The sequence below is a fragment of the Rattus norvegicus genome, chromosome 3 (genome assembly GCF_021556685.1).
Source record: "Rattus norvegicus strain SHRSP/BbbUtx chromosome 3, alternate assembly SHRSP_T2T, whole genome shotgun sequence".
In the NCBI taxonomy this organism is placed as follows: Eukaryota; Metazoa; Chordata; class Mammalia; order Rodentia; family Muridae; genus Rattus; species Rattus norvegicus.
The window spans coordinates 22,793,252-22,865,340 of NC_141536.1; positions in this window are offsets into that span (position 1 = coordinate 22,793,252).

Genomic DNA, 72,089 nt, shown 5'->3' on the forward strand with positions numbered 1-72,089 from the left:
AACAATCAGTTAACCTATAACAACGTAGGTAAGTTTAGTTTGTAGAAGAAAGCAGCCATGTTTAAAATTGACATCTAATTGAGGGGCAGACAAAATGATGGATCAGAGGAATATTTGACAGAATGAGTCAGAGGGGGGAGGAGGAGGAAGGAGGAAGAGCAGAAGGAGGGAGAGGAGGAGGAGGAGGGAGAGGAAGAAGTGGTAGTTTTACTAGGATAGTTTTACAGAGACAGCTTACATATGAATACAGAGTGAATCAGAGAATGAGAATGAGCCAGAAGATTAGAACAGATTGATAGAGTTAGCTTCAGGCCAAGCAGGGCAATTCAACTAGAAGCCGAGTAAAGCCAGTTTGAATCAGTAAGATTGGAGAGGAGTATGAGCAGGGACAGTTGAATTGAACCAGCCAGCTAGAGTTCAGAAAGAAATATAAAGGTTGAAATTATTTAGCCATAAGCCTCCCAGACAATTACATCTGGTGAATAAAAGTTATTTTACTACCAGACATAGACTATACTTTATAGTCTTAAACAAAAGAAGACAAATCTTAATAACATAAAACAATGATAATGAAAATATTAAAACATACTTTAAAAAAATCTTCAAATAAAAATGTGAAAGATTTTATTGTTTAGATTTTAAAGGTTTAAAATATAAATTAGAGGAAATTGTGGTCTATTTTATATTGTATGCTTAAAGTGTTCAATAATTAACCATTTTCCCAAAACTTTAAGGATATTTATAAGTAATATTAACATATGGGAAGGTAAGAAAAAGCCATGATTATGGAGGCAATTTAAAAGAAGAGATGTGTTTGCCTCACTATTCTTTCTAGGGGCACCAGATGATTAAAACCACAAAACCAAGCTGGGGGCAGGGTTCTGGTGTTAAATTTATGAAGACTCTTCTTCAAATTTTAAATATAATATTCTTTAAATAACCTTCTGAAATCACTATGTCTTGCAGAGGTCTGAGGTAAGCAAATAAGTCAGATTATTCATTTGGTAAAAATGTACTTTACTTTAAAACCCTTGTTAAAAATTGCATACATACCAAAGATTCTAATGAAATGCCACAAAGAGTTTGGATTAACAAGCAAGTTATCAACTGATATATGATATTTGGCAAATAAGAATCCTATTGTTTGGCAAGTTTCTTCCTCTCTCTGGAGTGCAAATTTGTTTTCTATGATCATCCTCATACTTATGTGTCAGTGTTTCAGAGGTGGTGGAACACGGGAGAATAGAATCAATGAATGAGGCCTACAAAAGTCTCATTCAACAGCCAACTTTATAAAGAGTATCAGACAATATATTTTGAGGGTTAAGAAATTGATATGAGTAAAGTTCATGGGAGTTTTTGCTGTAAACATTCTGAATAAAAATGAGAAGAGGCACCTTCTGGTTCCTGCCTGCACTCAGAGTTGAACAGATCCCACAGCCTTCTGTTCCCAAATTCTGTGGGGGAGAGAGCCCTGCAGACAATTCTGAGAGCTCACAACTCTGCTCACATTCCTGGCTAATGAAGAACCTGCCCAGTGCCCTCTGAGCACAGGAACCTAGGGGCAGTCATGGGCAGGACCCTTCCAGGTTCTGCCTGTGCAGAGAGCTGAAAGCCAGTCACCCAGGAGCACTGACACACCTGAGAGTAGAGAGGTAAGACCAACTCTTCTGATCCAAGTGACCTGCCTGGAGGCCACAGTATACACAAACCCAAGAACAGTCTGGGATGCGAACCTTCTGGTTTCTGCCTGGGCCCAGAGCTGAAACTGTCCCATAGCTCTCTGTACCCAAATCCCATGGGGGTGATAGCTGGAACCTCAGAAGTGCAGACAATCCTAAGAGCTCAGGGGAGACAATAACTCCGGCTCACATTCCTCGTCCAAGAGGAACACCCCTAGTGCCCTCTGGGCACAGGAACCTACAAGCAATCATGGACAGGACCCTTCTGGTTTATTTCTGTGCTGAATGCTGAAAGCTAGTCACCCAGGAGCACTGACACACCTGAGAGTAGAGGTAAGTAAGACCAACTCTTCTGCTCTCAGTGACCTGCCTGGAGGCCACAGGACACACAAACCCAGCAGCAGTCTGGAACAGGACCGTTCCAGATTCTGACTGTGTCTGGAGTTGAACTGAAACCATAGTTCTCTGTACCCAGATCCAGGCGCAAGAAAATATACCCGCAGGCGTGATGACACACAGGCTTAAAGGAGGGTCAATCCATTGTCAGAGACAACAAGACAGACATAGCCCAGTTACCCAACCAAAGCAAATACTGGATATCCAAACACACCAGAAAACAAGACCTGGATTTAAAAATCACAACTTATGGTGATAGAGGACTTCAAGAATGGCATATATAACTTCCTTAAAGAAATACAGGACAACACAGGTAAAGAAGTAGAAGCCCTTAAAGAGGAAACACAAAAGTCCCTTAAAGAATTATGGGAAAACAAAACCAAACAGGTGAAGGAATTGAACAAAACCATCTAGGATCTAAAAAAGGAAAAAGAAATGATATCACAAAGGGAGATGATCCTGGAGATAGAAAACCTAGGAAAGAGATCAGGAGTCACAAACACAAGCATCGCCAACAGAATACAACAGATAGAAGAGAGAACCTCAGGGGCAGAAGATACCATAGAAAACATTGACACACCAGAAAAAAATGTAAAACGCAAAAAGTTCCTAACCCAAAATATTCAAGAAATCCAGGACACAATGAGAGGATCAAAATTTAAGGATAAGAGGTACAGAAGAAAGTAAAGACTCTAAACTTAAAGTGCCAGTAAATATCTTCAACAAAATTATAGAGGAAACTACCCTAACCTAAGGAAAGAGATGCCCATAATCATACAAGACGTCTACAGAACTCCAAATAGATTGGACCAGAAAAGCAATTCCTTCTGTCACATAATAGTCAAAATACCAAATGCACAAAACAAAGAATATTAAGGGAAAAAGGTCAAGTAACATATAATGGCAGATCTGTCAGAATTACACCAGGCTTCTCACCTTAGACTACGAAAGCCAGAAGATCCAGGGCAGATGTCATAAAAACTCTAAGAGAACACAAATGCCAGCCCAGGCTATTCTCTCAACTAACATAGATGGATATACCAAGATATTCCATGACAAAACCAATTTACACAATATCTTTCCACAAATCCAGCCCTACAAATGATAATAGATGTAAAACTCCAACACAAGGAGGGAAACTACACCCTAGAAAAAGCAAAGTGTTGTTGTAAAATTGTATTAAAGGCTGTCTTTTACCCCTTCTAGATCTGGCACAGCAGTAACCAAGAGATCCACACAAACATAATTCCACCCCTGACAACAAAAATAACAAATAACAAGCACAATTCCTTAATATAATTTAAGATCAATGGACTCAATTCCCTGATAAAATGACAAAGGCTAACAGACTGGATATGTAAAAAAGACCCAGCATTTTGATGCCTACAGGAAATACACCTCAGTGATAAAGACAGAAACTACCTCAGAGTAAAAAACAATTTCCCAAGAAACAAGCTGGAGTAGCCATTCTAATATCAAAAAAATTGAGTTCCAACCAAAAGTTATCCAAAAAGATAAGGAAAGACATTTCATATTCATCAAAGGAAAAATCTACCAAGATGAACTCTCAATCCTGAATATCTATGCTCCAAATGCAAGGCCATCTAAACCCATAAAAGAAACTTTATTAAAGCTCAAAGCACACATTGTACCTCACACAGTATTAGAGACTCCAACAACTCACTCTCAACAATGGAAAAATCATGGACAGAAACTAACGAGAGACAAAGAAACTAACAGAAGTTATGAACCAAATGGATTTAACACATATCTATAGAATATTTCATCCTCAAAAGAAGGTACCTTCTCAGTAGCTCATGGTACCTTCTCAAAAATTGACAATATAATAGGTCACAAAACCAGCCTCAACAGATACAGGACAATTGAAATAATGCCATGCGTCCTATCAGATCACCATGGACTAAGGCTGGTCTTCAATAACAACAAAAATCAGAAAGTCCACATACACACATGGAAATTGACCAATGCTCTAGTCAGTTATAACTTGGTCAAGGAAGAAATTAAGAAAGAACGGCTAGAATTTAATGAAAATGAAAGCAGCATATCCCATCTTATGGGACACAATGAAAGCTGTGCTGAGAGGAAGACTCAAAGTTCTGAGTGCTTCTATAAAGAAATTGGAAAAAGCATACACTAGCAGCTTGACAGCACACCTAAAAGTTCTAGAACAAAAAGAAGTAAATACACCCAAGTGGAGTAGATGGCAGAAAATAATCAAACACGGGGCTGAAGTCAACCAAGTAAAAACAAAAAGAACTACATAAGAACCAACAAACTCAGGAGTTGGTTCTTTAAGAAATCAACAAGATAGATAAACCCTTAGCCAGACTAACCAGAGGGCACAGAGATAGAACTGAGGAAAATAAAAAAATCATCAGATCCTACTATAAAAGACTATATTCAACAAAAATGGAAAATCTAGAAGAAATGAACCATTTTCTAGACAGATGCCAGGTATTAAAGTTAAATCAGGAACAGATAAACCATCTAAACATTCCCATATCTCCTAAAGAAATAAAAGCAGTTATTAAAAGTCTCCCAACCAAAAAAGCCCAGGACCAGATGGGTTTAGTGCAGAGTTCTATCAAACCTTCATGGAAGACCTAATACCCATACTGTCCACAAATAGAGACAAAAGGAAGACTATCCAATTCCTTCTATAAAGCCACAGTAATGCTTATAACTAAATCACACAAAGATCCAACAAAGAGAACTTCAGATGAATTTGCCTTATGAATCATCAATGAAAAATTAATAAAATCCTTGCAAACTGAATCCAAAATTATCAAAATGATCATCTGTCATGATCAAGTAAGCTTTATCCCAGGGATGCAGGGATGGTTCAATATGAAAATTTATCAATACAGGTAATCTACTGTGTAAAAAAAAGAAACCACATGTTCATCTCATTAGATGCTGGGAAAGCATTTGCAAAATTCAACACCCCTTTATGTTAAAAGTTTTGGAAATATCAGGAATTCAAGGCCCAAACCTAAATGTAGTAAAAGCAGTATACAGCAGACCAGTAGCAAATATCAAACTAAATGGAGAGAAACGTGAAGCTATCCCACTGAAATCAGGGGCTAGACAAGGCTGCCCACTGTTTCTCTACTAACTCAATATAGTACTCAAAGTCCTAGGCAGAGCAATCAGACAACAAAAGGAGGTCAAAGGGATACAGATTGGAAAGGAAGAAGTCAAAATATCACTATGTGCAGATGATACGATAGTATATTTAAGTGACCCCAAAAGTTCCACCAGAGAACTACTAATCCTGAGAAACAAATTCAGCAAAGTGGCTGGATATAAAATTAACTCAATCAAATCAGAAGCCTTCCTCTACTCAAAGGATAAACAGACTGAGAAAGAAATTAGGGAAATGACACTCTTCACAATAGTCAAAAATAAATAATATCGTGGTATGACTCTAACCAAGCAAGTGAAAGATTTGTATAACAAGAACTTCAAGTCTCTGAAGAAAGAAATCGAAGATCCCAGAAGATGGTAAGCTCTTCCATGCTCATGGATTGGCAGGATTAATATAGTAAAACTGACAATTTTGCCAATAGCAATCTACATATTTAATGCAAACCCCATCAAATTTCTAACTCAGTTCTTCATAGAGTTAGAACAATTTACAAATTCACTTGGAATAACAAAAAACCCAAGGTAGTGAAAACTATCCTCAACAATAAAAGAACTTCTGGAGGAATCACCATCCCTGACCTCAAGCAGTATTACAGAGCAATAGTGATAAAAACTCCATGGTATTGGTATAGAGACAGGCAGGTAGATCAGTAGAATAGAACTGAAAATCCAGAAATGAACCCATACACCTATGGTCACTTGGTTTTTGACAAAGGAGCTAAAACCACCCAATGGGAAAAAGGTAGCATTTTCAACAAATGGTGCTCATTCAGCAGGATGTCAGCATGTAGAAGAATTAAAATCAATTGATTCTTATTGCCATGTCAAAGCTTAAGTCTAAGCAGATCAAGGACCTACACATAAAACCAGATGCACTCAAGTTAATAGAAGAAAAAGTGGGGAAGAGCCTTGAACACATGGGCACTTGGGAAAGTTTCCTGAACAGAAAGCCAATGGCTTATCCTCTAACATCAAGAATTGAGAAATAGGACTTCATAAATTTGCAAAGTTTCTGTAAGGCAAAGGACACTGTCATTAGTACAAAACAGCAACCAACAGATTGGGGAAAGGTCTTTACAAGTCCTACATCTGAGAGAGGGCTAATATCCGATATATACTGAGAAGTCAAGAAGTTAGACTCCAGAGAGTCAAATAACCCTATTTAAAAAATGGGGTACACAGCTAAGCAAAGAATTATCAACTGAGAAATATCAAATGTTTGGGAAGTACCTAAAGAAATGTTCAACATCCTTATTCATCAGGGAATTGCAAATCAAAATATCTCTGAGATTCCACCTCACACCAGTCAGAATGGCTAAGGTAAAATATTCAGGTGACAACAGATGCTAGAGAGGTTGTAGAGAAATGAGCACTCCTCCATTGTTGGTGGGATTGTAAGCTGGTACAACTTTGGAAATCAGTATGGAGGTTTGTCATAAAATTGGATATAGTACTACCTGAGGTTTCAACTATACAACTCATGGCTTTATAACCAAATGATGCTCCAACATATAACAAGGACACATGATCCACTATGTTCACAGCACTCTCCTTTATAATAACCAGAAGCTGGAAAGAATCCAGGTGTCCTTCAAGGGAGGAATGGACATAGAAAATGTGGTACATCTACACAATGGAATATTATAATATAAACAATGACTTTATGAAATTTATAGGCAAATGGCTGGAACTAGAAAATATCATCCAGAGTGAGGTAACCCAAACACAAAAACATGCACATGGTATGCACTCACTGATGAGTGGATATTAGCCCAAAGGCTAGAATTACCCAAGATATAATCCACAGACCACATGAAGCTCAAGAAGAAGGTGCTTCAGTCCTTCTTAGATGGAGGAACAAAAATATTCATAGGAGGAGATATGGAGAGAATATTTGGAGCAGAGACTGAAGGAATGAGCATTTAGAACCTGCCCCATTTGGGGGTTCAGTCCATTTATATACAGTCACCAAACTTTGACAATAGTGATGAAGATAAGAAGTGTATGCTGACAGGAGGCTGATATAGATGTCTTCTGAGAAAACTCAGCCAGTGCATGACAAATTTAGATGCGAACGTTAGCAGCAAACCATTGAACTGAGAACGGGATCCCCATTAGAGGAGTTAGAAAAAGCTGAAGGCTCTTGCAACACCATAAGTACAACAATACCAACTAACCAGAGCTCCCAGGTACTAAACCACTACCCAAGAGTAGACATGGACAGACCTATGACTTCAGCTGTAGCAGAGTATGGCCTTGTTGGGCACCAATAGGAAGAGAAGCTGCACTTCCCAGTGAGGAGGAATATCAGTGCACAGAGGCAGGGGTGGTTGTTTGGGGAGGGGGAATGCCCTCATAGACGAGTGAGGGGGAATGGGATAGGAGGCTTATGGATGGGAAACCAGGAAAGGGAATAACATTTTAAATATAAATAAAAATATCCAATAAAAATAGGAAGAGGTAGAGAGAGAGCTCACTGCCCGGACAGGAGGGCACTCCTGAGACTGCAGAGCGGGAGAGACCACCAATACTGCCCACTCCTGCCCACATACCTGGCTCCAGAGGGAACTGTATACGGCCCCTGGTAACCGGAAGATAGGGGCACTGGAGCTACAGGTTCCCCGTGCCCCAGACACCGCCTGGACCTGAAGGGACCCGATCAACAGTTCTCTGCACAAAACTCCTGTGGGAGTGAGAGCTAAACCTTCAGAGGGGCAGAAACTCCTGGGAAGCCAAAAGAGACTACACTCCGCCCACATTTCTGACTCCAGAGGAAAACACTTAACCCCATCTGGGACCCAAGTGCACAGGGGCTCTCAGAAAAGGCGACACAGGCCCTCCTGGTTGCTGCCATCACAGAAAGCTCAAAAGCAACCCCCCACAAGCAAACCTGAGCCACAGGACCACAGGTAAGACCAACTTTTCTGCTCCAAACGACCTGCCTGGTGGATTCAGGACACCGGTCCATAGGAACAGCTGAAGACCAGTAGACAGGAAAGACTACATGCCCAAAAGCAGAACACTCTGTTCCCATAACTGGCTGAAAGAAAACAGGAAAACAGGTCTACAGCACTCCTGACACACAGGTCTATAGGACGGTGTAGCCACTGTCAGAAATAGCAGAACAAAGTAACACCAGAGACAATCTGACGGCTAGAGGAAACCGCAGTAACCCAAGCAACATAAACCAAGACTACATAGCATCATCGGATCACAATTCTCCCACCAAAGCAAACACTGAATATCCAAACACACCAGAAAAGCAAGATCTAGTTTCAAAATCATATTTGATCATGATTCTGGAGGACTTCAAGAAAGACATGAAGAACTCCCTTAAAGAAACGCAGGAAAACATACATAAACAAGTAGAAGCCTATAGAGAGGAATCAAAAAAGTCCCTGAAAGAATTCCAGGAAAACACAAACAGTTGAAGGAATTAAAAACGGAAATAGAAGCAATAAAGAAAGAACACAGGGAAACAACCCTGGATATAGAAAACCAAAGGAAGAGACAAGGAGCGGTAGATACAAGCATCACCAACAGAATACAAGAGATAGAAGAGAGAATCTCAGGAGCAGAAGATTCCATAGAAATCATTGACACAACTGTCAAAGATAATGTAAAGCAAAAAAGCTACTGGTTCAAACCATACAGGAAATCCAGGACTCGATGAGAAGATCAAACCTAAGGATACTAGGTATAGAAGAGAGTTAAGACTCCCAGCTCAAACGACCAGTAAATATCTTCAACAAAATCATAGAAGAAAACTTTCCTAACCTAAAGAAAGAGATGCCCATAAACATACAAGAAGCCTACAGAACTCCAAATAGATTGGACCAGAAAAGAAACTCCTCCCATCACATAATAGTCAAAACACCAAATGCACAAAATAAAGAAAGAATATTAAAAGCAGTAAGGGAAAAAGGTCAAGTAACATATAAAGGCAGACCTATCAGAATCACACCAGACTTCTCACCAGAGATTGTGAAAGCCAGAAGATCCTGGACAGATGTCATACAGACGCTAAGAGAACACAAATGCCAGCCCAGGTTACTGTATCCTGCAAAACGCTCAATTAACATAGATGGAGAAACCAAGATATTCCATGACAGAAACAAATTTACACAATATCTTTCTACAAATCCATCCCTACAAAGGATAATAAATGGTAAAGCCCAACATAAGGAGGCAAGCTACAACCTAGAAAAAGCAAGAAATTAATCGTCTTGGCAACAAAACAAAGAGAAGAAAAGCACACAAACAGAATCTCACATCCAAATATGTGTTTAACAGGAAGCAATAATCACTATTCCTTAATATCTCTCAACAGTAATGGTCTCAACTCCACAATAAAAAGATATAGATTAACAAATTAGATATGCAATGAGGACCCTGCATTTTTCTGCCTACAGGAAACACACCTCAGAGACAAAGACAGACACTACCTCAGAGTGAAAGACTGGAAAACAAATTTCCAAGCAAATGGTCGGAAGACACAAGCTGGAGTAGCCATTCTAATAACAAATAAAATCGATATTCAACTAAAAGTCCTCAAAAGAGATAAGGAAGGACACTTCATATTCATCAAAGGAAAAATTCACCAAGATAAACTCTCAATCCTAAATATCTATGCTCCAAATACAAGGGTACCTACATACATAAAAGGTACCTTACTAAAGCTCAAAGCACACATTGCACTTCACACAATAATAGTAGGATACTTCAACACCCCACTCTCATCAATGGACAGATCATGGAAACAGAAATTAAACAGAGACATAGAGAGACTAAGAGAAGTCATGAACCAAATGGACTTAACAGATATTTCTAGAACATTCTATCCTAAAGCAAAAGGATATACATTCTTCTCACCACCTCATCATATTTTCTCCAAAATTGACCATATAATTGGTCATAAAACAGGCCTCAACAGATACAGAAAGATAGAAATAATCCCATGCATCCTATCAGATCACCACGGCCTAAAGCTGGTCTTCAATAACAATAAGGGAAGAATGCCCACATATACCTGGAAGTTGAACAATGCTCTACTAAATGATAACCATGTCAAGGAAGAAATAAAGAAATAAAAGACTTCTTAGAATTTCATGAAAATGAAGGTACAACATACCCAAACTTATGGGACACAATGAAAGCTGTGCTAAGAGGAAAACTCATAGCTCTGAGTGCCTGCAGAAAGAAACAGGAAAGACCATATGTCAGCAGCTTGACAGCACACCTAAAAGCTCTACAACAAAAAGAAGCGAATACACCCAGGAGGAATAGAATGCAGGAAATAATCAAACTCAGAGCTGAAATCAACATAGAAACAAAAAGGATCATAGAAAGAATCAACAGAACCAAAAGTTGGTTCTTTGAGAAAATCAAAAAGATAGATAAACCCCTAGCCAGACTAACCAGAGGACAGAGAGAGTGTGTACAAATTAACAAAATCAGAAATGAAAGGGGAGACATAACTACAGAATCAGAGGAAATTCAAAAAATCATCAGATCCTACTACAAAAGCCTATATTCAACAAAACTTGAAAATCTGAAGGAAATGGCCAATTTCCTAGACAGATACCAGGTACCAAAGTTAAATCAGGAACAGATAAACCATTTAAACAACCCCATAACTCCTAACAAAATAGAAGCAGTCATTAAAGGTCTCCCAACCAAAAAGAGCCCAGGTCCAGACAGGTTTACTACAGAAGTCTATCAGACCTTCATAGAAGACCTCAGACCAATACTATCCAAACTATCCAACAAAATTGAAACAGATGGAGCACTACCGAATTCCTTTTATGAAGCCACAATTACTCTTATACCTAAATCATACAAAGACCCAACAAAGAAAGAGAACTTCAGACCAATTTCCCTTATGAATATTGAAGCAAAAATACTCAATAAAATTCTGGCAAACCGAATCCAAGAGCACATCAAAACAATCATCTACCACGATCAAGTAGGCTTCATCCCAGGCATGCAAGGATGGTTTAATATACGGAAACCATCAATGTCATCCATTATATAAACAAACTGAAAGAACAAAACCACATGATCATTTCATTTAGATGGTGAGAAAGCATTTGACAAAATTCAACACCCCTTCATGATAAAAGTCCTGGAAAGAATAGGAATTCAAGGCCCATACCTAAACATAGTAAAAGCCATATACAGCAAACCAGTTGCTAACATTAAACTAAATGAAGAGACACTTGAAGCAATCCCACTACAATCAGGGACTAGACAAGCCTGCTCACTGTCTCCCTACTTATTCAATATAGTTCTTGAAGTTCTAGCCAGAGCAATCAGACAACAAAAGGATATCAAGGGGATACAGTTTGGAAAAGAAGAAGTCAAAATATCACTATTTGCAGAGGATATGATAGTATATTTAAGTGATCCCAAAAGTTCCACCAGAGAACTACTAAAGCTGATAAACAGCTTTAGCAAAGTGGCTGGGTACAAAATTAACTCAAATTAATCGGTAGCCTTCCTCTATACAAAAGAGAAAGAAGCTGAGAAAGAAATTAGGGAAACCACACCCTTCATAATAGTCCCAAATAATATAAAATACCTCGTTGTGACTTTAACCAAGCAAGTAAAAGTTCTGTGCAATTAGAACTTCAAGCCTCTGAAGAAAGAAATTGAAGAAGACCTCAGAAGATGGAAAGATCTCCCATGCTCATGGATTGGCAGGATTAATATAGTAAAAATGGCCATTTTACCAAAAGCGATCTACAGATTCAATGCAATCCCCATCGAAATACCAATCCAATTCTTCAAAGAGTTAGACAGAACAATTTGCAAATTCATCCGGAATAACAAAAAACCCAGGATAGCTAAACTATCCTCAACAATAAAAGGACTCCAAAGGAATTACTATGCCTGAACTCAAGCAGTATTACCGAGCAATAGTGATAAAAACTGCATGGTATTGGTACAGGGACAGAGAGATAGACCAGTGGAATAGAACTGAAGACCTAGAAAGGAACCCACACACCTATGGTCACTTGATTTTTGACAAAGGAGCCAAAACCATCCAATGGAAAAAAGATAGCATTTTCAGCAAATGGTGCTGGTTCAACTGGAGGTCAGTATGTAGAAGAATGCAGATCAATCCATGCTTATTACACTGTACAAAGCTTAAGTCCAAGTGGATCAAGGACCTCCATATCAAACCAGATACACTCACACTAATAGAAGAAAAAGTGGGGAAGCATCTCGAACACATGGGCACTGGAGAAAATTTCCTGAACAAAACACCAATGGCTTATGCTCTAAGATCAAGAATCGACAAATGGGATCTCATAAAGTTGCAAAGCTCTGTAAGGCAATGGACACTGTGGTTATGACAAAATGGCAGTCAACAGATTGGGAAAAGATCTTTACCAATCCTACAACAGATAGAGGGCTTATATCCAAAATATACAAAGAACTCAAGAAGGTAGACCGCAGGGAGACAAATAACACTATTAAAAAATGGAGTTCAGAGCTAAACAAAGAATTCACAGCTGAGGAATGCCGAATGGCTGAGAAACACCTAAAGAAATGTTCAACATCTTTAGTCATAAGGGAAATGCAAATCAAAACAACTCTGAGATTTCACCTCACACCAGTGAGAATGGCTAAGATCAAAATCTCAGGTGACAGGAAATGCTGGCGAGGATGTGGAGAAAGAGGAACACTCCTCCATGGTTGGTGGGATTGCAGACTGATACAACCATTCTGGAAATCAGTCTGGAGGTTCCTCAGAAAATTGGACATTGAACTGCCTGAGGATCCAGCTATACCTTTCTTGGGGCATACCCAAAAGATGCTCCAACATATAAAAAAGACACATGCTCCACTTCGTTCATAGCAGCCTTATTTATAGTAGCTAGAAGCTGGAAAGAACCCAGATGCCCTTCAACAGAGGAATGGATATAGAAAATGTGGTACATCTACACAATGGAATATTAAACAGCTATCAAAAACAATGACTTTATGAAATTTATAGGCAAATGGATGGAACTGGAAAATATCATCCTGAATGAGGTAACCCAATCACAGAAAAACACACATGGTACGCACTCATTGATATGTGGCTATTTGCCCAAATGCTCGAATCAACCTAGATGCACAGAACACATGAAACTGAAGAAGGATGACCAAATTGTGAATGCTTCACTCCTTCTTTAAAAGGGGAACAAGAATACCCTTGGCAGGGATTTGGGAGGCAAAGTTTAAAACAGAGGCAGAAGCAACACCCATTCAGAGCCTGCCCCACATGTGGACCATACATATACAGCCACCCAATTAGATAAGATGGGTGAAGCAAAGAAGTGCAGGCTGACAGGGACCGGATGTAGATCTCTCCTGAGAGACACAGTCAGAATACAGCAAATATATAGGCGAATGCCAGCAGCAAACCACTGAACTGAGAACCCCCCGTTGAAGGAATCAGAGAAAGAACTGGAAGAGCTTGAAGGTGCTCGAGACCCCATATGAACAACAATGCCAACCAACCAGAGCTTCCAGGGACTAAGCCACTACCCAAAGACTTTACATGGACTGACCCTGGGCTCCAACCTCATAGGTAGCAATGAATATCCTAATAAGAGCACCAGTGTAATGGGAAGCCCTTGGTCCTGCCAAGACTGAACCCCCAGTGAACGTGATTGTTGGGGGGGAGGACGGTAATGGGGGGAGGATGGGGAGGGGAAGCACATATAGAAAGAGAAGGGAAGGTGTTATGGGTATGTTGGCCTGGAAAGTGGGAAAGGGAATAACATTCGAAATGTAAATAAGAAATACTCAAGTTAATAAAAATAAAAAAGAAATAGGAAGAGGCAATGAATAGTCTGAATCAAACTTACTCCTATTTCCTAGGGAGGGCCATACCAACATATTTGAAGAACAAACTAGTGTTTTGGAGAAACTGAGGTCATAAGAGTTAAGTTTTTCAGGAGTCATAAGACTCCTGTTTTTCAGGAGTGTTCTCACAAGCACTCAGAATTCTAATGTAGCTCCATTTCTGGATTATATTCCTCTGACACATCAGTGCTTGGATTCTCTATTATTCAAAGTCTGCTAGGGTAACTAAGCTTCTAGATTGACCTCTTTATATACATAGAAAGAGATTTATGAGAAAGACTCAGACTACAGTCCAGCTAATCCAACCATGAGTGGCTGAGAGTGGAAAGTTGAAGAATCCAGTAGTGGTTAGTGTATATAGGTCGGATGTCTCATTTGACTTTAACCTTCAGTATATGCCTGAATCTTAAAGAATTAGCCTGTAATATCATAAAGAAATGGACACACTAGCAAGGTAAAAGCAAGCAGGCAAAGAGTAAACGTCTCTTTCTTCCATCTCCTTATATAGACAGCAGAAGATACGGCCCTGATTAAATGTATGTCTTCCTGTCTCAAGATCCAGATTAGATGTGATCTTCCTACTTCAAATTTAGCAGAAATCCCTCACAGGTATGACCTCCAATTTTGAATTTTAATTAATACCAGACGTAGTCAAGTTGATAGGCAAGACTAGTCATTATAGATTCTGTGGATTCTTATCCTTTACATGTTTAATGACACACTCTGGGAAATGTGTATCACTAATGATTATCAGTAGTGTTTACTGTGACAGACATGAAAAGGTCACTTTTTTCTTCCTTCAAAAAATATTAAATTATGAATCATTGAGGAAATCCAAACTTTCAATTTTTTTGTAATTGTGGTTGATTTTGATCAGAGAACTTCGTTTGTCTGGATCTGTACACACACACAGACACACACACACTTTCTCTCTGTTTCTCTGTCTCTGTCTCTGTCTCTGTCTCTGTCTCTCTCTCTCACACACACACATACACATACACATACACATATACACATACAATCAGATCTACTGGCAGTGTAAATTACTCTCTCTACAAGCAATATATTTATTTGGTATTTAAAAAGAAATCTTATCTAAAGGACATCTATTCTATGACTGTGATATCTTTGAATGACCAAGTTATTCTAATCTATAGTTCTGGTGTGCCATCATCTCTTTTCAGCACAGTCACTAGTTATTACCATGAACTTCACGTTTTATACACTTTCAACTAACTCACTCCAGCCAGTGCCTGACATTGGCCTCTATTGTTGATTGCTTTAATACTATGCTGAGGCTCAGTCTGAGGACCACAGAATTTATAAGCAAAATTCAAATTAATGTGGTACTAGGAAAACCATCTATTCTTTACTACAAGGAAGTGTAGTCTCCATAAACATGGTCTTGGGCACCTGGGTATGTTGATTCCTAGACTATCTTTATGAAAAATAAACTATGTGAGAGGAACATGTTTTGTTTTATTAGCTATAATAATTACAAAAAAAAAAACAGAGCAACCCTGAGTTCTAATTTATTTTAGTATTTTTTTTTACCTCAGTACCCAAGATATCTAGGGCAAATAGGCTATTTTAACAAATAAATGAATCCATGCCCTCTATCTCCTGTGTTTGCTGATAGCAAAATACTCTTGATGTTCTTGTATTGTTTTATTTAAGTTACAACTGTCCTTGTGATTTAAGAAACCATATGTGAGAATTTGTGTTCTAAGAGCTTAGTTTATTCCCATATCATAAAATAAAATACTTTTTAAATTATGTGTTATTTTGGTGTTTAGAAGAATATCGTTATGGAGTGGTATAATGAAAAATATAAGAAATTTATCCTATTATTCTTTGCACTTGTCACTTAATTCTGTTTCTGCTTCCTGAATGTAGAAAAGCTGAGTTCTGATAGAGCAGCCATGATAGCTTTGTTTAAAACTCGTGTTCATCTTCCTCTTCATTCTGCTTTTTTTTATCTTCTTTGTCTTTTTATTTTCTCCAGCATCTGAACTCACATTCTTACCTTATTTTGGTCCATAATTGTATGGTTTAGAGGGGAGATGACGGTGTTTTAGAAACCTCATTAGGGACAATGAGACAGTTGGGAGGTATGGAACTTGCTGCCAGGCTTAAAGGCATACTTGTGATCCCTGAAATGTAAACAGTAGCTGAAAAGAACCTACTCTTGAAAGTTGTCCTCTGTCCTTTCTGTGACATGTCACACACACACACACACACACACACACACACACACACACTAAAAAATAAGAGAAACTTTTAGAAATGGACCTATTTCTTTGATAATTTTATGTTATTGGGATATGTATGTACACATGCTCATACACTGACACAATCATGGACATGAAAAGCTTTTTTTAGATGAAGATTATTTGAATTAAGTGGCAAATTATGTTGAGTTTAGGTTAAATCTCCTTTTATTTGCTAAATTACCACCACATAGTGAAGTTTAAGAGTTTAAATAAAGATATGCAATGAAAATGAAATGAATTTTTTTTCTAGCATTTAGCCTCCCCCACCCCCACCTTTTTCTAAGAAATGATAGGTTTGTGTCTAATGCATTTATTTATACATTATGAATTTCTCCAATGTGCTTTCTCAAATATTTCTCCTTGGAACCAGGCATAAATAGATCACAACCTAATTGCTTTTAAATGTCAGAAAATGAAATTATAATCTTATGTCCTAAATTTTAGTTTTTTAAAGGAAAGGTGGCTTTGAATGTACATTTATGAACATGTGAGCAGAGAGTTACTAAGAACGTTTTTAATGAATTCATTTGTATTGTAAGGGTTATATGAATAGAATGCAAAATATTATAATCTCTTGCTTCAATTATATTTAGGTAGTATTTTAAACCACCCAGGGTAAATGTGGAGTAGGCTTATAATTAGATAAATATCACAAAATTATGGCTCTATGTATACTACCTCAGATAAATGAAAATCAAAGGGACTCAGTGAGGTTCCTTTTCTCTATTCAGTCTTTAAATGTGAAAGAAAAAGAACCAGGGGAAAAGAAAAATCTATATTCTTTGTCCTATCAAAATAGTGTAGAATTTTCTTCAATATTTATTATTTCATATTATTTTTGGATATAGGCATAGATAAAATATTAATTCTAGTTTCTATCTCTAGGTTAAGTCAGTACATTAAATATGGTTTTATTTCTAAAATACCTTTTTATCATCCTCTTGTATTTGGCTATATGAATAAGAAAGTTGCAGCAAGGATATATGGAATCCCAGGACCAAAGTGATGTATATCTGAAAATATAACATTTTAAAATGTCTAAGATTATTTTAAAAGACCTTTTAAATTATTTTTTTTCCTTTGGGTTCTTGTCCAGTTGAGACGTCTGCAGTTGAGGAGTTGGTGGGAGTTGCCTCTTCCTGTGTAAACATGGTGTGGACCCAAGCAAACTATGGCCCAGAAGTCATGACTTCTGGAGCCCCAGGAAAGTGCCTGCCTCCTCCACCTCTGTCACTGTTACGTTTTATAAAAAGAAAGAGGGTATATTTGATATTGCCAGGTATGGTGGTGGTAGGGGTTGCCTTGGTGGGCCCATTCTGAGGTACACCTTCTCCCTGAGGTACCAGCCATTTAGTCTTGAATAAAGTTTATTTAGGGAATGGGAAGGGGAGTTGAGAAGGGATGTGACGGGAATAGAAGCAGAGAAAGACAGACAGATAGACACACATGCACACACAGACACACACAGACACACACACACACAAACACACACACACAGGGGAGGGGCAGAAACATGTGGAGAGAAAGGGGGGAGGGGATGGGGAGAGAGGGAGGAAAGAGAGTCAGAGAAAATAAGAGAGTAAGAGAGCAAGGAGAGGCCAAACAGCCCTGTTTATAGCAAGCCAGGCCTACCTGACTTTTGCCAGTTAACTGTTAGGCAGAGCTTAGAAGGAATGCTAAGATTCTTTTGCTTTGTTTTAATTAAAAAAAGGGGGGGTTGGGGATTTAGTTCAGTGGTAGAGCACTTGCCTAGCAAGCTCAAGGCCCTGGGTTCCGTCACCAGTTCCAAAAAAAAAAAAAAAAAAAAAAAAAAAAAGAAAAGAAAAGAAGAAAAAAAAAGAATAGGGTCATCATGATCTTTAGCTACTTACTACTGACTTTAGGGTGCCATGTTTCTGGGAAACCTAAGAAAATGGGGATGGGGATGTGGGTCCAGTCTTAGGAGAGTTGGCTGTTTCCTTGCTTTCTAGGATCTGTGGAACCATCTGTGGGTAAGAGGGAGCAGATCCAGTAGAAGTATCTGTCTGTATGAGTAGATTATATCTGTGGATTGCATCTCTGGAGCTGATGAAGATCTTGAGTAAAAACCTGAACTCAACAAGATGCTGAAATTTTGTGTGTGCGTGTGAGTGTGTGTGTGTGTGTGTGTGTGTGTGTGTGTGTGTGTTGTGTGTGTGTGTGTATGACAGAGACTAAATTTAAGTACATTTGGGAGAAAAATTTTTTCTTATATGTACATTTGTAACCCTTAGGTCTTGGTGGTTGGGGTAAGGGGAATCTCACTCTCAGGATACAGGAGAAGAATCCTATTTTCTGGAATAGGTAGCAAGTGGGAGCTTAGGCAATTGATTGGCAGATGTGCTTATCCAGACAGCGTCTGTTTGGTCTAGGAGAGGTAAATCTAAGTCAGTTTCTTGGAACTTATACATTTACAGAAGAGCTAAATTTGTTAACAGCATGAATAGTCTTTAAGGTGACCTCGGGGAAGACAAAAACCTTTCATGGAGCAGAAAGAGCAAGTAGGCCCTTTTTCTTCTGTCTAGGAGACTGAATATATATAAATTTAGCACAATGAGAAGATTTTTAACTTTACATTTAAAAGGCAATCAAAAGAGACTTGAAGATTTGATGACCTTGTGAATATGAAAGTTGATCATAAAGATTTAGCATAAGAAACACCTTAAGTCTATAGTTAAAAGACAAGCAAAGGAGACTTATATTTGTATCTATCTATGACAGCCAATAATGTAGCTCTAGGATGAGAAACATTTAAGTCTGTAGTAAAAGGACAAGCAAAGGAAACTTAGCCTTTAAAGTATGATAGCTGATAGTGTAGATTTAGCAAGAGAAACATTTTTGGTCTATGGTTGGAAGATAAGCAAAGAAACTTAAAATTTCAACATATGGTCTATAAAAGTTGGACTGTGTAGTGCAATGTTTTATTAGAATTAGGCTAATTTATAAGAACTCTCTTGATTATTAGGACAGTGGCATAACAAGAGAAGGAAATATGAAGCATTTAGTCACTGGAAACTGAGTTTAGATAAGGAAGTAACCGAAGGTTACATCTGTGAAAGGTTATATCTGAACCTGTGTATCATTTATTGTGAAGCCTATGAGTCAGGCAAGTCTGTCTTTGATAAGAGATCTGGCAGTCTTAGCTATTTAACCAATTGACTAATGAGCTGCTAATAAGGTGGTGGATTACCTTGGGGTAGGAGCTAGAGGTCTGTTTTCTAGTTGTAAAGTTATAGTTACTTTATCTGTCAATGTCGTTAGAATAAATTATAAACTAGGTGTCACATATTGATTAAAGTGACAGAGATTGGCCTATATACTCCACTATCTAAACAGTTCCCAGGTCCCCGTGGTCTCCATCACAACTCAGACTCAGAAGACAGGAAGCTTTCTTCTGTGGACTAGGAATATGGAAGAAATGACTCACTTTGTCTTAGGCAATATGAGAATTTTAACTCTCTGGATATCTTCTGTTTGTCCACAGTATAGTCCAATCCCTGGCAGCAGACAAAGTAAGGAACGATGTTTCTCAGTGGTTATCATACCACAATCTAGGCATTCCTGTTGCTGTGTCCACATCTTCTTAGAGACCTGGAGGGGGCAGTGGAAGGGGAGAGAGTCTCACTGTTAGGCTTTAAGAGTCTCTGCATAATAAGCTTAAATATTTAACATTACATTTGGCAGATTTTTGACAAGATTGAGAGTCAGTATCTATTAAGCATATCTGAGTTAGACAACTTGTGTTTGTTTAATTATTTGTTCTAGAAGGTATCTAGCAAATAAAGAGGGCATACTATGTTTTAATGACAGTAGCAAAAGGAAGGCAGTGATCTTCAATTTAAGGCACTTATCTTTAACCTTTCTACTGTTGTAAATCTTTAAATTAACATTAAATTTATTATTTATCAAGGCAGGAGAGAAATCATATGACAACTTTATCTTAATTGAAGTGTCTTTGGAGATCTTATGTCAGGCTGCCTACGGGGGAGGAAGCAGTGGGGTGGGAACTGCCCATAACAAAAATGGCAGATGGCCGTGAGACTGCCATTAACCAAGATGGCACTGAAGCTACAGCCAGCCATGTGACTACTCTTAGCTAAGATGACACTGAAGCAATAGCATAGGGAAACCTATCTATGCACAACAAAGATGATCGACAGTCACGAGACTGCCTCCAACCAAGATGGTGCTGAAGCTACAGTTCTAGCTGTGGAGGAAAGTCATGTGTTGTACCTTAGAATGGAAAAGTGTGGCTGTGTATATTAGAACTGAACAGCAGAAATGTGGCAGAGACGAACACACACACACACACACACACAAAACAAAAACAAAAAAAAAGAATTTAAACTACACAGTGTGAGAGGTGTGAGGGGCACACTGTGCGGCTTGGTGAGTGGTGGCCATGGAAGTACTGATGGGTAGGCAGTATAGGTAGCATCTCTGTGTGAGCAGAGTACAAGAGGTGGTGGGGTGGGTGGGGCAAGAGAGTGAGGGCCTCGGGGTAGGTCAGAGGCAGCATCTGGGGTTATGCTGTCTGCCAGCAACTCCACTCCAGCACAGTACACTGTGTACCCCATGTGTTAGTCAAGGAGAAAGAGAGCAAGGTGGAAAGCAGAAAGTTGAGGCTAATCACTGTGGTGGCTTCAGAGTCAAGAGTGTGGAGAACCAGGAGTGGAGAGCAAGCAGTAAGAGAATGAAGATCGCTGGTGGGAGTTCTAAAGTTTTTTTTTTTTTTTAAGCGCCATTAAGTGGCCAAATAGCATTATGGTTTTGTGGAAAATGGGGCCAAATTTAGCCTCTGAATTCAGAAGCCTTTTAGAGCACGAAGCCTCCCAGTAGGAAGCCTGTGGGGGAAGGCAAAGACATACCCTTCTGGGTCAGAGTAGCAGTTATTAATAATCCCTACCAGTGTCCTGAGGATAGACTGATAACTAGAATGACAGCTGGGCCAGATCACCAAGTCGTCACACAATGAACTGGGGGCCTAGGCTCAGGCCAGTGCCTGAGCTGGCAATGAGAACATTTCACCCAGGCCTGGGGTTTTGCAGTGGTGAGGAAAGGAACTAACTCAGAGAATAAAGGAAAATCTCACTCAAGGAAAAATGTCCTAGAATGAGGAGTCAGGGGGAAGGTCAGTCATAAAGACTGTGGATGTCTCCATCCCCAAGGACACCACAGGCTGGCTGCAATTTCAGCAGTCCTCCCTTGGGACCAGGATACATTTATGCTGACCAGTGCTAGGAGTGGGGTGGGAATGGGGAGCTTACCAATTTGCCTGTGTTTGGATGGAAAGGTCTAGGGAGTGATCTCATGGATGTAAAGTCCATGTGGTGGCCAGTTTGTAAATCCAAGTTGTGGGAAATGTGAACCTGTTAGTTTCTAGATCCAAGTCTCACAGTACCAATGTATTGTTTTATAAAAAGAAAGGATATGTTTGATATTGCTGAGGATGGTGAGGGGGAGGGGTGCTTAGGCCCATGCTGAGGCATCACTTCCCCTTGAGGTACCAGCCATATGATGGGTTTAGCATAGAATAGAGTTTATATTTAGGGCATGGGAAGGATCAGGTGGGGAAAGAGGAGAGAGGGGGAAAGGTGTGAGGTAGAGAAGAAAGTCAATGAAAATAAGAAAGTAAGAGAGCTAGGAGGGATCAAACAGCCCTTTTTATAGCAAGCCAGGCCTACTTGTCTGTTGCCAGGTAACTGTGTGGTAGAGTCTAGAAGGAATTAACAGTCACCATTTCTTCCTCAAGTTCATTGAGAAAAGCTGAAAGTAAGATTCAGATTGTATATTGATTGTATCTCCCAAGTGGCAGAAAAGCATTGGAGGAGAATTCTTCAGGCTGTTTCTCAAAGATTTTGAAGAGGAAAACTGTATTCCTGAAGAAACAGGAAGCAGTGGCTTAGGAAAAGCAAAGAGAAAAGCCTGTCCTTTGTAACTTGGTCACAGAGATGATGAAAATTAATGTAACTTACTCATCTGAATAATGTAGTTTACTTACATATACTAGGATGTAAATTTGGGGAGATGAGTTTGTTCAATTGACTTTTTGAATAGGCATTTAATTGAAAAGATGAGGCTAAAATTTAGCCATTCAAAAAAAAACCATCTACAAAAGTGGAGAATTTTTATAATTTGTAAATTCTAATTGCATACTTGGATTGGTCTGTGCTGCTTCTTTTTTACCTGTTAAGCTTCTTGCTAAAATCAACATTACATGATACTCTAATTACTAATCTACTGCCTTTGAGATTTGCTTAAATTTTTGTACTGATGGCATTTTATGGACATTGATTACGGAAATAGTGCCATATTGGTACGGCATGTTTGCTTTAAAACATTGACTTAGTCTATTTCATGTTAAAAGATTCAATATCAAAATATTTTTCTTAATTTGTACTTACCCATCTCTATTTTGTCTCTGTTTTACTTGCTTTGTTTTGTTTTGTTTTGAAACAGGGTTTCGCTATGATTTCTAAGCTCTCAGATTAAGATCAGAAATTAATTTTTTAAATCTGTGATGAAATTTCCAATTAGATATAACACCTACAACTGTGGGGAGCATGTAACAGGTTATCAACAAAACAGATGTATGAAGATGTAAACAGATAAGTTACAGTAATGGTGCAAATGTTATGTGAGAAGTTTACAGGAAATGGGAGGAAAAAAGCAGATAATAAAGAGGTAAATAAAAATGTCTAAACAGGAAATTCCGAGTTTGTGTTGATGCTTAAATGGCAAGAGACTGCTCCTAGGAGTATGAAGAATATAATGTTCAACAAATTACCAGCAAGTACAGTGTTCTAGGTGACAATCTAATATAATTCAATCCAAATCCCCAATTTTGTCTTAATAAATTCCTCAATCCCTGTTATTAATGCAATTCTTTATATTTTAAAACAGACTAAATTTCTCTGCTGTAAACTCTTGCATCCAGCAGATAAACATCCATAAATAAAGTAACATGAGTTAGAAATCAGAACATGCCAGTTAGAATAGAATGTGCAATTAACTCATGGTATGCTTTGAACGTTAATGGTTTCTTTTTTCTTTCTTTTCCAGTCTGTGCCACAATTCCCACACAGAATAAGTAAGAATGTTTTAACAGTTATTCTCAAAAAGTCCGTTCCATTAGGGAGAATTCTGTGATCCTTGACTCTTAATTCCTAAAACCTTCTATTTCTGCTACATGGAATGCATGAAGAAAAATAGATAAGAAAAGATATTAGGGAAAGACCAGTGATATAATATATTGGGGATGTTGAGTTAGTGCTTTCACAGGAAGATTGGATGGCAATGGCCACTATCTGTGTGATAAGGAACAGCCTTTGTGAAATAACAGTGATTGGAACAGATGATTCAGCATGTTGTGCTACCATGCGATTATTTTCCTTCTATAAAAATATAGAAGCAGGTAAGTTTTCAATAAAAGAAAAAAATTTAGTGAAAACCAAACTTTTACTTATTATGATATATAAATTAATAAAACTAAATACATTATGTAGATTGAAGTCATTATGCAGGTGAAGGCAGATACAAGATAAAATGAGGCCTGTCATTGGATGAGAAGAAAGGGAGGAGGGAACAAAGTTTTAGAAGGAGGGGGAAAGGAGAAAAGGAGGAGAGACAACATAGAGGCAGATGTAAACAATCCTTGCCATACATCTCTACATAGATACAGGTTGTCATGAATATTTCTTGAGGGATGGATTTCTATAGGTCAATTTATCTTATCTAGGTGGGCAGTTTATATCTTTATCAATTGGTTGTGAGTGTATTGTATATTGTATTGTGGATTGAGAATTTAACATATAAATCTGATTGCTAAATTAAAGTTTATTGAGTCTTGATTTTACTGGGTAGTTTGAGTTTATACTTAACTGCTGGCGGGGGTGAGAAGGTGGGTGGGGGAGGCTTGTGGGAGGGCAGTTGCTGGGAGTGTGGGCAGAGTCAGTGGCAGGGAGCTGTGATAGGTCACACTGAAACAGCCCAGAACTGCCTGGGTCATAGAGTACCAGGGGGCCAGCGTGGAGCAGTGACTCACTGGAACTGGCTGTTGCAAGGATAAAGATACCCTGCAGTGCCATGTGGCCCAATGTTGTCAGCGCTAACACAGGGTAAAACATTCAGACATGTTTTATTAATTACCGTAACAGGTAGCAAGCCAATGTGTTGGGTAAGAATCTACTACAAATGTAAGTTTATTAGCCTTAAAGTTCAGAATTGAGTTGTATTTTCTAAGTGAGAAAAGGGCCAGTGCCATGTTGAGTCACTTGCTGTCACAAGCACAGGAATCTTAAACAAAAGAAACACAGAGGCAGTCTGCTTACAGGCCCTAGGTACCCTGCTATGAAAACATATCTATGTAGTGCTACCCTGACTACAGAAAGTTAGATATTAGAAGATGCCTGCTTCTTTTACAAAGGTTGTTTGGGCAATGATTTAATTTAGGTTTGGTTTATTTGTTTTAAAGATTGTATAAAGATATAATGCTTTATTAAGTCTTCCAGGATACCCATATTCTTTAACATGGATTCCATGGGAATTTTGAGTTAAAATCCTGGTTAGACAAGCTGCTTGCTTCTTAATGACAAGTATTACTGGAAATGTGATTAAATTTGTTTTTATTGTTAGAAGAAGAGAGTACAGAGTTTATTTAAATCACGTGGGGATTTTCACCCAGGTTCAGAACTAGGATAGGGAACATTAGTGACTGACTCCAAGTAGAGAGTGGTGATATTTGCCTGTTATAAAACTTATTAAAAGTAAAAGTCTATACACCAGGCAGAGTGAATACAGACATATATTATAGAAATTATTAATAAATAAAAGTCTGATGCTCCAGGTAGAGATCTTAACAGAGAGATGTATATTGGGCTAAAGTTCTGGTTTGCCAAGTTGCTTACTTCTTATTGGTATTGGTATTAATAGAAGTGTGATTAAATTGTTTTATGAATTACCCCGCTCTTGCCATGTGGCTCATCAATGCTGGCTAGCGAGGGTTTGTGGTTATTTTTTAAATTACCTCAGCAGGAGGCTCATATTCTCTTAATGAGGGCTCCACAGGAATTTTGAGTTGATTTCCTAACATGACAGGTTTAAGAAGCCTAACAGACTCATACAAGTTTCTTTAGCAACTTCAGTTTTTTAAATTGTTTTAATTTTCATAATGGGTGTGATTTTGAGTCTTTGGTTATATTTTTTTCTCTGAGAGAGAGTGCAAGATACAAGCTTTTCTGGTTACAGACTAAAGAGCACACTATTTCAAGAGAAAGGTTTTGTCTTTGTGTTTTTAAAAAGGGTGATTATGTTCTGGACGCCTTCCAGAGTTATATTGATCAGATTTGATAGAGGTGGATTCTAAAGAGAATCAAGCAAAAAGATATCTTGATGATACTAAAACTTTGTTTTGAGATTTATATATTGCAGAATGTACAGCTTTGGTGAAGCTCATCATCAGAATGCTGAACTGGCCTGCTTGGACTCCTCATCTCAGGGACTTTCAGTCGGGTCCAGTCAAGACAGACATCAGACTATAAGAATAGTTGGGTAGTCTTTTTAAGGCCTAACAAATCCCCCATTTTCCCTACCTCCCACCCAAGGATATCTCAATGTCCATGTCCAGCTTGAAGAAGTTATTGAAGAGTCATTGCCTTGATTCCCTAAACTTTGGGAGGCTGAAAGTGGTTGTTCTTAGGTTGTCTTTCTAGAGAATTTCAAAATGGTCATAATTTAACAGGGAGTAATTAGCTCAAATTGATCGTACAACCATAATCTCATTTGGTAGAAATCCTTATATTTGTTACTAAGCTAAAGTTATAATCTTTTACATTGGTACAGAATTTATTTGATACAAGTTTAGATTTTCTTTGATATGAATTTCTTATTGATTAAAAATTAAAATTAAAATTGTTACTCTCATGTATAGTCATTGTGTCTATACAACACATTTAAGTATACAAGGCTTATACCCAGTCCTTTACTGCTATTAAAAAGCTAATCTTAGATGATTAAAGATGTTAAACTACTAATCTCTGCCAAGCCAGAATGATCAGCCCTTCATAATTCTGCATTTTAAAAGTCTGCCAGATGATCGTAGGACAGAAGGCTTAAGACTTGCTTTCACATGTTGCTAACAAGGGATTGTGCAGGTAGACAATTGTCTCTTCAACCTGTCTCAGTTCGGGAAGCCATGATAGCGTTCCTATATTTTCAGATAATATTGGTCATTTTTAGATTTCTGACAGGGTTGAAACTAGTTATAGACTCATAGCCTATCCAAGCTATTTAACTTTGAGAACACATATTTTATTAGATAGTTATCAAATAATATACAAGCTAGCCAGGACATAACATGGATTTTAAGCCTTTCTTAAGCTGGAATAGATAACTAAATGTTCTGTTTAACTGACAAAATGTTGGACTGGGTGTTAAGTGTATTTTATGCTTTATAAATTGCAATATGATAATTAGTTGTACTCTGCAAATATTTGAGAAAAATTCCTTTTTAAAATTAGACAGAAAGGGTGAAGTCTGGGTTGATGTTGTTATGCAGGTGAAGGCTGACACAAGATAAAACAAGGCCTGTCATTGGATGAGAAGGAAGGGAAAAAGGAACAAAGTTTTAGAAGGAGGGAGAAAGAAGAAAAGGAGACCAGACAACAGGGAGGCATATATAAATGGTCCTCTCTATGCACCTCTACATAGGTACAGGTTGTTATGTATATTCCTTAAGAGATGGATTTCTATGGGTGGTTTTTATCTTTATCAATTGGTTGTGAGTTTATTGTATGGAAGTATTGTAGATTGAGAATTTAACGTATAAATCTGATAGCTAAATTACAGGTTATTGAGTCTTGATTTTACTGGGTAGTTGGGAGTTTATACCTTAACTGCCAGGGGGCAGTTGCTGGGAATGTGGGCAGAGTCAGCGACAGGGAGCTGTGAGAGGCCACACTGAAACAGCCCAGCCACCACCTGGGTCAGAGAGTACCCAGGGGCCAGGGTGGAGCAGTGATGCACTGGAACTGGCAGTGGCAGGGATAAAGATACCCTGCAGTGCCATGTGGCCCAACGGTGCAGGTGCTAGCACAGGATAAAAGGTACCAACTTTTTATTAATTATTGCAACAACATCAATAAATTATGTTGACATTACAAGATGCATTTTTCTCCTTAATTTTGCACTGCATCTTTGACAGATAAGCACCTTAATAAAGAAAGAAATGTCTGTTTTTGCATAAACAAAAGCATTCAAGGCCAAGGAAGACACCCACTCTATGCTATCAACAAGTTGCCAATTGAAGATTACCAATCTCTCTGTGTGCAAATTCTCAAGACTTGCTTAGCCCTGTCTTAGAGCTATGGCAATGGGCATAGCTTTTTGTTTGTTTGCTTGATCTGGATAAACATTAGAAAAAAGCAAGTAGGAAAAAATCTTACCTACATGTAGAACGATGTCATTATGCAGCAAGCAGGTCCAGGATGAAGTGAAGCCTACCATTGAATGAGAAGGAAGGATAGGCAGGGAAAAGTCAAGGAAGGAGAAGGGAAGAAGAGGATCCAGGGAATCAAGATGAAGACTATGGAGCAGGATGATCCAGGTCTAGGTGGACCAGGTCAATTTTATACAAAGTCGTGTAATTGAAAATTTTATAGTAAGATTTTATGGAACAAAAATTGGTGCTATACAATGTGCTCAAAAACTCTTCAGAAACTTCCTAGAGTGATTGTGCTATGTTCACTTATTCATCAAGTGTTTGTATGAGTGACCCCATCATAAGTAGAAAATGTCACCACACATGCTAGTAATGTGGGATCTTATGTAGTAAAAGGTAAAATAGCAGCAAGTTGAACTGTACACATACAGAACCAGTAATATAAAGGTATTGCAACATAAATTCTGGACATTTTTAAAGGACCAAAAGACCATTTCTAATGAGACATTTGGAATAAAATTATAGGAAAAGATATTTAGATTACTCCTTAAACTTTATTTTAAAATTAAACCCTGTATTTAAATAATTTACATATTAAAAGTCAGTGCCATTTTCCAAATATAGAGAAAAAAAGATAAAAATATAATTATATCTAACAATACTTGTAGCTTTTCTTCAAGATATTTTATAGTAAGCAAGAAAAGTGATGTATTTCATTCTGTATTCCCATTGCCCTTGTCCTAGAAACATATTCTAATTATTTTTCCTTGCTTAATGAACTTAATTTCTTTTTGGTGCCCCCAAGTCTTTTTATTGGTAGTTGAAGTCTTCCTTAGAACTTCAGAATAATAAAATGAAGAGAGTGATTCACCATTCTTAAAAAACAAAACAAAAATTTAGGAAATAATTTTAAATTCCTCATTCTAACTGGCAAGGTGGGAACATACAATGTAATTTCAAATCTTATGTTATGGAATAAAGCATAGTTCAGATATATATCACTTGATTTTTTTCTCAGAACTTCATACCCTGTAAAAGCTTTGTATATCAACACTATTTAACAGCAGCTATTAGAAAGCAATAGAAGCAAAAGAAGAAAACTAGCTTTAACTGTTTGTGGGTTCATGTGTATAAGAGGGTTCCTGTATGCTGCTGGCAGTGCATTGGCCATAGGAAATGTGAATATGTTCTGGGGTTTACACTGAGCAGATTCCCATTAGAGTGAGGTATTAGGTACAATCTCTCTATTTAGGAATGATAGGTCCAAATATGACAATTCCAACTTTTGGATTCAAAGTGACAAAGTAAATAGTTTATTGCATTTCTCTTTCTCTAAATCACATGTATATTACACAATAATTAGAGATAGAAGTTTACCTTCACAAATAAGTAGTTGGTTGCAGGCTGCATTAATGAAAGAACCAAGTGGAAAAATGACAACTGACAAAGCAAAGAATCCAACCCAGATGCTAATATAGGAAATATCATCGTGATCATGACTCTCCTTTCAGAATCTATTTAAAAGTTAAGTGTAGAATGTCAGTTGTGACATGGCTGCCATGATGCAGTGTTGGCTGTAGGAGCACTGTCAACCTGAATAATTCACCTCTGGCGTTTAGTCTACAGCACCATTAATCTGAATAATACATCTTTGGCATTTCTCTTTCTTATATGGTTATCTGTTTTGCATTTTTAAATATCATATTTGTCTTCAAATATAACTTTGGCAAAAATTCCTGGGAAATGGATTGACGCCATGACTAGGGAAATGACTTTGAGGTCTATAGCCAATAATTGCTCTGGCCATGGCCGTTGAAACAGTCAACTCAGGCATAATGGGACAAGGGTTCTGGATGTGGAGACTGCCTTAATTGGTCTCTGGGAAATGTTAGTAAACTCCTGATGATTAAGTTGCACCATGAAACATTTGAAGCATGAAATATTTTTCAGAAACCTGAAATTTTAGTAGGTAAGAGAATTGAAGACCCCAAGGAAAAAGCACTGGGCCTAGGTCACTAAGGATTGGGGTGTCCATAGAAAATACAAGTGTCAAAAGATAGAGGAAGAAATAGCTGAGTTTGCTGGATTGATGAGCAATGGTGAGAGACCCCAGAGGGAAAGATTTCTAATGGTAGAAAATTTGATACGGAAATATTATTGTGGAAAACTGGAAGGTATGTGTAATAAAAAAAAGATAAAGGATGAAAAGAAGAGTTTGCACACTGCAAGGGGGCATTGGATTAGTGAATTCTCTTTCCTAGAAAGATTTGACCCCTCTTGTGTCACGTGCCTAAGGGATTTAGGGTACAAGTTCTAAGAGATAGAATTTGGACTTGTGAAGGAGTCTTGAGGAAAGCTGCAAGAGGAATTAGTATTGCATATGGGAAAAGCTTGCAAAGTATTGTAGAAATAGATATTTGAGTGCACGTAATAAAGAGATTTTGCAAATTTAAAACAAGTTAAAAATATTTTCCTGACTTGTTTAGCACCTTTCTGTTTTTATGCTAATGCTGTACTAGCAAGTTTGTGCCCAGATGACCTGTGATTTGGAGTTGTTTTTTTTTTTTATGGAGAGTTAAAAGTTAATGTATAACTTGCTTCAGCAGACACTGAACTGTGACATTGTGTCTGCATTGTGCTTTCTGGTGACACAGTTACATGATGTTTTTTAGAAAAAAAATAACGGGCTTGAGGAAAATAATGAAAAGGCTTTTGATTGTGTATTATTGTATAACAAGGAAGCATGTACCCAGTAGAAGACTGAGGTGAACTCAGAAAGAAAAGAAAAAAAAAACCTGAAAGCTTTTTCTGTGTGCAGCATCAGACCAGTGGTAGAGCTTGTACCTGCCTCATTGCCTAAGACTGATTTGCCCTGATCCAATCCTCCCATTCTTGAACCCTGAAATGACTGAGGCTGGTCCTCAGCAATTAAATGCTTAAAACTTGTGGGTACAGTGGTGGGTAGGAGTGGGGTAGGGGAAAAATAAGCAACACTTTAAACATTATATAAGCCATTGTTACATGTTAAGGTTTTGTTGTACTTCTCTCTATATATTTTTATTCTCTTTAGACTTGTTTTTACTACTCTTTAAAAACAGAGTGAGAATAACCTCTGGCTTGGGGTGCTCAGCATTCCATGAAAATAAATTGATTCCTATTTTTGAGAACTGAAACCCTGAATAAAAGTCTGCCTTTGACTGCATAAAACCGTAGCACCTTTTCCTCTAAGCAATTCTAGAAAATCCGTGGTCAGAGAGCTAAACATCAAGAAGGGTTGAAAGTCACTTTCTAAAAATACCCCGAAGCTGCCAATCAAGATGCAGCCTAAAGAGAAATCTTTCTATAAAGTACCACTAATAATAGTCTATGGTATTTTAGTGGCTTTTTCTTACATTTACCATATAACCTACACAGAATACCCTGGGAGACTCTCCACCTGATAGTGCTATAGACTATTATAAAATTTAGCTTCCTTCTAGAAACAACATTTGGTTTCTTTTGTTTTACAAAAACATCTTCATAAACCTACACTATAAGCATTCTTCTTCCTGGTTTATTATCTTCTCTCAACCAAATAGATAATATTTTTGCATGATAATTTCATGGTGCCATGGAATCATCCACATATTTCAGGAATTTAAGTAATTGTTTTAAATGTAATGTTGGAAGTTTAAGCCTAGTTTCTTTAAAAAACAAACAAGCAAACACCAAAACAACAACAACAACAAAAACAAAAAAACCTACACCTAAAATTCAAGGAAGAATAGGGTTATTATTTTTTGCAAAAATACTTCTAAAATTTTTATTTTTAATACAGAGGGGGAGAGAGAGAGAGAGAGAGAGAGAGAGAGAGAGAGAGAGAGAGAGAGAGAGAGAGAGAGATTTGGTTGGAGTATTTTGTCCACATTTTTACTCTAAGGTAATGCCTATCTTTAAAATTAAGATAATTTCATGAAGACAACAGACGTTCTTTTTTTTTTCTTGACCCATTAAGTCAGCCTGTGCCTTTTGATTGTAAAATTGAAGCCATTAATATTTAAAGTTTTTATTGAAATGGGTGAATTAATTACAGTCATTGTGATATTTTTTGTGGTGTTATTTTATGTTTTATTGATTATAACTTTGTATTTCTTTTTACAGTGTTTTGACTGTGCTCATACTCCATTCATTGCAAAGTATTACCTCAGTTGTTTTCTTTAGGCCTTGTTTGTTGGATATAAACATTTTAAGGGTGTTTACATCTTGGAAATATTTTCTTTCTCTTTCAATTATGGCAATTAGTTTTTTTCTAGGTATTTTACTCTTGATGGGCACCACAGTCTATTAGGACTAAGGATTTATTGTTCTGGGCTCTCTGGCTGTCAAAATTTCCATTAAGAAACCAACTATTACTTGAATATGTTTTCCTTTATATATGAATTATGTTTATTTTCTTGTAGCTTTTAGTATACCTTCTTTGGCTGTAGATTTAGCCTGTTAAACTTATATGTGGTGGGAATTTTTATTTTCTGGTCTTCTGTATTAGGTATTTTTTGTGCTTCTTGTATCTGTATGTATAAATCTTTCCTTAGTTTAGGGAATGTTTCTTCTAAAATCTTACTGAAGATCTTGTCTATGACTTTGACATGAAATTTTTCTACCTCCACTATGATTTTAATTTGAAGCTTTGGTCTTTTCATAGAGTATCATATTCTGCATTTGTGTGTGTGTGTGTGTGTGTGTGTGTGTGTGTGTGTGTGTGTGTGTATGTGTTTAATGACTCATAGTCTTCACTTATTCAGGCTAGATTTTCATTATCCTCAAGTCCTGATATCCTCTTTTTGTTAAACCATTGTATGTGTAAAGCTTTCTTTGAGTTTTCTAGTTGAGTTACTGGGTTTTTCAATTCTATCTCATTTCAACTTGAGTTCTCTTCAGTGTTTTTATCTTCTTATTGAGTTCTATTCTCATGATCTGAATTGTCTTCACTGTCTCCATCAGTCTTGTACTTATTATGTTTTCCTGGGCATTACTCAGGCATTTATTCTCAATTTTATTGAGCTGTTTCTTTAAACTCCTTGAACTCTTGGATAAAGTTTATGATTTTTAAAAAAAAACTTCTGTGTTCATATACACAGTTCTCATTTCAAATAGTTTACTAAATGTTTGTATGGTTTTAAAGTGAAGATAATGGCTTGATTCTTCACCTTGTAAATTTTTTTGTGCTGAGATGTGAACTTGTGAATCATTTTAGTTAGTTTTAAATCTGATATGGAGAGAGTAAATGCTGGGGCAAAAGAAGATATGTGCACAGGTTAGGCCTAGAGGTTGAAAATGGTTTTGGAGCTATGAAGTCAAGGTGCACAGAAGGGACTAGACTGGCCTATAGGATGTGTCTTCTGGCCCACACTTGGTATGTGGAATAGATCTTCTTGGGTAGAAAAGTTGGATGTTTCCTGAGAAGAATCTGTAGATTAGATGTAGGCAGGGTGTATCCTGGCAAAATCTTAGAAATTTATTATGGTATAGGAAGAAACAGGAAGAATAAGATGTGGAATGCATTTATAAATGCAATTGCAATGAAAATATTCATATCATTCTTCATAAAAGTAGAAAACAAACTGTCCTAAAACTCATATGGAACCGTAAGAGAACCAGACAGTCAAAAACAATCCTGAGCCAAAAAGAAAAGTGCTGGAAGGTTTACAATTCTAAATGTTAAGCTATTTCAGATATTGTGATACCAACACAAAAATAGACATGCAGCTCAATGAAACAAATCTAAGGACCAAATATAAATATACATAACTTTAACCACTTAATATTTGATAAAGATACCAAAATATACTGGAGAAAAGAAATAATCTTCAATAACTGGTGCTAGGAAAGCTGAATGTCCACATGAAGAAGAATGAAATTAGACACACAACTATTACCTTTGTGCCAAAAATAATAACAGAAGAATAAAAAACTTAACCATGAAACCTGAAACACTGATAATGCTAGAAAACAACTTAGGCACTATTCTATATGACATATGTATAAGAAAGAACCCAGCAATTAATAAGCAGAACTTCATAAAACTAGAACACTTTTACACAGCTACAGAAACAATCAACATGGTGAAGAGGAGGTCAAGGGAATGGGTAAGAATCTTTGCCAGCTATTTATTCAATAAAGAACTAATGTTTACAAAATATACAGAACTCAGACAACAAAGAATAAAGAGAGGAAGAAAGAGGAGAAAACAAATTATCCCATTCAAAAAATGGTTCAGGGACCCAAACAGCTATCAAAAGAAGAAAACTGAATGGATAATAAACACTTAAAATATTCATCATCTCTACCAATTAGGGAAATACTAATCAAAAAACTTTGATAATTCATCTTACCCCAGGCACAATACTAAAGATAAATAAAACAACCACCAACAAAATGTTGGAGGGAGCATGGGGGACAGGGAACCCTTATTTATTTTTGGAGAGATTGCTGGGAATCAGTGTGGACTCAGCAATACCACTTCTTAGCATAAGCCTACAGGATTTGATATATTACACCACAGATAACTTTCTCAGCCATGCTTATTGCTACTCTATTCACAGTTGCAAGGAAACTGAAACAATCTACATGTTCTATAAGTGGCCAATGCATAATTAAAATGTGGTACCTACACACTGAAATACTGTCTTGTTGGAAAAAAAATTAAAACACAATTTAGGCAGATAAATAGAACTAAAGGAGGTCACATTGGGTGAGGTGCCCAGGACCAAAAGGCAAATGGTGCATATATCTTATCAGAGATTCCCAGATCCAAATCTTCAGATGTGACTATGTATTCTGGAGTAACTCCAGAAATCAGGAAAGTAAAAAGGGACTATTGCTAGGGTAGGGAGTTTAGGGAACAGTTGACAGGAGATTAGATTTGTCCAAGTAATCTGATTGTGGAAATGGAAAATTGTAGGGGATGGATCAAAATATGGAAGGGGGGGTTATATAATTGTTAGATCAAACTATTAACTATATGCCTAACAAAATATCCCTATAATAACATATGGATGTCTATAAAAACATGTAAGACTCTATACATATACTAGTTTATGTAGTATATATAGTTTAGATAAACTATATATAGTTTAAATAAAATGTTTGTCTGGTATGATAATGCTCTTTCAAAGAGCTATAGAGCACTTAACAAAACTTTTAATTCCTGGAACGAGAAGGCCTCTATTGAGTTGGTGGTCAGGGCTGCCCAAGAAATTCACAAGGCATTATAAGACACTACTATTCCCCTTGGTTTATATGTCCCTTACCTTCTAGAAATAGAAGGTAAGATCCTATTGCACAAGACTCCATAGATTTCAGACATAGAACTCAGAGGCTACCCTTCTAGAAATGACCTGAATACCTTTTCACAATACAAGACACAATACAATTCAAATAATTCAATACAATTTAAACCTCCAAAGAGATGAAGCAACAAGCGGTTTTAACTAGCTGTGGTGCATAGGAAGCACTACAATAACTAGCATAACATCAGAACACTAATAACACAGTAGTGACACAGATACCTTGGTGGTAACCAAACTGCTCTCTAATTAGACTTAAAACTTGCTTAGCAAGAGAGAAACCTTTCTAGATATTGGAAAGCTAGCCATGTACTCAGGGCTATTGAAGTCATAGGTTTTGGAGAAGAACCTACAGCTGCAACTTTTCAAACAGCAAAAGCTCTCACTATATTCTAAATATGTGTTCTTATATAGCCCTAACCACTTATCACAAAATTTCTATTTGCAATAGACAGAGATTATTACAGATGACCAAAAGCAATCAAAATGTGCATTTGTAGAGCTTAATCCCAATTAATACATCTGCAAAATAACTCCCATACCTAAGGCTCAGAGAGCATTGTGGAAGAGAGGATAGAAAGTTTGTTAGAGCTAGAGTAATAGAGTTTTCTATAAGACTGTGTATAGCAATAGGAGATTAAAGCAGTTTTAGTCACCTTGGAGGTGGCAATACACATTTTTCACTACTTGCCCAAATGTTCTGGATTACTGAATGAAAGACATACAGAGACACAGCCTTGTATTTAAATATGCCTTATACAGCTCAATGACTGGGCCATTACCAAACTTCCATGTTGGTAATGCCATTCCTCTGATACTCCTGAGTTATTACTTATTAAAATTTATATTCCATCTTTGCTAGCTTAGACCCAATTGGGTGGACCTCTGGAGCTGTTCTTCCTTGGCTCTTCCATGATTGGTATATTCTCTCTTCTGAGCTCTCAAGCCTGGGTCTCATTCCTTTCCCGGCATGGTGATTTTCCTTTTTCTCCCTGTCCCCTTGTCTGGGGATCCTAAAGTCCCACCTCCTTTTTCTACCCGTCCAGTCATAGGCTACTGGCAACTTTATTTACCAATCAGAACCAACTGGAGGCAGGGACCCTCAGCATCTTACATGCAGAATTCTTGTGCAATTTTGGGAACCAAATTAGCATAATACAAGTATTAAACCAAATTCACATTTCCCCCTTTTCATCCATAAAAAGGCCATTTCTCTCAGATATATATTGAACATAGTTATAACAGTTATATAAAGTATAGCATATGTATACACTAACAATGTCCAGTCCATCAATTGGTCAATTTAGGTACAGTATTTTAATATCTATCTTAAAGAGTTTACAATTCTATACATGAATTGCTTTCATTTTTAACTTGCATTACTATCTGAAAACCATTCTTTCAAATCTACATCATCTTCCTCAATACTAAACAACTTAAGTTTGATTATAAGACTTTATTCTCCTCCAACCCTGTCAGAGATCCAAGAATGAATTAAATATTACCTGAATTATAAAGCACAAAAACATAACTTACAAAACTTAAAACAATTTGTAGAGACAGCTGACTACCTGGACAGTCCTCTATTCTTCAGAACATTGGAGCAACTGTCTTCAGTCTTATGGCCCAGAACCATTGACAGATCTTAAGTGAAGCAGAAATTATGAAGAACTAGCTTACTCTGTCTTGTCAGAGCTAAGCTGTTGACTATCCCACATCTTGACTCCTTTGCTGGACAGTATTTTTGGTGTGTAGATGAATTAGGGCAATTCTAGCCCAGTGGCTACCTTACTACAACTGGAGCAATTCTATATGGAGGTTATCATGCTCAATATCTTCTTTGAACCATGAAGGGGGAACTGTCAAGAGCAGACATGTCTCTTAGTCAAAATCTAACAAAAATGAAATGATTATAAATGACATATATTGTGGATTTCTGATGCCTTTTGAAGGTTATCTATCTCTATAAAGTATATATGCACTGTTAAGCCTTGATTACTTTAGATATTTCTATTTGAATAATATTGAAAACACCTTATTATAGTTGAATCAGAATCTAATATAACCATAACTTTACTATCAGGACCCTAGCTTGTATTATTTAACCATCCTAAACAGTTTGTAATAGCAGTTAGTAAAAGGAGTGGGTCTAAGCCTTGTATTTGTAAGTCAGTTGCAGAGGCACAATGTCTGTCTAAGAGTAACTATTAATTTCAAATTTTGTATCTATATAAAAATTTATACCAATGAAATCTTAAATCTGTTTCAGTATGTAAAGTTTGTACCAATATAAGAAATTATAAATCACTTTTGCATCAATTATAGAGATTTCTACTAATGTAAGATAATGGCTATACAATGCCAATTTTAAAAATAAAATTAGCCCGTGGGAGAGAGACCTCACCGCCTGATCATGTGGGCACTCCTGAGGCTGCAGAGCAGAGGAGACCACCAACACTGCCCACCCCTGCCCACATCCCTGGCCCAAGAGGCAACTGTATAAGGCCTCTGGGTTCCCGTAGGGGAGGGCCCGGGAGCGGCAGGACCCCTGCGCCTGAGACACTGCCGGAACCTGAAGGAAACAGACCGGATAAACAGTTCTCTGCACCCAAATCCCGTGGGAGGGAGAGCTGAACCTTCAGAGAGGCGGACACGCCTGGGAAACCAGAAGAGACTGCACTCTGTGCACATCCAGGCGCCAGAGGAAAACACCAAACGCCATCTGGAACCCTGGTGCACGGAGGCTCCTGGAAAGAGTGGCGCAGATCTTCCCGGTTGCTGCCACAGCGGAGAGGACTTAGGCAGTACCCCACGAGCAAACTTGAGCCTTGGAACTGCAGGTAGGACCAACTTTTCCCCTGCAAGAAACCTGCCTGGTGAACTCAGGACACACAGAGGCAAAATTCCTCTAAGGCCGGGCACTTCCTGTGTTTACCGGAAGTCCCACACTGGCGGATCCCGGACCGCAGCAGCTCTCTGCTCCCAAACCCCGTGGGAGAGAGACCTCACTGCCTGATCAGGTGGGCACTCCTGAGGCTGCAGAGCGGAGGAGACCACCAACACTGCCCACCCCTGCCCACATCCCTGGCCCAAGAGGCAACTGTATAAGGCCTCTGGGTTCCCGTAGGGGAGGGCCCGGGAGCGGCAGGACCCCTGCGCCTGAGACACTGCCGGAACCTGAAGGAAACAGACCGGATAAACAGTTCTCTGCACCCAAATCCCGTGGGAGGGAGAGCTGAACCTTCAGAGAGGCAGACACGCCTGGGAAACCAGAAGAGACTGCACTCTGTGCACATCCAGGCGCCAGAGGAAAACACCAAACGTCATCTGAAACCCTGGTGCACGGAGGCTCCCGGAAGGAGCGGCACAGATTTTCCCGGTTGCTGCCACAGCGGAGAGGACTTAGGCAGTACCCCACGAGCAAACTTGAGCCTTGGAACCACAGGTAGGACCAACTTTTCCCCTGCAAGAAACCTGCCTGGTGAACTCAAGACACAGGCCCACAGGAACAGCTGAAGACCTGTAGAGAGGAAAAACTACACGCCCGAAAGCAGAATACTCTGTCCCCATAACTGGCTGAAAGAAAACAGGAAAACAGGTCTACAGCACTCCTGACACACAGGTTATAGGACAGTCTACCCACTGTCAGAAATAGCAGAACAAAGTAACACTAGAGATAATCTGATGGCGAGAGGCAAGCACAGGAACCCAAGCAACAGAAACCAAGACTACATGGCATCATCGGAGCCCAATTCTCCCACCAAAGCAAACACGGAATATCCAAACACACCAGAAAAGCAAGACCTAGTTTCAAAATCATATTTGATCATGATGCTGGAGGACTTCAAGAAAGACATAAAGAACTCCCTTAGAGAACAAGTAGAAGCCTACAGAGAGGAATCGCAAAAATCTCTGAAAGAATTCCAGGAAAACACAATCAAACAGTTGAAGGAATTAAAAATGGAAATAGAAGCAATCAAGAAAGAACACATGGAAACAACCCTGGACATAGAAAATCAAAAGAAAAGACAAGGAGCTGTAGATACAAGCTTCACCAACAGAATTCAAGAGATGGAAGAGAGAATCTCAGGAGCAGAAGATTCCATAGAAATCATTGACTCAACTGTCAAAGATAATGTAAAGCAGAAAAAGCTACTGGTCCAAAACATACAGGAAATCCAGGACTCAATGAGAAGATCAAACCTAAGGATAATAGGTATAGAAGAGAGTGAAGACTCCCAGCTCAAAGGACCAGTAAATATCTTCAACAAAATCATAGAAGAAAACTTCCCTAACCTAAAAAAAGAGATACCCATAGGCATACAAGAAGCCTACAGAACTCCAAATAGATTGGACCAGAAAAGAAACACCTCCCGTCACATAATTGTCAAAACACCAAACGCACAAAATAAAGAAAGAATATTAAAAGCAGTAAGGGAAAAAGGTCAAGTAACATATAAAGGCAGACCTATCAGAACCACACCAGACTTTTCGCCAGAAACTATGAAGGCCAGAAGATCCTGGACAGATGTCATACAGACCCTAAGAGAACACAAATGCCAGCCCAGGTTACTGTATCCTGCAAAACTCTCAATTAACATAGATGGAGAAACCAAGATATTCCATGACAAAACCAAATTTACACAATATCTTTCTACAAATCCAGCACTACAAATGATAATAAAGGGTAAAGCCCAACATAAGGAGGCAAGCTATACCCTAGAAGCAAGAAACTAATCATCTTGGCAACAAAACAAAGAGAATGAAAACACACAAACATAACCTCACTTCCAAATATGAATATAACGGGAAGCAATAATCACTATTCCTTAATATCTCTCAATATCAATGGCCTCAACTCCCCAATAAAAAGACATAGATTAACAAACTGGATATGCAACGAGGACCCTGCATTCTGCTGCCTACAGGAAACACACCTCACAGACAAAGACAGACATTACCTCAGAGTGAAAGGCTGGAAAACAATTTTCCAAGCAAATGGTCAGAAGAAGCAAGCTGGAGTAGCCATTCTAATATCAAAATCAATTTTCAACTAAAAGTCATCAAAAAAGATAAGGAAGGACACTTCATATTCATCAAAGGAAAAATCCACCAAGATGAAATCTCAATCCTAAATATCTATGCCCCAAATACAAGGGCACCTACATATGTAAAAGAAACCTTACTAAAGCTCAAAACACAAATTGCACCTCACACAATAATAGTGGGAGATTTCAAAACCCCACTCTCATCAATGGACAGATCATGGAAACAGAAATTAAACAGAGATGTAGACAGACTAAGAGAAGTCATGAGCCAAATGGACTTAACGGATATTTATAGAACATTCTATCCTAAAGCAAAAGGATATACCTTCTTCTCAGCTCCTCATGGTACTTTCTCCAAAATTGACCATATAATTGGTCAAAAAACGGGCCTCAACAGGTACAGAAAGATAGAAATAATCCCATGCGTGCTATCAGACCACCACGGCCTAAAACTGGTCTTCAATAACAATAAGGGAAGAATGCCCACATATACGTGGAAATTGAACAATGCTCTACTCAATGATAACCTGGTCAAGGAAGAAATAAAGAAAGAAATTAAAAACTTTTTAGAATTTAATGAAAATGAAGATACAACATACTCAAACTTATGGGACACAATGAAAGCTGTGCTAAGAGGAAAACTCATAGCGCTGAGTGCCTGCAGAAAGAAACAGGAAAGAGCATATGTCAGCAGCTTGACAGCACACCTAAAAGCTCTAGAACAAAAAGAAGCAAATACACCCAGGAGGAGTAGAAGGCAGGAAATAATCAAACTCAGAGCTGAAATCAACCAAGTAGAAACAAAAAGGACCATAGAAAGAATCAACAGAACCAAAAGTTGGTTCTTTGAGAAAATCAACAAGATAGATAAACCCTTAGCCAGACTAACGAGAGGACACAGAGAGTGCGTCCAAATTAACAAAATCAGAAATGAAAAGGGAGACATAACTACAGATTCAGAGGAAATTCAAAAAATCATCAGATCTTACTATAAAAACCTATATTCAACAAACCTTGAAAATCTTCAGGAAATGGACAATTTCCTAGACAGATACCAGGTATCGAAGTTAAATCAGGAACAGATAAACCAGTTAAACAACCCCATAACTCCTAAGGAAATAGAAGCAGCCATTAAAGGTCTCCCAACCAAAAAGAGCCCAGGTCCAGACGGGTTTAGTGCAGAATTCTATCAAACCTTCATAGAACCTTATACCAATATTCTCCAAACTATTCCACAAAATTGAAACAGATGGAGCCCTACTGAATTCCTTCTATGAAGCCACAATTACTCTTATACCTAAAGCACACAAAGACCCAACAAAGAAAGAGAACTTCAGACCAATTTCCCTTATGAATATTGAAGCAAAAATACTCAATAAAATTCTGGCAAACCGAATTCAAGAGCACATCAAAACAATCATCCACCATGATCAAGTAGGCTTCATCCCAGGCATGCAGGGATGGTTTAATATAAGGAAAACCATCAACGTGATCCATCATATAAACAAACTGAAAGAACAGAACCACATGATCATTTCATTAGATGCTGAGAAAGTATTTGACAAAATTCAACACCCCTTCATGATAAAAGTCCTGGAAAGAATAGGTATTCAAGGCCCATAACTAAACATAGTAAAAGCCATATACAGCAAACCAGTTGCTAACATTAAACTAAATGGAGAGAAACTTGAAGCAATCCCACTAAAATCAGGGACTAGACAAGGCTGCCCACTCTCTCCCTACTTATTCAATATAGTTCTTGAAGTTCTAGCCAGAGCAATCAGACAACAAAAGGAGATCAAGGGGATACAGATCAAAAAGAAGAGATCAAAATATCACTATTTGCAGACGACATGATAGTATATTTAAGTGATCCCAAAAGTTCCACCAGAGAACTACTAAAGCTGATAAACAACTTCAGCAAAGTGGCTGGGTATAAACTTAACTCAAATAAATCAGTTGCCTTCCTCTATACAAAAGAGAAACAAGCCGAGAAAGAAATTAGGGAAACGACACCCTTCATAATAGACCCAAATAATATAAAGTACCTCGGTGTGACTTTAACCAAGCAAGTAAAAGATCTGTACAATAAGAACTTCAAGACACTGAGGAAAGAAATTGAAGAAGACCTCAGAAGATGGAAAGATCTCCCATGCTCATGGATTGGCAGGATTAATATAGTAAAAATGGCCATTTTACCAAAAGCAATCTACAGATTCAATGCAATCCCCATCAAAATACCAATCCAATTCTTCAAAGAGTTAGACAGAACAATTTGCAAATTCATCTGGAATAACAAAAAACCCAGGATAGCTAAAGCTATCCTCAACAATAAGGGGACTTCAGGGGGAATCACTATCCCTGAACTCAAGCAGTATTACAGAGCAATAGTGATAAAAACTGCATGGTATTGGTACAGAGACAGACAGATAGACCAATGGAATAGAATTGAAGACCCAGAAATGAACCCACACACCTATGGTCACTTGATTTTTGACAAAGGAGCCAAAACCATCCAATGGAAAAAAGATAGCATTTTCAGCAAATGGTGCTGGTTCAACTGGAGGGCAACATGTAGAAGAATGCAGATCGATCCATGCTTATCACCCTGTACAAAGCTTAAGTCCAAGTGGATCAAGGACCTCCACATCAAACCAGACACACTCAAACTAATAGAAGAAAAACTAGGGAAGCATCTGGAACACATGGGCACTGGAAAAAATTTCCTGAACAAAACACCAATGGCTTATGCTCTAAGATCAAGAATCGACAAATGGGATCTCATAAAACTGCAAAGCTTCTGTAAGGCAAAGGACACTGTGGTTAGGACAAAACGGCAACCAACAGATTGGGAAAAGATCTTTACCAATCCTATAACAGATAGAGGCCTTATATCCAAAATATACAAAGAACTCAAGAAGTTAGACCGCAGGGAAACAAATAACCCTATTAAAAAATGGGGTTCAGAGCTAAACAAAGAATTCACAGCTGAGGAATGCCGAATGGCTGAGAAACACCTAAAGAAATGTTCAACATGTTTAGTCATAAGGGAAATGCAAATCAAAACAACCCTGAGATTTCACCTCACACCAGTGAGAATGGCTAAGATCAAAAACTCAGGTGACAGCAGATGCTGGCTAGGATGTGGAGAAAGAGGAACACTCCTCCATTGTTGGTGGGATTGCAGACTGGTAAAACCATTCTGGAAATCAGTCTGGAGGTTCCTCAGAAAATTGGACATTGAACTGCCTGAGGATCCAGCCATATCTCTCTTGGGCATCTACCCAAAAGATGCCTAAACATATAAAAGAGACACGTGCTCCACTATGTTCATCGCAGCCTTATTTATAAAAGCCAGAAACTGGAAAGAACCCAGATGCCCTTCAACAGAGGAATGGATACAGAAAATGTGGTACATCTACACAATGGAATATTACTCAGCTATCAAAAACAACGAGTTTATGAAATTCGTAGGCAAATGGTTGGAACTGGAAAATATCATCCTGAGTGAGCTAACCCAATCACAGAAAGACATACATGGTATGCACTCATTGATAAGTGGCTATTAGCCCAAATGCTTGAATTACCCTAGATCCCTAGAACAAAGGAAACTCAAGACGGATGATCAAAATGTGAATGCTTCACTCCTTCTTTAAATGAGGAAAAAGAATACCCTTGGCAGGGAAGGGAGAGGCAAAGATTAAAACAGAGACTGAAGGAACACCCATTCAGAGCCTGCCCCACAGGTGGCCCATACAAATACAGCCACCCAATTAGACAAGATGGATGAAGCAAAGAAGTGCAGACCGACAGGAGCCGGATGTAGATCGCTCCTGAGAGACACAGCCAGAATACAGCAAATACAGAGGCGAATGCCAGCAGCAAACCAGTGAACTGAGAATAGGTCCCCCGTTGAAGGAATCAGAGAAAGAACTGGAAGAGCTTGAAGGTGCTCGAGACCCCAAAAGTACAACAATGTCAAGCAACCAGAGCTTCCAGGGACTAAGCCACTACCTAAAGACTATACATGGACTGACCCTGGATTCTGTCCCCATAGGTAGCAATGAATATCCTAGTAAGAGCACCAGTGGAAGGGGAAGCCCTGGGTCCTGCTAAGACTGAACCCCCAGTGAACTAGACTATGCGGGGAGGGTGGCAATGGGAGGAGGTTTGGGAGGGGAACACCCACAAGGAAGGGGAGGGGGGAGGGTGATGTTTGTCCGGAAACCGGGAAAGGGAATAACACTTGAAATGTATATAAGAAATACTCAATTTAATAAAAAAAATTAAAAAAAAACAAAAAAAATAAAATTAATAATTCATCCCACTTATCTAATTTCTTTTTTTTTTAATTTAGAGAATACTTTATTAGTTTTTGTAATCAAACCCACGTATATAAGACCTTACATATTTAATACAGTGTGTTACCCCTGTACAAATGGAAAAAACTTAAGTTCAACATTTCTAGACCAATATGGCTGTTAATTTCTGTACAGTGCCAACTCAACATAGTAAACGGGGATACTTTTTTTGAAAGTTGACAGCACATGTAAAGTTTCAAAAAATTCAAATTATATATCTGTATATATATATTTATATTTATATAAAAAGACCAATAATAGCAGTGTGTTATGCATCAACAGCAGCAACAGCTTTTCCAGGTTCTGCAGTCATCTGAACAAAACTGTAGAGACATCCAGCACACTCCATTAAAAAAAAAAAAGTAAAAAAACAAAACCCGAGAAAACAGCTCAGTTCTGTTACTCTTGTGGTACCTGGCACCATTTTTTTTTAAATTAGCTTCTCAATCATCATCTGGAAAGAAAACATTCTGAGCAACATCATTAAAAACAGCTCTGATAAAGCACGGTCACTACTACGTATCATAAAGCAGGTACAAGCTATTTTACATCCACAGAGGTATGATACAGTACTGTCCTACATCTATAATACTAGAGGATACAATTTAAAAGGCATTATTTGAGACTTGATTCTACTTTTCCAGCAGAGGGCCCAAAGGATGGTGTGACACAGCTTTGTAAAGAAACATACTCTAGATAGGATTTCCTTTCACTAGTGGCACACTTCTAAGGATTCATTCTCTCCATGAATGTCAGCTAAAACCGTTATTAAAAAATGAAATATCCCTAGAACAAAACCGTATAACCACCGGATTCACATGAAGATGACCTAGTGGAGACAAGCTGGACCTCACCTTACCAACAAGCTATCAAATCTGTTATGTTTAAACAGTGAGACCTCCAAGGAAGGAGATGCCAAGTAGTGCTTCAAAGCTTCGGACCACAATCAAACACAGCATCCTTTTCAACAGAAGCAGAAGCTCATCTGAATATGCTCATGGATGCTGACATCAACATTTAATCATCTCCTCACTCATTCAGGAAGAGGGGGAGATCAGTTACTACTGTACTTTATTGTGTTCAACCAAATCACCATGTTACAAAAATAGCAAGCTGCCATAATAAAAAATAAGGCTCCTCTATCCAGCACCAGATAGCATCATTTTACTTTCAAGCCTAGAAATTGCACACTTGTATATAAACCAATCGAAGATGAGGATTGAGAGTTCATCTTGGTGGATTTTTCCTTTGATGAATATGAAGTGTCCTTCCTTATCTTTTTTGATGACTTTTAATTGAAAATTGATTTTATTTGATATTAGAATGGCTACTCCAGCTTGCTTCTTCTGACCATTTGCTTGGAAAGTTGTTTTCCAGCCTTTCACTCTAAGGTAGTGTCTGTCTTTGTCTCTGAGGTGTGTTTCCTGTAGGCAGCAGAATGCAGGGTCCTCATTGCGTATCCAGTTTGTTAATCTATGTCTTTTTATTGGGGAGTTGAGGCCATTGATGTTGAGAGATATTAAGGAATAGTGATTATTGCTTCCTGTTATATTCATATTTGGATGTGAGGTTATGTTTGTGTGCTTTCATTCTCTTTGTTTTGTTGCCAAGACGATTAGTTTCTTGCTTCTTCTAGGGTATAGCTTGCCTCCTTATGTTGGGCTTTACCCTTTATTATCCTTTGTAGTGCTGGATTTGTAGAAAGATATTGTGTAAATTTGGTTTTGTCATGGAATATCCCGGCCTCTCCATCTATGTTAATTGAGAGTTTTGCAGGATACAGTAACCTGGGCTGGCATCTGTGTTCTCCTAGGGTCTGTATGACATCTGTCCAGGATCTTCTGGCCTTCATAGTTTCTGGCGAAAAGTCTGGTGTGATTCTGATAGGTCCGCCTCTATATGCTACTTGACCTTTTTCCCTCACTGCTTTTAATATTCTTTCTTTATTTTGTGCGTTTGGTGTTTTGACAATTATGTGACGGGAGGTGTCTCTTTTCTGGTCCAATCTATTTGGAGTTCTGTAGGCTTCTTGTATGCCTATGGATATCTCCCCTTCTAGGCTAGGGAAGTTTTCTTCCATGATTTTGTTGAAGATATCTACTGGTCCTTTGAGCTGGGAGTCCTCACCCCCTTCTATACCTATTATCCCTAGGCTTGATCTTCTCATTGAGTCCTGGACTCCCTGTATGCCCTGGACCAGTAGCCCTTTCCGCTTTACATTATCTTTGACAGTCGAGTCAATGATTTCTATGGAATCCTCCGCTCCCGAGACTCCCTCTTCCATCTCTTGTATTATGCTGGCGAAGCTTGTATCTACAGCTCCCTGTCTTTTCTTTTGATTTTCCACGTCCAGGGTTGTTTCCATGTGTTCCTTCTTGATTGCCTCCATTTCCATTTTTAATTCCTTCAACTGCTTGATTGTGCTTTCCTGGAATTCTTTCAGGGATCTTTGCGACTCCTCTCTGTAGGCTTCTACTTGCTCTCTAAGGGAGTTCTTCATGTCCTTCTTGAAGTCCTCCAGCATCATGATCAAATATGATTTTGAAACTAGATCTTGCCTTTCTGGTGTGTTTGGACATTCTGTGTTTGCTTTGGTGGAAGAATTGGGCTCCGATGATGCCATGCAGTCTTGGCCTCCGTTGCTTGGGTTCCCGCGCCCGCCTCTCGCCACCAGATTTTCTCTAGTGTTACTTTGTTCTGCTATTTCTGACCATGGCCAGACTGTCCTATAAGCCTGTGTGTCAGGAGTGCTGCAGACCTGCCCTCCTGCTTTCTTTCAGCCAGCCATGGGGACAGAGCGTTCTGCCCTCGGGCGTGCAGTCCTTCCTATCTACAGGTCTTCAGCTGTTCCTGTGGGCCTGCGTCTTGAGTTCAACAGGCAGGTTTCTTGCAGGGGAAAAGTTGGTCCCACCTGTGGTTCCAAGGCTCAAGTTTGCTCGTGGGGTACTGCCTAAGTCCTCTCCGCGGCGGCAGCAACTGGGAAGATCTGCGCCGCTCTTTCCGGGAGCCTCCGTGCACCAGGGCTCCAGACGACGTTTGGTGTTCTCCTCTGCGCCGCTCTTTCCGGGAGCCTCCGTGCACCAGGGCTCCAGACGACGTTTGGTGTTCTCCTCTGGCGTCTGGACGTGCACAGAGTGCAGTCTCCCCTGGTCTCCCAGGCGTGTCCGCCTCTCCGAAGGTCCAGCTCTCCCTCCCTTGGGATCCGGGTGCAGAGAACTGTCCATCCGGTCTGCCTCCTTCAGTTTCCGGCGGTGTCCCAGACGCAGGGATCCCGCCGCTCCCGGGCCCCCCCCCACGGGAACCCAGAGGCCCCACACAGTTGCCTCCTGGGCCAGGGATGTGGGCAGGGGTGGGCAGCGCCGGTGGTCTCCTCCGCTCCGCAGCCCCAGGAGTGCCCACCCGACCAGGCGGCGAGGCCTCTCTCCCCCGGGGCCTGGGAGCAGAGAGCCGCTGCCCTAATTTCTTTTAACATACTCTATTCCACTTTTCCCTTCAGTACCCTTCCTTTTATCTAGGAAAAAAAGGAGAGAGAAGAAGAAAGGAAAGACCAAAAACTCAGTGTAGGCTCTCTATTTAATTTTCTCCTTATTCAAAATTAAGATCATTTTCAAAATTTCCCACAAAATGACAACCTATCTGTAACTTATAAAATAGCCATAATCACACTTCTGGTTTCTAGCTAGAGCCTAAACCTCGCTGATCCCGGCCCAGAGCTCCCTGCTCCCAAATCCAATTCGAGAGAGAGCTCATTGTCCAGAAAGATGGGCACTCCTGAGATGGCAGGGCAGGAGAGACTTCCAGTACTGCCTACCCTTGTCCACATCCCTAGCCCAAGAGGAAACTGTATAAGGCCTCTGGGAACAGGACAGTCTAGCCACTGTCAGAAATAGTAGAACAAGATAACACCAGAGACAACCTGATGGCGAGAGGCAAGTGCAAGAACCCAAGCGACAGAAACCAAGACTACATGGCATCATCAGAACCAATTCTCCCACCAAAGCAAACACTGAATATTTAAACACATCAGAAAGGCAAGATCTAGATTTTAAATCACATTTGATCATGATGATGGAGGACTTAAATAAAGGCATAAAGAGGCCCACAGCTCCCTGATCCCAAACCCCATGGGAGAGAGAGCTCATTGCCCAGACAGGTGGGCACCACTGAGACTGCAGGGCAGGAGAGACTGCTAGTACTACCCACCCTTGCCCACATCCCTGGCCCAAGAGGAAACTGTATAGAGCCTCTGGAAAAGGAAGATGGGGCACTCAAGCTGCAGGTACCTTGTGGTCCAGACTGTGCACAGATTTGAAGGAATCTGGTCAAACAGCTCCCTGCACCCAAATCCTGTGGGAGGGAAAGCTAGACATTCAGAAGAGCAGACATGCCTGGGAAGTCAGAGGAAGTCTGACTCTAGAGGAAAACGCCTAGTGCTATCTGGGCCCCCTGTGCACAGAGACCCAAGAAAAGGTGGGGCAGGCCCTTCTGGTTGCTGCCCTCACAGAGAGCTGAAACCCACCCCAAGGACTGACTTTAGACCTGAGACCAGAGGTAAGACCAACTTTTTTGCTCCAAGTGACCTGCCTGGTGGACTCAGGACACACAGAGGCAAAATTCCTCTGGGACCAGACACTTCCAGTTTCTAGCTGGAGCCCGAACCTCACTGATCCAGGCCCACAGCTCCCTGCACCCAAATCCCATGGGAGAGAGAGCTCATCACCCAAACAGGTGGGCCCTCCTGAGACTACAGGACAGGAGAGACTTCCAGTACTGACCACCCTTGCCCACATCCCTGGCCCAAAAGGAAAGTGTATAGGGCCTCTGGGAACAGGAAGATAGGGGCACTCAAGCTGCAGGTGCCCTGGGGTCCAGACTGCTCCCAATCTGAAGGGACCTGGTCAAACAGCTCCCTGAACCCAAATCCTGTGGGAGGGAGAGTTAGACATTTAGAGGGGAAAACATGACTAGGAAGCTAGAGGACACTACTCTCTGCCCACATTTCTGACTCCAGAGGAAAATGCCTAGTGCCATCTGGGCCCCCTGTGCACAGGGACCTGAGAGAAGGCAGGGCAGGCCCTTCTGTTTGCTGCCCTCATGAAGAGTTGAAACACAGCAATGAGGAGGGACTTCAGGCCAGAGACCAGAGGTAAAACCAACTTTTCTGTTCCAAGTGACCTGCCTGGTGGACTCAGGACACAGGCCCACAGGAACAGCTGAAGATCAGTAGACAGGAAAGACTACATGTCTGAAAGCTGAGCACTCTGTCCCCATAACTGTCTGAAAGGAACAGAAAAACATGTCTACAGCACTCCTGACACACAGGCCTATAGGACGGTCTAACCACTGTCAGAAATAGCAGAACAAGGTAACACCAGAGACAACCTGATGGTGAGAGGCAAGCACAGGAACCCAAGCAACAGAAACCAAGGCTACATGGCATCATCAGAGACCACTTCTCCCACCAAAGAGAACACTGAATACCAGAAAAGCAAGATGTAGATTTCAAATCACATTTGATCATGATGATGGAGGACTTCAAGAAAGACATAAAGAACTCCCTTACAGAAATGCAGGAAAACACAAATAAACAAGTAGAATCACAAAAATCCCTGAAAGAATTACAGGAAAACACAATCAAACAGGTGAAGGAATTAGAAATGGAAATAGAAACAATAAAGAAAGCACATACGGAGACAACCCTGGATAGAGAAAACAAAAGGAAGAGATGAGGATCCGTAGATAAGAGCATCACCAGATACAACAGAATACAAGAGATAGAAGAGAGAATCTCAGGAGCAGAAGATTCCAAAGAAATCATTGACACAACTGTCAAAGATAATGTAAAACGGAAAAAGCTACTGGCCCAAAACATACAGGAAGTCCAGGACACAATGAGAAGATGAAACCTAAGGATAATATGAATAGAAGAGAGTGAAGACTCCCAGCTCAAAGGACCAGTAAATATCTTCAACAAAATCATAGAAGAAAACTTCACTAATCTAAAGAAAGAGATGCCCATAAACATATAAGAAGTCTACAGAACTCCAAATAGATTGGACCAGAAAAGAAACTCCTCCTGTCACATAACAGTCAAAGCACCAAATGCACAAAACAAAGAAAAAATATTAAAAGCAGTAAGGGGAAAGGGTCAAATAACAAATAAGGGCAGAACTATCACAATTACACCAGATTTCTCACCAGAGACTATGAAAGCCAGAAGATCCTGGACAGATGTCATACAGACCATAAGAGAACAGAAATGCCAGCCCAGGTTTCTGTATCCAGCAAAACTCTTAATTAACATAGATGGAGAAACCAAGATATTCCATGACAAAACCAAATTTACACAATATCTTTCTACAAATCCAGCCCTACAAAGGATAATAAATGGTAAAGCACAACAAAAGGAGGCAAGCTACACCCTAGAAAAAGCAAGAAACTAATTGTTTTGCAAGAAAACAAAGAGAAGACAAGCACACAAACATAATCTTTCCTCCAAATAGGAAGATAACAGGAAGCAATAATCACTATTCCTTAATATCTCTCAACATTAATGGACTCAATTCCCCAATAAAAAAGACGCAGATTAACAAACTGGATATGCAATGAGGACACAGCATATTGCTGCATACAAGAAACACACCTCAGAAACAAAGATAGACACTACCTCAGAGTGAAAGGCTGGAAAACAACTTTCCAAGCAAATGGTCTGAAGAAGCAAGCTGGAGTAGCCATTCTAATATCGTATAATATCGATTTTCAAGCAAAAGTCATCACAAAAGATAAGGAAGGACACTTCATATTCATCAAAGGAAAAATCCACCAAGATGAACTCTCAATCATAAATATCTTGGCTCCAAATACAAGGACACATACATACATAAAAGAAACCTTACTAAAGCTCCAAGCACACATTGCACCTCACACAAAAATATTAGATTTCAACACCCCACTCTCATCAATGGACAGATCATGGAAGCAGAAATTAAACAGAGACATAGAAAGACTAAGAGAAGTTATGAACCAAATGGACTTAACAGATATTTCTAGAACATTCTATCCTACAACAAATGGATATAACTTCTTCTCATCACGTCATGGTACTTTCTCCAAAATTGACTATATAATCAGTCATAAAACAGGCCATAACAGATACAGAAAAATAGAAATAATCTCATGCGTCCTATCAGAGTACCACAGGCTAAAGCTGGTCTTCAATAACAATAAGGAAAGAACATCCATGTATGCATGGAAGTTGAACAGTGCTCTACTCAATGATAATGTGGTCAAGGAAGAAATAAAGAAATTAAAGACTTTTTAGAATTTAATGAAAATCAGTGTACAACATTATCCAAACTTATGGGACACAATGAAAGCTGTGCTAAGAGGAAAACTCATAGCTCTGAATGCCTGTAGAAAGAAACAGGAGAGAGCATATATCAGCAGCTTGACAGTACACCTAAAAGCTCTAGAACAAAAAGAAGCAAATACACCCAGGAGGAATAGAAGGCAGGAAATAATCAAACTCAGAGCTGAAATCAACCAAGTAGAAACAAAAAGAACTATACAAAGAATCAACAGAACCAAAAGTTTGTTCTTTGAGAAAATCAACACGATAGATAAACCCTAAAGAGACTAAGCAGAGGAAACAGAGAGTGTGTCCCAATTAACAAAATCAGAAATGAAAAGGGAGACATAACAACAGAATCAGAGGAAATTCAAAAAATCATCAGATCCTACTACAAAAACCTATATTCAACAAAATTGGAAAATCAGAAGGTAATGGACAATTTCCTAGACAGATACCAGGTACTGAAGTTAAATCAGCAACAGATAAACCATTTAAACAACCCCATAATTCCTAAAAAATAGAAGCAGTCATTAAAAGTCTCCCAACCAAAAAGAGCCCAGGTCCAGAAGAGTTCAGAGCAGAATGCTATCAGACCTCATACCAATACTATCCAAACTATTCCACAAAATTGAAACCGATTGAGTCCTACAGAATAACTTCTATGAAGCCACAATTACTCTTATACCTAAACCACGGAAAGACCCAACAAAGAAAGAGAACTTCAGACCAATTTCCCTTACGAATATTGACGCAAAAATACTCAATAAAATTCTTACACACAGAATCCAAAAGCATATCAAAACGATCAACCACCATGATCAAGCAGGCTTCATCTCAGGTATGCATGGATGGTTTAATATATGAAAAACCATCATCATAATCCATTATATAAACAAACTGAAAGATGAAAACCACGTGATCATTTCTTTAGATACTGAGAAAGCACTTGACAAAATTCAACACCCCTTCATGATAAAAGTCCTGGATAGAATAGGAATTCAAGGCCCATACCTAAACATAGTAAAAGCCATATACAGCAAACCAGTTGCTAACATTAAACTAAATGGAGAGAAACTTGAAGCAATCCCACTAAAATCAGGGACTAGACAAGGCTGCCCACTCTCTCCCTACTTATTCAATATAGTTCTTGAAGTTCTAGCCTGAGCAATCAGACAACAAAAGGAGATCAAAGGGATACAGATCGGACAAGAAGTAGTCAAAATATCACTATTTGCAGATGATATGATTGTATATTTAAGTGGTCCCAAAAGTTCCACCAGAGAACTACTAAAGCTGATAAACAACTTCAGCAAAGTGGCTGGGTATAAAATTGACTCAAATAAATCAGTAGCCTTCCTCTACACAAAAGAGAAACAAGCCGAGAAAGAAATTAGGGGAACGACACCCTTCATAATAGACCCAAATAATATAAAAGTCACCTCTGTGTGACTTTAATCAAGTAAGATCTGTATGATAAGAACTTCAAGACTCTGAAGAAAGAAATTGAAGAAGATCTCAGAAAATGGAAAGATCTCCCATGCTCCTGAATTGGCAGGAATAATATAGTATAAACAGCCGTTTTACAAAAAACGATCTACAGATTCAATGCAATCCTCATCAAAATTCCAATCCAATTCTTCAGAGAGTTAGAACAATTTGAAAATTCATCTGGAATAACAAAAAACCCTGTATAGCTAAAACTATCCTCAACAATATCTGGAATAACAAAAAACCCTGTATAGCTAAAACTATCCTCAACAATAAAAGGACTTCAGGGGGAATCACTATCCCTGAACTCAAGCAGTATTACCGAGCAATAGTGATAAAAACTGCATGGTATTGGTACAGAGACAGGCAGGTAAACCAATGGAATAGAATTGAAGACCCAGAAATGAACCCACACACCTATGGTCACTTGATTTTTGACAAAGGAGCCAAAACCATCCAATGGAAAAAAGATAGCCTTTTCAGCAAATTGTGCTGGTTCAACTGGAGGTCAGCATGGAGAAGAATGCAGATCGATCCATGCTTATCACCCTGTACAAAGCTTAAGTCCAAGTGGATCAAGGACCTCCACATCAAACCAGAACACTCAAACTAAACTTCCTGTAATTAAAATCATTCTTATCCAAACAAACACTTCATCTGATACAAGTTACATTATCTTAAAAATGGAAATTGCTTTTTTAAATTTATTTATTCATTTATTATATATAAGTACACTGTAGCTGTCTTCAGACACACCAGAAGAGGGCATCAGATCTCTTTACAGATGGTTGTGAGCCACCATGTGGTTGCTGGGAATTGAACTCAGGACCTCTGGAAGAGCAGTTGGGTGCTTTTAACCGCTGAGCCATCTCTCCAGCCAAAATGGAAAGTGTTAATGTCCCAAATATTTAGAAATATTAAGTTCCATCTTTTTATAATTTTAATTTTTACTTATTTAATTTACAACCTGCTTTCTGCCCCCTCCCTTTCAGTCCCTCCCACAGTCCTTCCCCCATTCCACTCTCCCCTTCTCCTTTAAGTAGTTGTGGGACTCCATTGGATATCCACCCACTCTTGCACTTCAAGTCTCTCTCAGGCTAAGCACATCCTCTCCCACTGAGGCCAAACAAGGCAGTCAGTCTTGCTAGAAGAACATATCCCATGTACAGGCAACAGCTTTTGGGATAGCTCTCATTCCAGTTGTTCAGGACCCACATCAAGACTGAGCTGCACATCTGTTACATGAGAGGAGAGGCGTAGGTCCAGTCCATGTATATTCTTTGGTTGGTGGTACAGTCTCTGAGAGCTCCAAGGGTCCAGGTTAGTTGATTCTATTGGTCTTACTGTGGAGTTCCTATCCCCATAGTAGTTGCCCAAGTTCCATTCACTGTGTAGTTGTGGGTGTCTGCATCTGTCTGAGTCAGCTGCTGGGTGGTGCCTCTCAGAGGACAGTCATGCTAGATTCTTGTCTGTAAGCATAATGGAGTATCATTAATAGTGTCAGGGATTGGTACTTGCCTATGGGATGGGTCTTATTTCCCTCTTTCTGCCAATGTTGGGTTTAGTTCATCAGCCTGTCTCTGGTTCCTTGATGTGTAAAGGTTATGCTTCTTTGAGACTTTGCCCCTAGTGCAGCCATTCATTCTTTTAGTCTTCTATCTTAGAACTGCTGTTGTTGTATCTGATATGTTATTGGATCTTCATTTCCATGGGTCTGATGGTTTGGGGGTATAGTGTATTTTCATTTCCATTTGTCTAATGATTTTTGTTAATTCTCACACATTTATGAACTGTCCAATCTCTCTTGTACTAATTGTATAGCCTTTCACAACACAGAAGTATAACAACTCAGAGGACTATGGCTGGAAGGTACTCAATATAGTTTCACTCATTTTATCCACATGTGTGATCCATTCTAGAGAATGTCTGTGTGCCCTTGAAGAGAACAAGTATTTTTGTCAAAACTGAATGAAAAGTTCATTTATATATGCTAGTTCCATTTGACATATATATTTTAAGTTCAAAGTTTTCTTGTAAATTTTGTTTCTGTGGTCTATCAGTTTTTAATGTGAGGTACTGAGGTCTCTTGGTATTATTCTATTTGTTTCTTGAGTGCCATTATTGTTTGCTATATTGATTTTGTTATTTCATTATGATTGCCTATCTGGTTATAATTATAGCATGCTTCTGATGACCATTTTATTATACTATTGATATGATAAAAAAAGAAGGGAAGAATCTCAAACACATGGACACTGGAGAAAATTTACTGAACAAAACACCAATGGCTTATGCTCTAAGATCAAGAATCGAAAAATGGGATTTCATAAAACTGCAATGCTTCTGTAAGGCAAAAGACACTGTTGTTAGGACAAAAGGGTAACCAACCGATTGGGAAAAGATCTTTACCAATCCTACGACTGATAGAGGGTTTATATCCAAAATATACAAAGAACTCACAAAGTTAGACTGCAGGGAGACAAATAACCCTATTAAAAATGGGGTCCACGCAGGGAAACAAATAACCCTATTAAAAAATGGGGTTCAGAGCTGAACAAAGAATTCACAGCTGAGGAATGCCGAATGGCTGAGAAACACCTAAAGAAATGTTCAACATCTTTAGTCATAAGGGAAATGCAAATCAAAACAACCCTGAGATTTCACCTCACACCAGTGAGAATGGCTAAGATCAAAAACTCAGATGACAGCAGATGCTGGCGAGGTTGTGGAGAAAGAGGAACACTCCTCCATTGTTGGTGGGATTGCAGACTGGTAAAACCATTCTGGAAATCAGTCTGGAGGTTCCTCAGAAAATTGGACATTGAACTGCCTGAGGATCCAGCTATACCTCTCTTGGGCATATACCCAAAAGATGCCTCAACATATAAAAGAGACACGTGCTCCACTATGTTCATCGCAGCCTTATTTATAATAGCCAGAAACTGGAAAGAACCCAGATGCCCTTCAACAGAGGAATGGATACAGAAAATGTGGTACATCTACACAATGGAATACTACTCAGCTATCAAAAACAACGAGTTTATGAAATTCGTAGGCAAATGGTTGGAACTGGAAAATATCATCCTGAGTGAACTAACCCAATCACAGAAAGACATACATGGTATGCACTCATTGATAAGTGGCTATTAGCCCAAATGCTTGAATTACCCTAGATCCCTAGAACAAAGGAAACTCAAGACGGATGATCAAAATGTGAATGCTTCACTCCTTCTTTAAATGAGGAAAAAGAATACCCTTGGCAGGGAATAGAGAGGCAAAGATTAAAACAGAGACTGAAGGAACACCCATTCAGAGCCTGTCCCACATTTGGCCCATACATATACAGCCACCCAATTGGACTAGATGGATGAAGCAAAGAAGTGCAGACCGACAGGAGCCGGATGTAGATCGCTCCTGAGAGACACAGCCAGAATACAGCAAATACAGAGGCGAATGCCAGCAGCAAACCACTGAACTGAGAATAGGTCCCCTATTGAAGGAATCAGAGAAAGAACTGGAAGAGCTTGAAGGGGCTCAAGACCCCAAAAGTACAACAATGCCAAGCAACCAGAGCTTCCAGGGACTAAGCCACTACCTAAAGACTATACATGGACTGACCCTGGACTCTGACCCCATAGGTAGCAATGAATATCCTAGTAAGAGCACCAGTGGAAGGGGAAGCCCTGGGTCCTGCTAAGACTGAACCCCCAGTGAACTAGTCTATGGGGGGAGGGCGGCAATGGTGGGAGGGTTGGGAGGGGAACACCCATAAGGAAGGGGAGGGGGGAGGGGGATGTTTGCCCGGAAACCGGGAAAGGGAATAACACTCGAAATGTATATAAGAAATACTCAAGTTAATAAAAAAAAAATAAATAAATAAAAAAATTAAAAAAAAAAAAGAATTAGTTACAAAAAAAAAAAATAAGGGAAATGCAAATCAAAACAACCCTGAGATTTCACCTCACACCAGTGAGAATGGCTAAGATCAAAAACTCAGGTGACAGCAGATGCTGGCGAGGATGTGGAGAAAGAGGAACACTCCTCCATTGTTGGTGGGATTGCAGACTGGTAAAACCATTCTGGAAATCAGTCTGGAGGTTCCTCAGAAAATTGGACATTGAACTGCCTGAGGATCCAGCCATACCTCTCTTGGGCATATACCCAAAAGATGCCTCAACATATAAAAGAGACACGTGCTCCACTATGTTCATCGCAGCCTTATTTATAATAGCCAGAAACTGGAAAGAACCCAGATGCCCTTCAACAGAGGAATGGATACAGAAAATGTGGTACATCTACACAATGGAATATTACTCAGCTATCAAAAACAACGAGTTTATGAAATTCGTAGGCAAATGGTTGGAACTGGAAAATATCATCCTGAGTGAGCTAACCCACTCACAGAAAGACATACATGGTATGCACTCATTGATAAGTGGCTATTAGCCCAAATGCTTGAATTACCCTAGATCCCTAGAACAAAGGAAACTCAAGACGGATGATCAAAATGTGAATGCTTCACTCCTTCTTTAAATGAGGAAAAAGAATACCCTTGGCAGGGAAGGGAGAGGCAAAGATTAAAACAGAGACTGAAGGAACACCCATTCAGAGCCTGCCCCACAGGTGGCCCATACATATACAGCCACCCAATTAGACAAGATGGATGAAGCAAAGAAGTGCAGACCGACAGGAGCCGGATGTAGATCGCTCCTGAGAGACACAGCCAGAATACAGCAAATACAGAGGCGAATGCCAGCAGCAAACCACTGAACTGAGAATAGGTCCCCCGTTGAAGGAATCAGAGAAAGAACTGGAAGAGCTTGAAGGTGCTCGAGACCCCAAAAGTACAACAATGTCAAGCAACCAGAGCTTCCAGGGACTAAGCCACTACCTAAACACTATACATGGACTGACCCTGAACTCTGTCCCCATAGGTAGCAATGAATATCCTAGTAAGAGCACCAGTGGAAGGGGAAGCCCTGGGTCCTGCTAAGACTGAACCCCCAGTGAACTAGACTATGCGGGGAGGGTGGCAATGGGGGGAGGTTTGGGAGGGGAACACCCACAAGGAAGGGGAGGGGGGAGGGTGATGTCTGTCCGGAAACCGGGAAAGGGAATAACACTTGAAATGTATATAAGAAATACTCAAGATAATAAAAAAAAATAAAATAAAATAAAAAAAATACCCCCCCAAAAAAAAGGAAAAAAAATGGGGTCCAGAGTTAAACAAAGAATTCACAGCTGAGGAATGCTGAATGGCTGAGAAACACCTAAAGAAATGTTCAACATCTTTAGTCATAAGGGAAATGCATATCAAAACAACACTGATATTCCACCTCAAACCAGTCAGAATGGCTAAGATCAAAAACTTAGGTGACAGCAGATGCTGCCAAGGATGTGGAGAAAGAGGAACGCTCCTCCATTGTTGGTTGGATTACAGACTGGTACAATCATTCTGGAAATCAGTCTGGAGGTTCCTCAGAAAATTGGACATTGAACTACCTGAGGACCCAGCTATACCTCTTTTGGACATATACCCAAAAGATGCCCCAACATATAACAAAGACACATGCTCCACTGTGTTCATAGCAGACTTATTTATAATAGCCAGAAGCTGGAAAGAACCCAGATGCCCTTCAACAGAGGAATGGATACAGAAAATGTGGTACATCTACACAATGGAATATTACTCAGCTATCAAAAACAACGACTTTATGAAATTCATAGGCAAATGGATGGAACTGGAAAATATCATCCTGAGTGAGGTAACCCAATCACAGAAAAACACACATGTTGTGCACTCATTGAAAAGTGTCTATTAGCCCAAATGCTCGAATTACCCTAGATGCACAGAACACATGAAATTCAAGAAGGATGACCACAATGCAAATGTTTCACTCCTTTTTTAAAAGGAGAACAAGAATACCCTTGGGAGGGAATAGGGAAGCAAAGTTTAGAACAGAGGCAGAAGGAACACCCATTCAGAGCCTGCCCCACATTTGGCCCATACATATACAGCCACCAAACTAGATAAGATGGATGATGGAAGAAGTGCAGGCTGACAGTAATCAGATGTAAATCTCTCCTGAGAGACCCAGCTAGAATACAGCAGATACATAGGTGAATGCCAGCAGCAAACCACTGAACAGAGAATGGGACCCCCATTGAAGGAATCAGAGAAAGGACTGTAAGAGCTCAAAGGGCCTTTAGATCCCATATGAACAATAATGCCAACCAACCAGAGCTTCCAGGGACTAAGCTACTACCCAAAGAATATACATAGACTGACCCTTGGCTCCAACCGCATAGGTAACATTGGATAGCCTAGTAAGGGCACCAGTCAAAGGGGAAGCCCTTGGTTCTGCCAAGACTGAACCCCTAGTGAACGTGATTGTTGGGGGGAGGGTTAGAGGGATGTTGGCCCGGAAACCGGGAAAGGGTATGACAATTGAAATGTATATAAGAAATACCCAAGTTAATAAAGATGGAAAAAAAGAAAAAAAAAAAAAGAAAAATATACAAAAAAAAAAAAAAAGGACATAAGCATCAGAAACCAATGATACTTGGCTTAATTAGAACCCAGTTCTCCTTGGGGAGAGAACAATGGAGGAATGCTCTTCTTTCTCCACATCCTCCCCAACATCTGCTATTGCTGGAGTTTTTGATCTTAGCCACTCTGACTGGTATGAGGTGGGTTGTTTTGATTTGCATTTCCCGTATGACTAAAGATGTTGAACATTTCTTCATGTGCTTCTCAGCCATTCAGCATTCCTCAGTTGTGAATTCTTTGTTTAGCTCTGAATCCCATTTTTTAATAGGCTTATTTGTCTCCCTGCAGTCTAACTTCGTGAGTTCTTTGTACATTTTGGATATAAACCCTCTATCAGTTGTAGGCTTGGTAAAGATCTTTTCCCAATCTGTTGGTTGCCATTTTGTTCTAACAACAGTGTCCTTTGCCTTACAGAAGCTTTGTAGCTTTATGATATCCCATTTCTCGATTCTTGATGTTACAGCATAAGCCATTGGTGTTTTGTTCAGTAAATTTTCTCCAGTGCCCATGTGTTCAAAATTCTTCTCCACTTTTTCTTACATTAGTTTGTGTACACCTGGTTTGGTGTGGAGGTCCTTAATCCACTTGTGCTTACCCTTTGTACAGGGTGATGAGAATGGATCAACTTGCAATCTTCTACATGCTGACCTCCCGTTGAACCAGCACCATTTGCTCAAAATGCTATCTTTTTTCCATTTGATGGTTTTTACTACTTTGTCAAAAATCAAGTGATCATAGGTGTGTCGGTTCATTTCTGGGTCTTCAATTCTATTCCACTAGTCTATCTGCCTGTCTCTGTATCAATACCATACAGGTTTTTTTAATCACTAATTCTTATCTAAATTCCATCTCCTTAGAGAGGGCTTTAAGCCTAATGGTGGAAGGGGAAGCCCTTGGTCCTGCCAAGGTTGGATCCCTTGTGTAGGTGATTGTTGGGGGGCAGCAATAGGGGGTAGATGGAGATGGGAACACCCATATAGAAGGGGAGAATGAGGGGTTAGGGGGCTGATGGACAGGAAACCGGAAAGAGAATAACATTTGAAATGTAAACAAGAAATTCCCAATTTATAAAAAATGGAAGAAAAAAAGAAATACAGAAAAACACAGGTAAACAAATAGAAGCCTTTTAAAATGAAAAACATAAATCCCTTACAGAAACCTTAAAGAAACACAGGAAAATACAACAAAAGAGTTGAAGGAGTTGAACAAAACCATCCTGGATCTATAAATGGGAATAGAATCAAAAAAGAAATCTCAAAGGTAGACAACTCTGGAGATAGAAAACTTATGAAAGAATAGGAATCATAGATGCATCACCACCAGAATACAAGAGATAGAAGAGAGAATCTCAGGTGTAAAAGAAACCATAGAAAGCATTGACACATCACTCAAAAAAATGCAAAATGCAAAAACTCCTAACCCAAACATCCAGGAAATCCAGCACACAATGATAAGACCTAACCTAAAAATAATAGGTGTAGAGGTGAACAAAGATTCCAAACTCAAAGGGCTCATGTCTTAGTAAGGGTTCTACTTCTGTGAACAGTCACCAGGACCAAGGCAACTCTTATAAAGGGGCAATGTCTTATTTAGGGTTTAACAGCTGTGAACAGACACCATGACCAAGACAACTCTTATAAAGGACAACATTTAATTGGGTCTGGCTTACAGGTTCAGAGCTTTAGTCTAGTATCATCAAAGTGGGAACTTGGCAGCATCCAGAGAAGCATGGTATTTGAGGAGCATGGTATTTGAGTTCTACATCCTTGTCTTGAAGACTGCCAGCAGAATACAGACTTTCAGGCAGCTAGGATGAGTGTCATATAGCCCACACCCACAGGGACACAACTACTCCAACAGAGTCATACCTCTAATCATACTACTCCCTGGACTAAACATATACAAACCATCACAGTAAACTTCTTTAACAAAATTATAATAGAAAATTTCCCTAACCTATAGACAGAGGTGCCCTTAAACACACAAGAAGCCTACAGAATGCTAAATAGAGTAGATCAGAAAAGAAATTCCTCCTGTTACATAATGATGAAGGCACCAAATGCAAAGAACAAAGAAAGAATTTTAAAAGTGGTAAGGGACAAAGGTCAAGTAAAATATAAAGACAGACATATCAGAATTACACCAGACAGCTCAACAGAGACTCTAGAAGACAGAAGATATTGGAAAGATGACAAACAGACTCTAAGAAATAAAAAAAAATGCCAGCCCAGACTACTATAACCAGTAAAATGCTCAATTATCATTATAATGTCTATTCCTGGTTGTCGACTTGACTATATATGGAATGAGCTACAATCCAGAATTGGAGGGCTCACCTGTGATCCAGATCTTGAGACCAGAAGACAGAAGTTCTTGACATGGAGATTTTGAGGTATATTGGCTATGAAAAATGTAGGCCCAGGCAAGGTAGTGCATACCTTTTATTCATGGAGACTAAGGCAAGGGGATCTCTGAGTTCAAAGTCAGCCTGGGACAAAGCAAGTCCCAGTTCCAGGCATTGTGGAACACACATTTAATCTGGGTCACACCTTCTTCTGGAGACCTACATAAGGACATTGGAAGAAGGAAGATTCCCTCCTCTTCTCTTGCTTGCATTTACTTGCTAGCACATCTGTTGGAATATACTTCTACAGAAGACCAGCTGAAACAACTAGCCTTGGGAGATTGAGCAACTACTAGACTCTTGGCCTTTCCCCTCACAGATGACCATTGTTAGGTAGTTGGACTACAGACTGTAAGTCATCACAACAAATTCACTTAATATATAGAGATACTCTGTAAGTTCTGTAGCTCTAGAACCCTGACCAATACAACCATAGATGGAAAAAACAAGAAAATCCATGACAAAACCAAATTTAAACAATTATATTTCCACAAATCCAGCCCTACAAAGCCCTAGAAAACTCCAACACAAAGAAGGAAACTATATGTAAGATAAAGCAAGAATTAATCTTCTTACAACAACCTTCCAAAAAGAGAGCCACATAAACATAAATCCACTTCTAACAACAAAAATAACAGTAAGCAACAATCATTGGTCATTAATGATTAATGGACTCAATACTCCAATAAAAACACATAGACTAACAGATTGGATACATGTATTGGACCCAGCATTTTCATGCTTACAAGAAACACACCTCAGTGACAAAGACAGACACTACCTCAGAGGAAAAGCCTGGAAAGAAATTCCAACCAAATGATCCCAAGAATCAAGCTGGAGTAGCCATTCTAATATCAAACAAAATTGACGTTTAACCAAAAGTTATGAAAAAAGATGAGGAAGGTCACTTCATACTCATCAAAAAAATCCACCAAGAAGAACTCTTAATTCTGAACATATGTGCCCCAAATCCAAGGACACCAACATTTGTATAAAAATAAGTCATTAAAGCTCAACACATACATTGAGCCTCACAGAGTAATAGTGGAAGACTTCAATGCCTAACTCTCACCAATAAACAGATCATGGAAACAGAAACTAAACAGAGACACAGTTAAATAAACAGAAGTTATAAACTAAATGGATTTAAGAGATATCTACAAAATGTTTCACCTAAAACAGAAGTATATACCTTCTTCTCAGCACCTCATGATACCTTCTAAAGAATTTCATATAATTGGCCACATAACAAGCCTCAACAAAAACAAGAAGGTTGAAATAATTCCAAACATCCTAACAGATTACCATGGACTAAGGTTGGTCTTCAATAACAACAAAAAGAACAGAAAACACACATATACATGGAAGCTGAACAATTTTCTACTCAATGACAACTTGGTCATGGAAGAAATAAAAAAAGAAATAAAAGATGTTTTAGAATTTATTGAAAAAAGACACAACATAACCAAACTTATGGAACACAGTGAAAGCAGTGCTAAGAGGAAAATTCATAGCTCTGAGTGCATCCATATACTAGCAGCATAACAGCTAGAACAACAACAAAAAAAAAAAACAAAAACAAAAAACAAAAAACAAAAAACAAAACAATTACACCCAAGAGGCACAGAGTGCAGGAAAAAAATCAAACTCAGTGCTAAAATCAATGAAGTAGAAACAGAGAACTATACAAAGAATCAACAAAACCAAGTGCTGGTACTTTGAGGAAAATAACAAAATATATAAACCTTTAGCCAGACTAATCAGAGGGCACAAAGACAATATCCAAATTAACAAAATCAGAAATAGAAAAGGAAAAACCTATCCAGTGGAAAAAAAGACATCACTTTTTTTTTAATTTTATGTTTCTTGGATATTGGTGCTTGTTCAACTGGCAGTCAGCATGTAGAAGAATGCAAATCAATCCATTCTTATCTCCTTGTACAAAGGTCAAGTACAAGTGGATCAAGGAACTCCATATAAATCCAGATTCATTAAACTAGTAGAATAGAAAATGGGAAGGAGCCTCAAACACATTGGCACAGGGTAATATTTCCTGAACAGAACACCAATGGCTTATGCTCTAAGATCAAGAATTGACAAATAGGACATCATAAAATCACAAAGCTTCTTACAGTGGTAAAGGACACTGTCATTAGGCTAAAACTGTAACCAAACAATTGAGAAAAGATCACTACCAATCCTATATCCAATGTATACAAAGAACTCAAGAAGTTAGACTCCAGAGAACCAAATAACCCTATTAAAACATGGGGTAAAGAGCTAAACAAAGAATTCTCAACTGAGGAATATTGAATGGCCAAGAAGCACCTAAAGAAATCAACATCACATTAGTTATCAGAGAAATACAAATCAAATCAAAACATCTCTGAGATTCAGTCTCACACCACTCAGAATGGTTAAGATTAGAAACTCAGATGACAGGAGATGCTGGCAAGGATGTGGAGAACTAGGAACACTTCTCCATTTTTAAGCTAGTACAACCACTTTGGAAATCAGTCTGGCAGTACCTCAGAAAATGGGACATTGTACTTCCTGAGGACCCAGCTGTACCACTCCTGGGTATATACCTGAAAGATGCTGCAACATATAACAAGGGTCCATGCTCCATTATGTTCATAGCAGCCTTATTTATAATAATCAGAATCTGAAAAGAACCCAGACGCCCTTTAACAGAGGAATGGATACAGAAAATGTGGTACATTTTCACAATGGAATACTACTCAGCTATTAAAAACAATGACTTTATTAAATTCTTAGGCAAATGTATGGAACTAGAAAATATCATCCTGAGTGAGGTAACCCAATCATAAAAGATTACACATGGTATTCACTCACTGATAAGTGGATATTAGCCCAAAAGCTCAGAATACCCAAAAAACAATTTGCAGAACATATGAAGGTCAAGAAGAAGGAAGACCAGAATGTGGATGCTTCAGTCATTCTTAGAAGGGGTAAAAATACCCACAGGAGGGAATACAGGGAGAAAGAGTGGAGCAAGGACTGTAGGAAAGGTTATCTAGAGACTGCCCCACCTGGAGATCCATCCTATATGTAGCCACCAAACCCAGTCACTTTTGTTGATGCCAAGAAGCACTTGTTCCTGTGTGGCTCTTCCAAAGCCTTACTTATACAGATGAGGATGCTTGCAGCTAACTATTGGGCTGAGCATGGGGACCCCAGTAGAAGAGTTAGAGAAAGGACTGAAAGAGATGAAGGAGTTTGCAACTCCATAGGAAGAACAATAATAACAACCAACCAGACCCTCCAGAGCTCCCAGGGACTACACCACCACCACAGAGTACACAGTCGGGGCCCATGGCTCCAGCCACATATGTAGCAGAGGATGGCATTGCCTGGCATCAATAGGAGGAGAAGCCCTTTGTCCTGGGAAAGCTTGTTTCCCCAGTGTAGGGCACTGCCAGGATAATGAGGTAAGGATGGGTGGAGAGCATCCTCAGAGAAGCAGGGGAAGGGTGGATGGGAGAGGGGAAACTGGGAAAGGGGATAACATTTGAAATGTAAATATATAAAATATCCAATAAGAATGCAAAAAAGTAATGAGACAAACAAGAAATTTTTAAAAAAAAATTCATCAGATCCTATTTCTAAAGCATATATTCAACAAAACTGGAAAATCTAGATGAAATGGATGATTTTCTACACACATACCAGGTACCAAGTTAAATCCGGATCATATAAACTATCTAAATAGTCCATAACCCATAAAACAATAGAGGCAATTATTAAAATTCTCCTAATCAAAAGAGGCCAAGGCCAGATTGTTTTACTGCAGAATTTTATCAGACCTAATTTTATCAAAGAGAATTTTATCAAAGAGAACCTAATACCAATACTCTTCAAGCTATTTTACAAAATAGAAACAGAAGGAACACTATCTAATTAATTTATGAAGCCATAGTTATCCTGATACCTAAACCACACTAAGACACAACAAAGAAGGAGAACCTCAGATCAATTTTCCTTATGAATATCGATGGGAAAATACTCAATAAAATCCTCACAAGCCTAATCCAAGAACACACCAAAAATGATCATTTACCATGATAAAGTAGGCTTCATCCCAGGGATGAACAGATCATTCAATATATGGAAATCCATCAATGTAATCCACTACATAAACAAACTCAAAGGTGAGAACCACATGATCATCTCATTAGATTCTGAAAAAACATTTGACAAAATTCAACACCCCTTCATGTTAAAAGTCTTGGAAAGATCAGGAATTCAAGGCCCATATCTACTCATAGCAAAAGCAATATACAGCAAACCAGTAGCCAACATCAAACTAAATGGAGAGAAACTTGGAGCAATCTCATTAAAATCAGGGGCTAGATAAGACTGCCCACTGTTTCCTACCCATGTATTATAGTACTCAAAGTCCTAGCCAGAGCTATTAGACAAAAGTCATTCAAAGGGATATGAATTGGAAGGGAAAAAGTCGAAATACCACTATTTGCAGATGATATGATAGTATACTTAAGTGACCCCAAAAAGTTCCACAAGAGAACTCCTAAATATGATAAACTTCAGCAAAGTGACTGGTTTTAAAATTAACTCAAACAAATCAGAAGCCTTCCTTTACTCAAAGGATAAACAGGCTGAGAAAGAAATTAGGGAAATGACCCTTCAAAATAGTCACAAATAATATAAAATACCTCTGTGTGACTTTAACCAAGCAAGTGAAAATCTGTATGACAAGAATTTCAAGTCCCTAAAGAAAGTATTTGAAGAAAACCTCAGAAGATGGAAAGACCACCCATGCACATAGATTGGCAGGATAAATATAGTAAAAATGGCCATCTTGTTGAAAGCTATCTACATATTCAATGCAATTCCCATCAAAATTCCAACACAATTTTTCATGGAGCTAGAAAGAGCAATTTTAAACTCATTTGTAATAACAAAAAACCCACAATAGCAAAAACTATTATCAGGTATAAAAGGACTTCTGGGGAATCACTGTTCCTGACCTCAAACTCTAACTACACAACAATTGTGATAAAAACCACATGGTATTGGTACAGAGAGAGGCAGGTAGTTTAATAGGATAGAATTGAAAAGCCACAATTTTTTTTTTTTTTGGTTCTTTTTTTCGGAGCTGGGGACCGAACCCAGGGCCTTGCGCTTCCTAGGTAAGCGGAAAAGCCACAATTAAACCCAGACAGCTATGGCCATCTGCTCTTTGACAAAGAAGCCTGAACTATCCAGTGGAAGAAAGACAGCATATTCAACAAATGGTGGTGGTTCAAGTGCCATGTTGAATAATGCAAATTGTTCCATTCTTCTCTCTTTGTACAAAGGTCAAGTACAAGTAGATTAAGGACCTCTTCATAAAACTAGGTCTACTGAATCTAATAAAAGAGAAGGTGGGAAAGATTCTTAAAAACATTGGCAGAGGGGAAATTTCCTGAATTGAACACCAATGGCTCAAACTCTGAGATCAACTGTAGAGAACTGGGATCTCACAAAATAGCCACCCAAACTGGGTAGGATGGATGAAGCTAAGAAGTGTATGTTGACAGGAACTGGATATAGATGTCTCCTGAGAGACACAGCCAAAACATGTCAAATACAAAGGTGAATGCTAGTAGCAAACCATTGAACTGAGAACGGGATCCTTATTGGAGGAATTAGAGAAAGGATTGAAAGAACTGAAGGGGTTTGCAACCCCATAAGAACAACAATGCCAGGGACTAAACCACTACCCAAAGGCTATACATGGACTGATCCATGGCTCCAGATGCATATGTAGCAGAGGATGGCCTTGTTGGACACTAATGGAAGGAGAAGCCCTTGGTCCTGCCAAGGCTGGACACCCCCAACCCCCGTGTAGGGGAATGTCGTGGGTGCGATGCGGGGAGGATGGGGAGGGGAAGACCCTTATATAAGAAGAGGAGGGAGGATAGGATAGGCGATTTGCGTCCAGGAAACTGGGAAAGGGAATAACATTTGAAATGTAAATAAAAAATATCCAATAAAAGAAAAAAAACTTTTGTAAGGCAAAAGACACTGTCAACAGGACAAAAAGGCAACATACAGATTGGGAAAAGAACTTAAACAACCCTACATCCAATAGATGCTAATATCCAATATATACACAGAATTTAAGAAGTTAACACTCCAAAGAATCAAATAACCCATTTAAGAATGGGCTACAGAACTGAACAAAGAATTCCAAACTGAGGAATATCGAATGACCGAGAAGCACCTAAAGAAAAGTTCAACATCCTTAGTTATCAGGGAAGTGCAAGTCACAACAACTCTGAGATTCCATCTCATACCAGTCAGAAGGGCTAACAAGAAAAACTCAGGTGACAGCAGATTCTGGTGAGGATGTGGAGAAATAGGAACACTTCTCCATTGTTGGTGGGATTGCAAGCTGGTACAACCACTATGGAAATCTCTGATGATACCTCAGAAAATGGGACATAATACTGCCTGAGGACCCAGCTGTACCATTCCAGGGTATATACCTAAAAGATTCTGCAACATATAACAAGGGCACATGCTCCACTATGTTCATAGCAGCCTTATTTATAATAGCTAGAAGCTGGAAAGAACACAAATAGAGATGCTCTTTCCTAAAATATCATGCCCCTGATCCAGCAACCCAAAATCATCAAAAGTTTAGATTGATTTAATTTAGCAGCCTTCTTTCTCTTCATGCCTCCTTTATTTTGATCTCTCTCACAGAGGAATTTTAGTACCATAACCACCAAACTTATAACCACACATTTTGACAATTAAAACAAATCAAAGCAATTAAAGCAATCTAAACAATTATTATTATCCATTGAGACGGTGTTCCTCACTATCCCCTGCCTTGTTCTTACACAATTTTTAAAAGTGAGATCAAGGTCTACATTTATTTATTCATCTATGCATACTTAAATTCTCCCTTCTATGGAGATTAATATCTTTGTGGTTATTTCTCTTTATATAACTTGAAGTAACATCCTTTCCTATGTATTTAACTTCAATTAAATTCCCTTCTACTTATTGTATAAGCTGATTTCTAGGCTATTAATTTGTCATAGCAGGCTAAGCAATTCCAGAATTTCCATAGAGCCCATATTTAAAGAACCCAGCTTTCCTTTTTTCTTTTTTCTCTTTTTTTCTTTTTTTCATAGCTGGGGACCGAACCCAGGGCCTTGTGCTTCCTAGGCAAGCTCTCTACCACTGAGCTAAATCCCCAACCCCAGAACCCAGCTTTCTGACCTGGCATAGACATTTTCAAATTCCCAAAGCATTTTTCTCCCTTTTCAACTTTAAAAGCAAATACTTTTTCTTTCATTTCTACCTTTTATTTATTTGTAGGAGGCAACTTATTTACCAATCAGAACCAAATGGGGTCAGTCTTACATGTTGTATTCTCTTGTGATTTTGAAAATCCAAGTAACATAATATGAGTGTTAAACCAAATTCACAACACTGTGTCTCCTTGTATTGTCAGAAGCTACACCTACAAATTCTCACTAACATGGCTGCCTAAATATGAGCTGACCACTGACAACAACAACAGAAGACATTGCTAGCATGGATAAGGAGATATTGGGAGCGATGCCCTTGAAGCCCTCCATTATTGATGTTATTATTATGGTTAGCGTTAAGTATGACTGGGTTCATGGAAAATCCCCAGCCAGCTGCAGAAGGCTAATACAAATGTGGTGGTCAAGATGAATAATCATACGATAACGTCTGACATTAAGATACCCAATATGATGACCTGTAACCTTTCTGAAAAACCAACATCCTGCTGACTAATAGATATGACAAACCTGTGACCTTTCTGACATCCTGTCAATATCAGCTGATTCCCTGACCACGCGAATATTGTGTCCTTGACCTGCTTCTTACCACCCCCCCTTACCAATGTTATGGTATAAAATCAGCCTAGGGGAAAAATAAATTGTCGCCTTGATCAGACTCTTCTCTTGGTGTCCTTCTTTGCGTCCCTTGTCCCCCATTCTCTTCCAGGTACTCTGCACCCTCGTTGACAAGGAGAAATACTATAAGACTCCAATCTCATACAAAGAAGTACACACAGCTATGAAATTCTTTGAACAGGAGAAATAGTTTTCCCCAGGGAAGAGTACACTAAAAGGTCAGTCTTGGAAACCTATAAGTAACTTTATACAGATTTATTTAACATTACTTAACATTACATAGAGCAGGTTATATTTAGGAAAATATATGTGTATGGTGTATGTGTGTATATATGTGTGTATTTACATATATTTTATAACATTTATTAGTATATAATAATATATAAATAGTTATTATACACTAATATATTACAATATAACATATTATGTTAATATATTTATTCTATATAATTTCCCCTTCTCCTTGCTTAATCCAAACCCTCGCATATGTCCTTTCTTGTTTTCTTTCAAATTCATAGCATCTTTGCCCCATAATTGTGTTGTAACAACATCAACTCTAGCTTTTACACTTGTTTGTCTCTTCTTCCACAGGATTCCCTGTGCCCTGAAAGGGGTGATTTGATAGATGCATTCTCTGCATCTGGCTGTTGATCTCTGTATCTGTTCCCATGTGCTTCAGGAGCAAGCTTCTCATTATGGTTAAGCGAGGCGCTGATCATATTTTTCCCCTTTTTTCCCCCTTGTTGGTTGCCATAAACAGTAATTCTGGACCAAAAAAAAAAAAAAGGAGAACTGTGTGCTGTAATTCATTAAATTCCTTTCTAAGATTTTTATGAGAGTTTTCATTCTTACTAACGAGTTTGCCATTTAGAATAAGAATATTCTGTCATTTCTGGGAACTGCTAAAGTTTATTTAACATTATACACATAATGGACACTGGCAAGAAAGAAATTAGAAAATTTTATTTATACTATTTCAGAACATTCTGCTTGTAACTTATTAACATGATCTGTTGACAGAGAAACCATTGTTTTCTTTTATTTACATTTTTAATGGGAAAAGGGAAAAATTTAGTATATTTTTTCTCATGGTTTTGCCTTCTCCTTTTTTAGAATTGCAAGATATTGAGTCTTCCCACAATAAAACTTTAAAACTATATTTATGTGTATATATTGATGTACAGGCTTTGAATTCACAGGTTGAGAAATTATCTACGAACAGAAAGAAGAAAATTAAAAAAAATGACAACTTTGCTTCTTCACTAGGATATGTATATCTAGAATATAAAAATGACTAATACGTGATTATTTCCATCAATAAAAGATACATTCAGATATTGTTGTGGACAGACTCATATTTTATTATTAAGTAGTAGCATGGAATTTAGGCAATGTAGAAAATCTTATAATTGAACCAAATAAACAAACTTATGTAAATAAAAATACAAGTCATGCAAAATTTGGTTAAATGAGAAAAAAAATCAATGTAGGAAAAGTTGAGGGGGTTTGTGGTTCAAGACAAAACCTTTTATCTTTCTGACCATTGAGGCTGTTTTATCTTGTCAGAGCAGGTTCTGTCTAGAACAGATGCCTTGCTTGAGTGACCAGGATGGTTCATTGCCTTTCCTGCCTCAAGGAGACCAGTCACAGGCCCTTCCTCATTTTCTCAGACAGTTGGCGAATTGGCAATATTTATTCCCTTTATCATGCTAAAAAGCCTATAGAAATTTTAAAATTAATTTTCAAGTCATAAAAGTAGACAGAAAATAAATTTTTATTGCCACTGTCATGTTTTTGGTTC